General features: G+C 36.9%; 7 protein-coding genes and 1 long non-coding RNA gene across 12 annotated transcripts; 6 read left to right on the forward strand and 2 right to left on the reverse strand.

Annotated features, from left to right (window-relative positions):
* The first annotated feature begins 1,882 nt into the window (after positions 1-1,882).
* Positions 1,883-3,801, forward strand: LOC110805847 (BURP domain protein RD22). The gene is made up of 3 exons (XM_022011470.2): positions 1,883-2,181; positions 2,306-2,414; positions 2,745-3,801. The coding sequence occupies exons 1-3, from the start codon at positions 2,143-2,145 to the stop codon at positions 3,671-3,673; spliced, it is 1,077 nt and encodes a 358-aa protein (XP_021867162.2). The 5' UTR covers positions 1,883-2,142; the 3' UTR covers positions 3,674-3,801.
* Positions 3,802-8,609: 4,808 nt separating this feature from the next.
* LOC110805834 (BURP domain protein RD22) lies at positions 8,610-12,675 on the forward strand. 2 transcript variants are annotated; one of them, XM_022011460.2, is made up of 3 exons: positions 8,610-8,761; positions 9,497-9,617; positions 11,112-12,675. In XM_022011460.2, exons 1-3 carry the CDS (start codon positions 8,723-8,725, stop codon positions 12,326-12,328), a joined length of 1,377 nt encoding a protein of 458 aa, XP_021867152.1. In that variant the 5' UTR covers positions 8,610-8,722; the 3' UTR covers positions 12,329-12,675. The 2 variants fall into 2 exon arrangements, with proteins under 2 accessions (XP_021867152.1, XP_021867148.1); XM_022011456.2 differs by having other exon boundaries at positions 8,611-8,761; positions 11,109-12,675.
* Positions 12,676-13,449: 774 nt separating this feature from the next.
* LOC130465656 (uncharacterized) lies at positions 13,450-14,013 on the reverse strand. Its single transcript, XM_056834505.1, has one exon. It carries the CDS (start codon positions 14,011-14,013, stop codon positions 13,450-13,452), a length of 564 nt encoding a protein of 187 aa, XP_056690483.1.
* Positions 14,014-14,565: 552 nt separating this feature from the next.
* On the forward strand, positions 14,566-18,822 carry LOC110805991 (uncharacterized). The gene is made up of 3 exons (XM_022011626.2): positions 14,566-14,788; positions 15,101-15,305; positions 15,488-18,822. Exons 1-3 carry the CDS (start codon positions 14,750-14,752, stop codon positions 18,820-18,822), a joined length of 3,579 nt encoding a protein of 1,192 aa, XP_021867318.2. The 5' UTR covers positions 14,566-14,749.
* LOC110774923 (helicase and polymerase-containing protein TEBICHI) lies at positions 15,100-36,789 on the reverse strand. 4 transcript variants are annotated; one of them, XR_008932628.1, is made up of 27 exons: positions 36,508-36,789; positions 35,885-36,237; positions 35,393-35,627; positions 34,440-35,300; positions 34,048-34,112; positions 33,645-33,750; positions 33,338-33,538; positions 33,025-33,225; positions 31,601-31,762; positions 31,280-31,519; positions 30,902-31,114; positions 30,218-30,568; positions 29,538-29,690; positions 29,203-29,424; positions 28,579-28,797; positions 28,345-28,462; positions 26,479-27,605; positions 26,021-26,218; positions 25,137-25,396; positions 23,434-23,623; positions 23,219-23,329; positions 22,779-23,131; positions 22,283-22,391; positions 22,056-22,193; positions 21,214-21,310; positions 20,599-21,137; positions 15,100-15,222 (listed from the first exon to the last, which is right to left on the reverse strand). XR_008932628.1 is itself a non-coding variant. In XM_021979524.2 (26 exons), the coding sequence occupies exons 1-26, from the start codon at positions 36,541-36,543 to the stop codon at positions 21,058-21,060; spliced, it is 6,399 nt and encodes a 2,132-aa protein (XP_021835216.1). In that variant the 5' UTR covers positions 36,544-36,789; the 3' UTR covers positions 20,151-21,057. The 4 variants fall into 4 exon arrangements, 1 of the variants encoding a protein (XP_021835216.1); XR_008932629.1 differs by lacking the exon at positions 15,100-15,222 and adding an exon at positions 15,485-16,123; XR_002529620.2 differs by lacking the exon at positions 15,100-15,222 and adding an exon at positions 20,151-20,457.
* A 3,368-nt stretch (positions 36,790-40,157) lies between these two features.
* LOC110805916 (uncharacterized) lies at positions 40,158-41,223 on the forward strand. Its single transcript, XM_022011539.2, has one exon. The coding sequence runs from the start codon at positions 40,226-40,228 to the stop codon at positions 41,105-41,107; it is 882 nt and encodes a 293-aa protein (XP_021867231.2). The 5' UTR covers positions 40,158-40,225; the 3' UTR covers positions 41,108-41,223.
* Positions 41,224-43,472: 2,249 nt separating this feature from the next.
* Positions 43,473-51,106, forward strand: LOC110774913 (protein ALTERED PHOSPHATE STARVATION RESPONSE 1). Its single transcript, XM_021979516.2, has 4 exons — positions 43,473-44,813; positions 46,096-46,253; positions 46,797-47,020; positions 50,220-51,106. The coding sequence occupies exons 1-4, from the start codon at positions 43,925-43,927 to the stop codon at positions 51,019-51,021; spliced, it is 2,073 nt and encodes a 690-aa protein (XP_021835208.2). The 5' UTR covers positions 43,473-43,924; the 3' UTR covers positions 51,022-51,106.
* Positions 51,107-63,772: 12,666 nt separating this feature from the next.
* Positions 63,773-64,811, forward strand: LOC130472414 (uncharacterized). Its single transcript, XR_008932630.1, has 2 exons — positions 63,773-63,967; positions 64,661-64,811. It is a non-coding gene; the product is annotated as an uncharacterized lncRNA (long non-coding RNA).
* The last annotated feature ends 6,614 nt before the right edge of the window (positions 64,812-71,425 follow it).

Consider the following 71,425-nt stretch of genomic DNA (forward strand, 5'->3'; position numbering starts at 1 on the left):
CAATATAATTGTTGTGACATATGACATCTACGAACCATGATAAAATAGATATGTATACCACAGATTTAGGGATAAGACATAAATTTTAGTCTGTTACAATCACAACAATTATTGATTGGGATCCTAAAGCACATTTAGTACTCCACCGCTTCTACCTTGATTGCGCGCATGCAGTGATTTTTGATGTTTTAACATCTTTCCACGTAGAGTCTTCGTAATTTGCCCATGAATTATTCCGATTGATAAGTTGATGATAAACTCTAACCCTATATGAATCTAGACCACCTCCCAATTTTTGAAACCCTAAAAATAAAATTAATATCCATAGATGATCGAGAGATGATCGAGAGATTAAGAACATCACAAAATCTAGGAAAAACCCAAAATAAATTGGGAGCAACGTACCCTAAAAATTGGGAACAAACAAATGAAAAAAAAAAGACAGAATTTGAAAAGAAAGCAAAGAAAAAAAGAGAGAGAGAGAGAGCAGGAAATAGCCTAATTTTCGGCCTAATTAACGATCAAGAAAACTGAAACCCTATGCCACTTTTTACCTGAGGATAGATCATATTGTATGGGTTCCTAAGAACTAAATTGCGTGCTTGTGGTTTTATCTTAATAGTTTAATCTTAGTTGTCTTAAATTACCTCCGCTTTCTAAAGTTTTTACACTTACTGTTTGTACGTACGGTCTCCAATTTATTTTTTAACTACAAATGTATATCCAATTTTGTATGTGAAAAAAATATAAAAAGTTGATATTTTAAAAAGATATACCGAAACGAATCTAACAAGATTCCACATGATAATGTTTTGTTGTATGTAATAATGAAAATTAAGATCAAAATTTATAAACGCATATTCCAAAGCGTAAAAGGTTTCAGAAAAGGATCGAGGTAGTATATGTTACACGGTCTAGTGTTATACTCCGAAATGTACCACCTAAAATGAAACTCTTTAACTATTGTTATGAAAGATACTAGCACATAATTAATTACACGAAGCACACTACAAAATATTGTACCTTTAACGACGGGAAATCCCGTCGCTAAAGGCCAATAATCGTTGATTAATGACGGGATTTCTTGTCGCGAAACCGTCATAAAAGGGGGTCGTCATTAATGAAAAATCTCGTCGTAACCCGTCGTAAAAAGACATTTGCGACGGTTATTCCCGTCTTTGTTTGGTTGTTAGCCCCGTAAAAGGCTTTTATTACGGGATTTTTGACCCGTCGTAATTAGATTATCGTTAAAGATACAAATTCTTGTAGTGGCATATCGTTATTTTCATCTTGAAATTCTTCAAATATGGATTTAGTGATTTTTTTTTTTTGACATAGGTTGAAATTTGTATAATAAGGTTTATAAACTATCATTAGACCTTTAAAGAATATTACACACATTACAAAAGAAGCTAAAGACATATACTACGTATATCCTTACAATAAGAAAAATGTAGTTGGCTCTTCTCTTAAGTTGTTATCTAAAAAAAAAGTTAAATTAGAAAATCGCTTGCAATATTCATAGAGGGCTTTTCGTTGTATGACAAGATGACTTTTTTTTTTTTTTTTTTTGATACTGGAAAAATTGAATTAAATTACATTACTAAACATGGATCTTTCTTTGACGTGTGCCTGCTCCACTCTAATCCTGTCTGTTTTTAGGATTGTGCAAAACGTTGAAAGTCGCTGCTAGCTTCCTGAATAAATGGGTGTCTTTGAATCATTTTCTTAAAATAAATTATTACAATAAAAATACTCATGTAATATTTATTTATGGAATATACTTTCCGCAAATCCTCAACCATGCGTTCAATGAATATCTTTACTTCAAAATTTCTATAAATACTAATTCACATTATTGTGTCATTCATTCATTCTTTTACATTAGAACTTTTAGAAGTTTCAAAATAAATCTTGTTTCTCAAAAGTAATTAGTACGGAGTACGAGAAGCTGAATTATCAAACGATATCATTTATGAAAAAATATATATCTTTTCTAATATCATAAAATTAATTCCTTTTTCTCATACTATATTATTCAAATAATTACTCCGTACTACATTATTATTCATATTACAATACAAGATCTCACTTATTATTTTTCTCAATTTTAAAACCTATTAAAGGTTCAATATCATTCTAATGGATCTTCATATTCTACCATTCCTCGCCTTTTTCTCAGTAAGTTCATCACACTATTTAATTATAACCTCTTTTAATTTTAATTTTTTTTACTTACATTAATTTATTCATTACATTTTAATATTTTTATTTTTGCTAATATTTATCCCCCCATCATTTTCAGATTTTTCTTGTAGTAAGCCAAGCTATTCCATCACCTGAAATTTACTGGAAAAAAATGCTGCCGAATACTAAAATGCCAAATGCTGTCAAGCTTTCATTGCCTAAGACTGGTATTGGTTGAAATTGTTCTTAATTAGAATACCTTTCTATTACTATGAAAATAAATGTTACTCCCTCTGTATTTATTTAAGAGATACACTTGCTTTTTCCGGCCGTATTTATTTAAGAGATATACTTGCCATTTTTAGTAACTTATCAACCCCACCATCTAATTAAATAATATATCTACACCCCACCCCCACCCCCACTCCATAAAATTTAAAATATCTACTCAACCCCACTTATTTTATTACTGCCCGACCAAGTGTATCTCTTAAATAAATACGGAGGAAGTAATTTGTAATATCAATTTAAATTTTACACATTCCTTCAACATGTAGGTAATGAAGATATGGTCCACCTCCATGACAAGAGTAGGGCCTTAACCGGAGACACAAACGTGGATGTGGGCCCAGTGAAAGGAGTCGGGGTAGACGTAAAGCAGAAAGATGGTGGGCGCACAAAGGTTGGAGTAGGATGGGGAGGAGTTATCGTTAACGCAGGCCCAAAAGATAAGCCCCAATATGTAAAAGTAGCACCCAGCTTAAACCCATTTGACTACAGATACAAAAAGAGTGAACTTCAACAACAACAACCTGGACGTTCTTTGTTTTTCCTACAAAGAGACATGAAATTTGGAAACTCAATGAAAAACCTTCATTTCGGATTACGTACCAATGACGCTACCTTCTTACCTAGGGAGAAAGCAGATTCAATCCCTTTCTCTTTCAACAAGCTTCCTTCAATCCTTCGTGAGTTTGAGGTTGAGCCAGAATCCGAAGAAGCCAAGATTATCGAGGAAACAATTACAGGGTGTAAGGATAAGGGCATACAAGGTGAAGAGAAGTATTGTGCAACTTCGCTCGAGTCGTTGGTTGATTACGTGAAGAACACTCTAGGGTTAAATGTAAAAGCCATGTCTACTGAGGCTAAAATCATAGGTAGTAGTAACAATGTACAGAATTATACAATTTCTGCGATGAAGAAGGTAGCTGGTGGAGATAATAACGAGGTTGAGGCTACGGTATGTCATAAGCAAAGTTACGCTTATGCTGTGTTCTATTGTCATAAGACTAAGGGAACATCTGCATATATGGTTTCATTGATGAGCCCGAATGGGTCAAAGGCTAGGGCAATGGCTATTTGTCATAAAGATACAAGTGCTTGGAACCCTCAACATTTGGCATTTCGACTTCTTAATGTCAAACCTGGAACTGCACCTATTTGTCACTTCTTGCCCCAGGATCACATTGTATGGGTATCAAATTAAATAGATCGATACTGTTTATATTTTACTTTGTTTGATGTGTACAGTATGTACTTAATTTGGTATGATCGAGAAAAGAGATTGACCATGTAATAAGATTAATTGTGTATTACAACTTTTTCCTTTTGTTATTTTCTTCCTCAACATATATTCCTGACATGTTCTACACAAATTTCCACTTTTAAGAGATTATTATAGCGTAGTGACCAGTCAAATTGCATGCGTACGTACATGTATACGATAAATTATACGAAGTATGTACGTTATAATCTTTCTCCCCATTTATATGTTGTATTATCTTTATAGTTCATTCACGTACCAAAAGAACAACACTTGATTGTTTTAGTCTTTTTCTCCTTGTACTTTTTCAGTTTTTCGTACACCCTGCTAATTAAGTTTGTACAGTATTTCTAATACACTCCTAATTCAAGTCACATATCTACATTAGAACTATACATATTAATTAAAATAAGAAAAAGGAAAAGAGGAAGTACATCTTACCGCCCGTCAAAAAAATACATCAGTAAACTAATCAAAACGATCAAGTGGATTTATACAGTAAATAGGGTAACAAATACGATAAGTTGATAAAAACAAGTTAAAAGTTACTCTAAAATTACAATAAATGAATACTCCATAATACATAAACCAGAGTTAATCTATGCCTTTAAGATAATATTAACCCTCATTATATTGCTAATAGCATTTAAAGTTAATCTGTTTATTAAGAATACATGGCCAAAGTACAAAGGAATATTTTAGGATATTCAGCCTATCATATTTCTTCCATGTGGGGAATATTCCCACATATTTAAAATGAAGTCTATATGACTATATCTAACAGATCTAATTAGACGGATAAATGTTGGTAGTAGTTAGCTAGAAGCTTAAAGACAAGTTGCTAATGATATTATTAATCACACTACAAGAAATTGTACTATTAACGACGGGAAATCCCGTCGCGAAAGGCCAATAATCGTTGATTAACGACGGGATTTCCTGTCGCGAACCCGTCATAAAGGGGGCCGTCGTAAATAGGAATCCTGTCGTAAATCCGTCGTAAACCCGTCGTAAAAGACATTTGCGACGGTTATTCCCGTCCTTGTTTGGTTGTTATCCCCGTCGCAAAAGGCTTTTGCGACGGGATTTTTGACCCGTCGTAAATAGGTTGTCGTTAAAGATACATATTCTTGTAGTGTCAAGAGTTGATCCAGTTTAGCTTATGATGTGCATCTTGTACATTTCTTCATGACCTTTATTAATTACGTGGTATAGTTCTTAATAGGAATGATATCAAGGTGGTATGAGTTTGGAACTTGATTCTTAATACCATGTACGTGTTTGGTTCGATTTGGTGATGATTTTTTTCCTTTTGTTTGATACCTGGAGTAAGACCCTGTTCTTTTTGGCTTAATTTCAGTTTTATGACTTATTTAGCTGTTCAGTTCAATTCAGTTCAGTTCAAGAGCATTCATTTTAGTTCAGTTCAGTTCAGTTAAGTTTAACTAAATTCAATTTTAGTTCAGTTCAGTTAAGTTTAACTAAATAATAATAATAATAATAATAATAATAATAATAATAATAATAATAATGCTGATGGATGCTGTTGCTAAGCTTAATGATCCCCAGTGTGAGTTGTTGCTTCTTCGTGCATGTACTGGAGTTTCTAAACTCTACTTTGCTATGCGCACTTGTCCGCCTCATCTTTTTGAAGCGGCCCAGTTATCTTTTGATGTGGCTTTTCGGACTTCTTTAGAGCGTATCGTGACTGATTCGGAACCTGGGTTCGGTGACTGGCAATGGCGTCTTGCCACCTTACCTTATTCTTATGGAGGATTGGGTGTTTATTCAGCTGGTGATGTTCGGCATTATGCTTTTCTTGCATCCCGTTTGCAGTCTTCTGGTTTGCAGGATTCGCTTCTTCGGCTCTCAGGTGTTGATGGTCCGGGGCCGGCCTTTGATGATGCTCTTGGTCTTTTCAATAGGACCGTGGAGACCGACCTTATGCGTAGCCCTAGTGAGATCGCTGCCCCCACACTCATGAAGAAACTGGCAGACATATATTTCACGAAGGTTACTGCTGATGCGGAATCCGCCTACTCCTTATCTTCACGTCATGTTGCCCTATGGAAATCACAGCAGGGGGATCACTCCTCAGCTTGGTTGCGGGCAGTCCCCATCTCGGGTTTAGGCCAGACTATGAACGGTAAGACTTATCGTTCGGTTCTTTGCTATCGGTTGGGTATTCCGTTGTTCTCTGGTTCGATGCCGTGTTCTGCTTGCTCTCGGGTTTTCGATGGGGACATTTATGGGGATCATGCTGTGTCTTGTGCTGTGATTGTGGGTATTAAACATCGACATAATGTTGTTCGTGATACCCTTTTGGATATTTGCTATCGGTCGGGGATTTCTGCTCGCAAGGAGGTTGATGTTGGGCTGACTAGTGAGAGTGATGGAGCTCTTCGTCCTGCAGATATATTGTTGTATTCATGGGATGACGGTCTAGATGTGTGTGTTGACTTGATTGGGTCTTCCCCTATGACGCAATCTGGGTTGTCAGACTTCGTTTCGGGTCGGGTTGTGGCGGTTGCAGCGCAGCTGAAGCAGGATAAGTATGCGGCACGTTGTAGGGCTTTGGGTTACGGTTTCTTTCCTTTTTCCTTCTCTTCTTTTGGGGAATTAGAGAAAGGGGCTATTTCGTTGCTGAAGCGGGTCCAGACGTACTCCAGAGCTCAAGACATTGGGGCACGGGCAGCTGCCCACATTTTCAGCAGGATCGGGTTCGCCATAGCTAGAGGAGTGGGGGCCCAGATTGTATCTCGGCTCCCCTCCAACTTCTTGTAGTTCACTTGATCTTTGTAGCTTGTTAAGCTTGTAACGTTTTGGTGTTTACCCATAATAATAATAATAATAATAATAATAGTAATAATAATAATAATAGTAATAATATTAGTACTAACATGGGACAATTCACATAGTGGATAACATTGGATTTCAACAACACACATCTGAGTAATTTTGTACACCCCATTAATTTGTCCTAATTAATACTTAAAACAACTTTGTAACTTTGTGTTTGTTATGTTTATTTTCCGTTATGTAATTACGTGGTATCCAAAGTAATGTTAGGTTCTAAACGGTTTTGGATCCTCTAGAGTTCTAAAATAACTTTACAATATATAGTTTGAGCATATCAATCATTGAATGAAAAATCAATGGTTCGGATATTATCTTTTCAAAATTCCCCCTATTTTTTCTGTTCAATATGAGCCATTGATTTTAAAATGTATGGTTTAGATACAACTCTACCTTGTAGAGTTTTATTAAAACTCTAGAGGATCTGGACTCGTTCTAAACACAAGTTCAATTTGAAATTAATGATTTAATCCCCCTACCCACGCGTAAAAATAATTGTATGTGCTTTTGACGTCTCTTATTAATCTGTGTATACACGCAGGTCACAAACCCACCCCCCTCACATTGTTTCGATCTTAATTAATTATTTTCATTTTAATTCTATTAATAAAATAATTGTATCAAATAAGAATTTCTTTTGATCAAAATTGTTTTATTTACTAATTTTGGTTTCTATTTCAGATGTGGCATCACTATTTTGTTAATGAATTTATTTTACCCAAAAAAATAAAACATATTTCAGCTATCAAGTAGGTTTATAAAAAATTTATAATAGAATAAAGAAAGACCATAAGATCGATGTACGTACTTAAAGAAATACTGGATGACTGATAAAACAACAAGAAGCTACGTAGTATGTGTTTATTGTTGATAATACGAGTAGTTAACTATAAGCTTAAGAACAAGTTGTTAATCATATTTATTAATCAAGAACAGATCCAGTTTAGCTTATGATGTGAATCTTGCACGTTTCTCCATGATAATTGTTTCAAATAGATAACTTTTCTATAGTTTTTATTTTATTTTATTTCAATATGACTAGATTGTTGATCAAATTTCATGCCCGCGTAATTTTTCCAGATATAAATGATGTTACTTTCCCCCGACCATGTTGTTCCACATTATGATAATCTATACCAACTGTCTATTAGTTTAGTGGTGATTGAGGCTGAACTTGGTAGGGCGGATCGCGTATTCGATCGCCCGCAACAATAATTGGAAGGAGACTGAAACTTATCCACATAGAACTCACCTCGAATCCGGATTTGCCCTAAGGATGAACCGGGTGGTAACACAAAAAAAAAACATTGTGATATATTATATATAGGGTGATGATAAAGGTCACAAGTTGCGACAATATTTAGTTGTCGCAATCTTACGTGTCGGAGTTTAATTGGTGCATATAGGCGCCACGTAGGCTATGAGTCATCATAATATTTTTACTACCAATGCAAAAAATTTACTATGAAAATATGTAAATAAGGTAATCGGTATAAAGAAAGAAACAAATTAGAATATTAATATTTTCCTACCTTTATTTTAAACATGTATAATAAGATATATAAATTAAATATTTTAGATTCCAATTTAAATCATGACACATAAGCATGCCATGTCATCATTGTGACACGGCTTAAAGGTCGCATGTTGCGACCTTTATCATTTTCGTTATATATATGCTCTGTGTAATCAAGCTTTTTTAAACAAGATTATGTGCCACGTGACACTGACTTAGATCTGTAACCTCAATTTTTAATATAATTTTTTTTACCCTTTGCTAAACTATGTCATATTACCCATTATTTCCTAATAAACGAAAATGATTCGAATTGAACATGATCGATATTCATGTATAAGATTATAAATATTATCGATACAATTACTCGGGTATCTATCGATCCCAAGATGCTAATCAGTAATCACGTGTACATCTCAGTAATTTTGTCCCGTAACAATTGTATTAAAAAAATAATTAACCATCCCTTCACCATACTGAAGTAGTAATACTTGAACAGTTGATCTCAGCTCAGCTCTCTTGTAATTTTATGACCATCATGCTTATTTTCTTAGCTTATAAATACCATGTGTTAGTAGCAACTAAGTCACAACAATCTCTTATAATTATCTCCTCTCCAAATGGCGAAATTTATTCTGCTCTTATTTCCTTTAATCGCTGTAAGTCTTCTTTCAGTAAATGCATTGCTTTCTGAGTATCTTCATTGTGTTATTTTTACGGCACATATGCTCACAAGATCCAAGCATATTAGTTAAAAATATAGCCATATTTATTGGTAGTATGGAGTATAGTCTTTACGGTACAACTGGTTTAAAATTGCATTGCTTTAGACTCCGTTCGGTTTGGCGTAAAATGTTTTCATTGAAAATTGATTTGCCGTGAGTCAGGTTTCGGGCCTAGCCCACGTCAAGCACATTCTCCATAGTGTCGTGCCGGGCTGAAAAGTTCAAAGCAGGGTCAATTCACTGGCCGTCGTGCCTAAGCTTAATTTTACTAAATTTAGAGTGTTTTGTCGTGTTTTTTCCCAAAAGATACGGCCCGGTCCACAGCCCACGGCTTCGTGCTCGTGTCGGGCCGTACTTTTATCGATCCTATGCCGGGAATTTTTCTTGCCAGGTCGGGTCGGGTCTCGGGCCTGCCCACGGCCATCTTTGTTTGGTTCCTTACAAGAAACATTACAGGGGAGAAAAAAGGTTTTACTTTCTTTCAAATGGAACATATTTTTTACCCATGACTCATTGAGAGTTGAAAAGTCGTGAGAAATTGTTTTACCCCCGCTAAAACAAACAACATAAATGATTGAAAAGGAAAATATAAAAACGTTTTACACCAAACCTAACACTATTTTCGTTTCTTTTACTTTGCCTTGAAACTTAGAAATCTTTGTTCTTCAGCTGGCAATGGTGAGACTGGGAAGCACAGCTCCTGCATCAATATCTCCAGAAGCATACTGGAAGCTTAAGCTGCCTAACACTCCCATGCTTAACTCTATCAAGAACTCACTGCCCTCACCTGGTTTCTCTCTTATTCACACTGCTTAGTTTAATTTCTCTTTTTATTTTATTTTATTTAGCACGGCTGGTATTTTTATTTTTTTTGTTTTTGTTTTGGCTTGTTTTGTTTGCTTTTGGCACATTTTCAAATTTCACTACATATACGTATATTACAATAAATTTAATACGAAGTATTAGGAAACTAAAAATTTATATAAATTTAATAAGATCACATGACAATGACATTTTTTATTTAAATATCAAATGCTGCCATTTGCGTTGTAATATCTCAATATTCCAAACAAGACAGTATAAAAAGGACGGACAAAGTAGTATTTTTTCCGATAATATTTTTCTTTTTACTTGCCCCAATTTTCCTTGTATACTCATCGGTCATCACAAATTCACAACTAGTATGTTTTTAATTGATGTGATGTCGTTAGCAAAATTGTCAAACTACGTACTACATCCTTTATCTTCTACTCAGTCGACAGACTATTGAACATAGTTTGATAGTTAAGTAACCATCTGACTGTATTATAGCCTTATAGGAGATGATGTAGGGAAAATAAAGCTAGCAGTATGATAAACAGAAATATTTACGTATTCTTTAATTATTACTGCGTATTCTTTTGTTATGTATATTGATGGAATAAAATAAACAATTATTTTCAACTTTAAATTATGTTGATATGTATTGTTTGGTTGACATAAAACACGGGAAATATAACTTCCTGAAAAGTACTACATAGAAGATTATGGTATTGGTTTTATTTTTTCCATATAACAAGGCCAAACCTTTTATAATTTGGGCCCCAAAAAACGTGGGCCTTGTTCTGAGTAGACCTGGTTATTGGACAGGGTAGTCCAATGGATATAGGGTTAGGGTCAAGTTAATAGGGCTTTTATTGGGCAGAGCTCCTATTGGACATGGCCTTTATTGGACAGGGTCATTATAGGGTCAAACTTATACTACAATTATTTTGAAAATTAAAATAGTAATGATACAAAAAATTACGTGTACAGCTTCGTATTTACTTGTACTTGCACATGGCTCTTTTGTTTTTCATTTTTCATTGCTCGTTTATTGACCCGCCCACTAATGACCCGCTATTGACCCGCGACCCGTTTTGACCCGCCCATTATTGACCCGCGACCCGTTTTGACCCGCCCATTATCGACCCGCTAAAATTGACCCTTTCAATACCCGATCCTCTTTTGACCCGCACCGACCCTGACCCGCCCCGCCCGATAACCAGGTCTAGTTCTGAGTACCATACTGGCTAGTGGCTACTGCCATAATTGGCCAATTAATAGCCGGGTTTGCTCTTCATTAATGTAATGGACACTTTTTCATTCTTTAGTACAAATCTCGGGTACACCTAGCTTTAATTACCCGGATATGGAGGTGCTTCTTAGATGAGCCTAGATCTCTTTTTAAAAAACAAAAGTATATTTCTTTTCTTTTTCTTTTTTAATTAAATTAAAAATCTCCATTTCTTTGAATGTAAAGCAGGAGACCAAGCAATGGATATGCCACTTAAAGGAGTTCAACCAAGTGCTAAAGAATCATTGCCTAGCATCAAAGGCCCCTATGACGACGGGTTGTTATCTTACAGTAAAAAAGGGTTAGCATCTACCAACAGCTACGGCGGTTTGTTAGCTTATAGTAAAAAAGGATTATCATCAACCAACAGCTACGGCGGTTTGTTAGCTTATAGTAAAAAAGGGTTAGCATCTACCAACAGCTATGGCGGTTTGTTAGCTTACAGTAAAAAAGGGTTAGCATCTACCAACAGCTATGGCAGTTTGTTAGCTTATAGTAAAAAAGGGTTAGCATCTACCAACAGCTATGGCGGTTTGTTAGCTTACAGTAAAAAAGGATTATCATCTACAAGGGGCTATAATGGGTTGTTATCTTACAGTAAAAAAGGATTAGAATCTACAAAGGGCTATAATGGGTTGTTATCTTATGGTAAAAAAGGACTAGAATCTACCAGCGGCTATAATGGCTTGTTATCATACAAAAAACAACAGGCGCATGATCATGCCAAAGAGTCTGTCCGTGTTGATGATGCTACCAAAAATCGAGTTTTCTTCGTAGAGAAAAAACTTAACCTAGGGACAAAAATGACCTTACACTTCCAAAAGAGCATACAAACGGGTGTTTTCTTACCTCGTGAAGTTTCCAATAAGATACCCTTCTCATCAGACAAAATACAAGAAACCCTTAAAATTCTCTCCTTAGACCCTAAATCAGAAGAAGCAAAGGTTCTTTCGCACAGGATCGAGCTTTGCGAAGAGCCTACAATCGAAGGAGTAGAGAAGAAATGTGTGACTTCACTTGAATCGATGGTGGACTATGTAATCTCAAAGATTGGTACGAATGTGAAAGCACTCACAACACAAGTAGAGAAAGACTCAACAATGGAGTATACAATCAAAGGGGTTAAAAAGCTCGTAAAAGATGATCGTGAGACAGTAGTTTGCCACAAGATGGGGTACCCTTACGCCTTGTTTTTCTGTCACAGGACGAAGACAATAAGGTCTTACATGGTTTCCTTGATAGGGAAAGATGGTAGTATAATAGAGGCGGTTGCTGCTTGTCATAAGGAAACGAATGATTTCTTGGATAATTATGCGAAAAATGTTCTGAATGTTGTTCCTGGAAGTACTCATATTTGCCATTTCCCACCTGCTGAGGATACCATTATTTGGGTGCCTAATAAGTAATAAGGAGTAACAAACTTGATCGAACTTGTCGAAATAAGTTGATCAGATTTACAATGTTGTTGATATGATATGATATGATATGATATGATGTTGTATGTGAGCTTGTTGCTTTTTTACATTCTACCTTAATTTGTTTGAAGAAATAAGCTGTGAATTTGGAAGGGCATAATTGTGTTAAGTAGGCGTTGTGTTGGCCGGCTAACAAGGCTGCGGTAATTAAATGTTTGCAATGTATTTGTAGATCCATTGCTGCTTGTGCTACTTGCTTCATTTTGCATTCAACATATTTCGTTGTCATATATTAAGACGGTCAGATAGACCTAATAAGATATCACATGATTATTATATTATTAATGAATTGCCGATAGTCAAGATATATAGTGTATAAAATTATAAATAGTGCAACATTGTGGTATCAGAGTAGATCGGAAATACCGACAAAAGAAAGGAGGATGACCAAATCTAATAAGTTTGCCGGGCATGTAGTTTATATCTCACACAAAATAGTATCCTCTAAGTAAAAACAATATATAGATCTAAACTATTTAGTCCAATTGGAGAAATGTGTTGTTTATTAACCAAAATATTTAGAACAAAAACTTGAATAGAGTGGTTAATACATTGGCCGGGGGCCATAGCTTATGGATAGAGTGTCAAATTCATTTCGAAAAAATGTGTTAAAAGTGCCTTGAAAAGCTTACTGAAAATTGGTCTCGAGAGACAAATTAAATAACTGTCTCGAAAAACGTGTCACAAAGTCATCTAAACGCATGTAAAAAAAAAGTCCTCCAAAATAGCCCCAATTGATTATTTTTAAGGAAAAAAAAAAGAAAATCCAAAAAATTGAAAAAAATCGGTAATTATTTACCACATCATCATCTCGCCTCTTTTTTTTTATATATATATATATATAGGTAAGGGAAAAAAAATTAGGTTCCCCTTCGCACAAGGGTAAAACCTAAGTAATCACTGTTTACAATATCTAGCTTCTAATCTGGTGCTGGAACTAGGGGAAAAACACATAGGGTTAATAATTAGGTGTCCTACATTCGCTATCTAATCTGTCGCTCTGTTTGCTTCACGAAAAATATGTTTGGTGTGGACTGAATTAAAATGCTGAATTAAGTAATCACTGTTTGGAGAGTCTTGCTATCTTGAATTATGTTTTGAAGCTTCAAAGGAGGATTCCAAGTACCTTTAAGAGAGTTGATGACAAGTAAGTTATCGCCTTCGATGTGGATGTCTTTAACACCTAGACTGATTGCCTCTTGGATGCCTTTGTGCAGCGCTAGTGCTTCTGCCATGTAAACTTGCGATTTGCCAAAATTGTAAGACTTGGCTGCAATTGTTTTTCCATTACTGTCCCTGATAATGATTCCTCCTGCCGCTAAAGTGGATTTGCATGACCCGTCGAAGTGGATTTGCATGACCACTTCTAAATTGGCTGGTGAAGGAGGGGTGGTGAAAGGGGTACCTCTAAGTTGATGAGAATCGATAAGAAGCCTGAACTCCCATTCCTTGAAAGTATTGAAAGCTTTAAAATAGCAACGACAAGGAGAGACATTGGTGTTGGAAAAAATCAAAGCATTCCGTTCTTTCCAAATTGTCCAGCATAAGAAAATGAATTTCTGTAGAACTACCTGGTTGCGTCTAAGGTAATCTAAAGTTTTGAAAAAATCTGTCATAAGAAATGAAAAGTCTAGCCAGTTCTTTTTTTTAATCTATGTGACCAAACATTTCTTGAGTGCTCACAAGTGAGAAAGATGTGGTCAATAGACTCACTGGCAAGATTAAATCTTGGACAGCAACTGGACGGTATTACTTTCCTATGGAAGAGGATTTCTTTTACTGGTAGACTTTTGTGACAAATTATAACAGGTAAAAATATAAAGGGATTTGTTTAAAATTGATGGGGTACATGTAAAAGGTTGACTTACTGATATATAATCAAAAGGTTAATTTATTTTGTACGACCGACCTAAAAGTTGACTTATTTGCATCAATTTTTCCCTATAGAGAACCTCTAATAAAATTAATAGTAGTTGTTTCTACTTTCATCGTTTCATGTAATTGTTTTTTTGTTCTTTATCATTCCGCAAAGAAGTGGTTTCCTTTTAATTCCTTTCTAAATTTACGTTGTTTCCTTTTTAAGATCCCCTTAATACTTATTTATAGAGTACTTCAAATTACCAATCATGAGTTGTCCAAACTTTCCTTAAATAAACAAACGGAAGAGGTTTTATTGAATATCTCCACTTCAAAATTCTATAAATACTATGTTCCATTGTGTCCTCAAATATTAGTCACATTAATTTCTTCTCACTATCTCTCATATAAAACATAAATATAATAGAGTTCATTTGTTCATCATCTATATTTGTTCATCATCTTCATTTGTTCATCATAAATAGAAAAGTTTCGATGGAGTTGCGCATCTTACCGATTGTCACTTTTCTACATGTAAACTACTCTATCTTTGTGTCTTCAAATTACTTCATTCAGTCCCTCTATTTCCTTAGTTCAATTGGATTACTTCGTATGGAATTATTATAATGGGTAGGATCCCGTCCCAAAACACAATGAGGTTGGGAGGATCCGACCTTAAACTTAGAAACACCCTTTATATTATTATTTTATATAAATGCCATCAATATGGTAAAACTAAAAAAGTATTGAAACAATTATTCGTTAATACGCCTGATAAACGCATTGAGACAATGTCTTATTATAGTATATACATTTTACAAGCTATTGTTTGGAACTTTTGTGCAGCTAGCAATACTTACAAGCCATGTAACATTATCCCAATCAGAAGGTGAAATGTCCAATAGTAATTCAGCATATTCTTCAGAGTCTCACTCATCATCCAGCTCAAGCTCGAGTTTCTCCAGCAGCTTTCATAAGCAAGAAGAATATTGGAAGGAACATTTAGGAGAAAATACAAAAATGCCAAAGGCTATCAAAGATTCCTTGAATGGTATCGGCCCCACCAACATTTGCTTCTTTTCTAAATTATTATTATTATATGAAATTGGTTCACAAAATCTTGAGTGTGACGCATAATTGATTGCTAATAAATTAAGCGATAAAATCAACTCTTACAAGTAATTTAGTTAATAATAATATTAATGTTAATAATGTAATTATTTCTTTTTATAGAAAATAGCAATCAAGAAGGTAATGCACAATTGGACGGAAACTCAATGATTAAATTTAAAAGTTACGTTGGAGCCAGAGATTCCGGAAACTCCGATTTTAATACAAATAAAGAAGTAGGAATTGGTGATGCAAATGATGGACATTTTAGTTCTTCATCATCAAGTCAAGCGTCGAGTAAGTGGTCGGGTGAACATTCTAGCCAATTCTCAAGGTCTCATCAAGCTTATAATCAAGCATCAACTCAGGATTCTGGAAAATATTCAAGTCATGTGTCTGGCCATCACTCAAGTCAAGCATCAGAGTCATCACAATACTCAAGTAAAGGGTCTAATCATTCTTCTAATATGTCAACTCAAGAATCAAGCCCAACTACGAGTCCAACAGAAGGAACAAATCAAGTTGATGATCAATCCTCTACAACATCTTCAGGTCCAACACCAAGTATATCTCCAGAAAAAGGATCAACCAAAGCCTCAAGTCAAACATCAGAATCAAACCAATCATCTTATGAAGATTTCAATAAATCTTCTACAACACCTCCAACCCACGAATCTAATGAATCGTCGGGAACATTAGTTAATCAAGACACAAATCAAGCCTCAATGTCAAACCAAACATCAAGTTCATCTCAAGCCTCTGGTAAAGAAAAGAAGAAACCTTCAAACATATATCCGGAAAATGAATACAACAAATCCATCGAAAAAACATCCAAAGATACATCAACCGAAAACTCCACTCAAGCATCAAGTGAAGCATCAAACAAATCTTTTGAAAATGCATCTGAACAAGGGTCTAACCAAGAATTAAACATGAATTCTGATCACAAATCAGAACAATATCCCGAGTCAACTAAAGTATCAAGTAAAAATTCAAATGAAGGATCCGACCAAGAATCAAGGAAACACTCAAGTCACGGATTTGAACAAGCCTCGAGCAACAACTCTAGCCAAAACTCTGGAAAGGCCTTAGACCATGGCTTTAATGAAAGATCTAACCAAACATATGGTAGTCAATCTAGTCAAGAATCCAAAAAAGATTCAAACAAACATTCTAGCGAAGCATTCAATGAATCCTCAAACCAACACTCTAGTAAGGGACATGAGCAAGCGTCAAGCAACCAGTCTATCCATGCCTCTGGAGAAGACTCAAACCAACATTCTACTGAAGAGTCAAATAAAGTATCTAGTCAAGGATCTAAAAAAGTCTCAAGCAACCACTCTAGCCAAGCATCCGGTGAAGCTTTAAGCAAACATTCTGATCAAGGATCTGAACAAACCTCACATAATCAGTCAAGAAAACACTCTAATGAAGGAACCAATCAAACGTCTAACCAACACTCTAGTCAAATATCAGAACAAGTATCAAGACAACACTTTAATCAAGCACCAAATGAAGCATCAAGCCAACGCTCTAGTGAAGCACTTGATGAATCCTCAAAACAACACTCTACCCAAAATTCTCAACAAGTCTCAAGCCAATATACTAAAGAAGAAGCTAAGAAAACCTCAAGTCAATACAGTGGCCAAGCATCCCAACAAGGTTCAAACCAACTATCAGATGATGCACTTAATAATGTCACAAGACAAAACTCTAAGAAAAATTATGGAAATAATTCAAGCCAACTATCTAGGATAACATCCAGTCAATCAAAGCAACACTCTAACAAAGAGTTCGAGGAATCATCCAACAAAGCCTCAAGTCAACACTTAAATCAAGGATCTGAACAAGCCTTAAACCATCATTATAATCAATCATCTACTGAAGACTCAAGTCGACACTCTAGTGAAGCATTAAGTCATGATGCAACTCAAAACTCCAACCAAGCATTCGATAATGCATCAAAACGATATTCTAGCCAATATTCTGGGCAATCAACTAGCAACGCCTCAAGTCAACACTCTAAAGAAGGATTCAATCACGCTTCAATCCAACATTCTAGTCAAGCATCTGAACGATCCTCGGACCACCAGTATAGCCAAGCACCTAGTGAAACCTCCACTCAAAATTTAGGTGAATCAAATGGTGATTTCTCAAACCAAAGTTCGAGTCAAGCTTCTCAACTATCTCCAAGACAACAAGCTAGTAAAACATCTAATTTGGATTCAAGTGAAAACTCTAGAAAATCATCCCAACAAGGCTCAAGCCAAGATTTAAATCAAGTATCAAAGAAAGGCACTGGCCAAAACTCTAGACAAGAATCTAGTGCATCCGGAAGCCAACATTCAAGCCAAGCCTCGAAAAAAACATCAAAACAACACTTTAGCGAGAGTTCCGGGAAATCATCTGGTGAATTCTCAAGTCAAGGCTCTAACAAAGGATATGATCAAATATCTAGCAAACATTATGGTCACGGATCGAAACAAGACTCTTACCACCACTCTAGCCAACACTCAAGTGAAGCATCCGGTGAATACTCAAACAAACACTCTAGCCAAGTTTCCCAACAAGTCTTAAGCCAACAAGGTATTTATAATCATGCCTCAAGAAAACATTTCAACCATGACTCTAGACAATCCTCTAGTCAATCTTCAGGACAATCCTCAAGTTCTAGTAGTAAGGGCCTTTATGGTCCCCCTAGATCATCAGTCGTAGACATGACAAAAAACTATGGTGCACCTATTGGATCACCAACAAGCGTGGAAGAATCCGCCTCTGATAAAGGTACCCAATCCATGGAAGAAGACATTTCTTCCATTGAGGATTCTATTGCTTCTCTATTCTTTTTAGAGGAAGACTTAAGCCTAGGGAAGAAAATGAGCCTCCACTTCATAAAGTCAACTAATCCAACCACCTTTCTTACTCGGGATATGGTTGAGAAGTTGCACTTCTCCCTCGCCAATTTACCTGAAATTTTAAAACACTTTAACTTAAAACAAAATTCACTGGAGGCCACAATGATGGATGAAACCCTACATTATTGCGAGGACGACAAGGGTGGTGACAAGTGTTGCTACTCTTTGGAGTCAATGGTCGATTTTGCCACCTCTATTATAGGGAAACAAGTTAAGGCAATCTCGGCAAACATCGATAAAGATATCATGATGGAGTACAAAGTACAAGGAATCAAGAAGCTTCCATGTGGCGCTCAAGCAATAATTTGTCATAAGATCCCTTTCCCTTGTGCAGTGTTCTATTGCAAAAAGACGGAGAAAATGGATGTGTACATAACAACGTTGGCAGGTTCCGACGGATCCATGTTAAACGCACCCGCGGTTTGTCACAGAAAATCCAACTCAGAAGATCATACTCATTCCCTATCCCTCCAATCCGAGTCTAAGACTTGCGCTATTTGTCATTTTCTACTTGATGATGATGTATTATGGATTGCTAAGTAATTCGACATTTGAGTAGAAAAATGTATAGGATTGGCTTCTTTGATTTCCTAAGCTAAGCTTAGCAACTAGGAATGAAGTTCGCTACTTGCCAGTCTGTCGGGATGCATGTTTGTAAATCTAAGGCGTAGTGTAACTTATTAATCAAGATTCAGGATGAGTATAAAAGTACATATTTGGTCATTTTTGCCTTAAAAATGTTGATCAAGAAGTATAATTCCATTGTTTTTTAAGCACGGATGAGTGAAAATCTAAGGTGTAGTGTATCAAAATTTCTTGCCAATAATTTGTGCCAATTTAATTTTACTAGATTAACGAACTAACTAGTGTATTAGTGATTCGTACAATAAAAAAATTACTCTTGTTGCTTTTTTAATATCAACATAACTTCCACTTTGATAACTTAATTTATATACGGAGTATTTCACTAAAATATTGATCATTAGTATAAAATGGAGTGACAAATACTCCTAACTCCTTCCGTCTTTTTATATTCTTCGTTTTGGGAATGTCGTTTTATTTTTTACTTTTTGAATGTTTCATTTTAATATTCAACAAGAACTGTTCCCATTTAATAAAATACGCAGACATTGAATTCAACTCACCGCGCGTACCATTTCCTATTCCTTCTCTCCAAACACATTATCTAATTAATGAGGAAACCATAATTTGGAAAATTTGTTAAATACAACCCAATAAAGTTAACTTTGTGTCAATTGTAACCTCAAGATTCACATTTGTAAATTACCGCCTTAAACTTACATCTCCACTTTAAATTACATCCCGTGTCATTTTCCGGCGAAATCAATCGGAATATGATGTTGTTAATCTTATTAAATCAATTACTACTACATAATTTCCTAAACAAATAAAAAACAAACAATAAGAAATTAAAATAGAATAATTTGTAAATTAATATTTGTTTTAAAAAAAAATTATTTCATTTATGTTCATAGTTTTGTTGGATTCTTTTTTTTTATTAATCATTATATCAAATGACTATCATATTCTGATAGTTTTTGTCAAAAAGTGACTTAGGGTTGTAATTAGTGATGAATATAAAATTTATGGTTGTAATTTACATATCTGAAAGTTTGAGATTGTAATTAGCAAAGAGACAACTTTATGAATTGTATTTGACATATTTTCCTACTTTTATTGTTTAATTGAAAAAGTAAAGGAACAAAAGCTCTTTTTTATTATGCTTAAAATTCTTATGCATAATACTAAACTTAAATAAAAAGGGGCGGAAAGAGTATAAAATATGCTTAGTGATATGGAAAGTAGTATTTCCAAAAAAAGAAAAAATCAACAAACGTGACACGTTTGGATTGATAATAAAGTTAATAAATGCTTTAAAACATGTAGTTTTCCTCCTCTAAATTACATCTCTTTATACAAATGCTAAAAAAACAATTATTTAGAAACTGAGGGAAGAATGTATTATGCTTTTTGTATGAGAAAGTTCCCCTGTTCCTTTTATAGTTACTTCTTTCTAGGAGTAGATTAGAAGACAGTCCCTCCTTGTCGAAGAGAAATTAAGACTGTTTTATTTTCAAAGACAAAGAAATCGAGTAATTTCTTACATGATGCGAACACATTTAGTCATGTACAGAATAATTCTTCTCATTTCATTTTCTGTGGTAAAATTACAGTGAAGAGGCCATTGTTAGTTCTCCGATGCAGTAAAACAACACATCGTCAGCAATTAATCAATGATTAAAAAGGCCGATAAGGGAAGATTACCATGAACAGAAAAGAGATTAAAATTGAACGCACCAGGTAATTCCAAGAGGCATCTGATTATCAATTTATCATCAGATGAGGCAGCTTGTTTGTCATGAAGGTTTGTTGCGTGGAACATTGGTAAAGACATTCATGCACCAAAGGCTCGCAGTAAGGCCTCAGAGCTTGCCTCCATGCAAAATATCCCGCTATTGACCCGCCCATTATTAATCCGCTAAAATTGACCCTTTCATTACTCGACCCGCTTTTGACCCGCACCGACCCTGACGCTGACCCGACCAATAACCAGGCCTACACGGCCACACCCAGCCAATGGAGGGACACATGGAGGAATGTGGTGGTGTAACTTGTCTATCTCAAGTTTTCAGCGCGTTTCTCCTTCATTGCATTTCAGAGAGGTAATATCCTTTGCGATCCAACACGAAACACCGGCCAAAATTGGGCCCCACTGGGTTGCCACCGGGATGGAGAAACTTCGAATATAAAGCACTTTTATCCTCCGGCGTCATTGACAGTGAAAGGCTCCAATGAACCCCAAGTCCTGCCAACCTTCACCTTTACTTGTAGAGGGACTGAAACACCATACAACATAGAATGAGTATTCATCCTTGGATAACAATATTACTATAATGCAAATGGTCAATGTACCTAAAAGAGAAGCAGCACTCCCCATGCACATCTTCAGCAATAACCCAGCCTCCCTTAAAACTGACGGATCAACTTCCATAACCAACTCATCATGCACCTGGCATGGAAGAAAAAAGATTGCCAAAAAAATATGCACTCAGAAAATTACAAATATTGTACATAACACAGGACAAAGCATGCAAGTATTTAACAAGCTTATTTGACAGCAAGAGCGACTGTCAAGTGAGATATGTCAAGAACTCAAGATATGGCAAACAAACGTGCTCCTTTTGGGACAAGTAAAAAATTATCACTTTTCTAAGTAACAAATTTACTGAGAAACAACCCTAGCCAGCCAGCAACCTTTCCCTATTCACTCCAACCTTGCCAACTAGTGGTTGTTGCTGCTTTTCTTCCCCATACTGGTTTAAATTTCCTCTTGGTCAATATTCTTTTTCTCTCATGCTTCTCATACAATTTATATTTTCTCTAGCTCCAATAGTTTTCACCTCAACCTTGCCAACTAATGGTCACCATGATGGCTGATCTGCCTTTTGGTTTTACATTACACTGACGTATATTAGGTTTGAATTAAGCAAGCAAGTTTACATGACGGAGGCGTCTGTTTTCCCTACTTCTTAGTTCTAGATGTTTTGAGCTCAAGATATTCTCTGTTTTAATAGAAATGGTTACTAACACCCCCAACCCCTCCCCCGACCAAATTGATCCAAGCACGTGAAAGGTCTCAGTTAACCGGATTGCTAGGCCAAGGGACGGTGACCCTGACAGAATTGAATACTGCTGTAGACTCAAATTCCCAAAATTCAAAAAAATGAAATGCAGTACAAATATGTAAAGCAAACCTGCAACAGAATATGGCAGCGGCCCTTGAGCATAGAAAATTTTGTCACAAGTGCATCAGTAGAACTATGTGTCTCAGATTCAGCAATTACAGAATAGATGTTGATCATTGCTATCTTAATTATGTCAGCTGCAGAACCCTGTCAGAAGAAGATGCAAAACATAGAACATAAACTTTCCTTTCCCTAAAGCAAGGAAACAGAATTGTTCAACCAATTATAAGATCTACCTGACATATTGAATTCACAGCTTGTCTCTGAGCTTTAGCTTTCTCCTTGCCATCGCCAAATTGTATTTTTGATAAGAAGCGTTTTCTACCCTTAAGAGTCTGCACATATCTGCACCCATAAATGGACAAAGTGGTCCTTGTTAGTGTCTGGTGAAAAACTAGGGGAAATTACAAGTGAACAACATAGAATTTTGGGATTTCAGATGAATAGAATGGTTCCTATAAATGGATCAGTCATGCGACCACACAAGTTCTAAGCCACAAGAAACAACAAATAAACAGAATAGATGAAAACCCGGCTCTGTTCCCGTACAATACAATAGGTGAAAACTGAAAACATCACACTGAATCCTTTAACTCGGGTGCTGGATACACTATGAAAGCAATGTAGCATACAGGGGAAAGATGTAACGAAAAAGAACAGTAATTCGAAGGCGAGAAATAATAAAATCATTGGATACTAAATGGAGGGGCGGGGGAGGAAGTTGACCAGTACCCTCGTTGACGGCAGAATGCAACAGCCTCATGAAGCCAAGAAGCAACGCCAGGGAAAGAATTTTTGAAACTTTGGATTTTTGCTTTAGCTTCATCTGCACTGCAATGCAGCTGCTCAGCAAGAGTATTAGCACCCATGCCGTAAAGAATGCCATACACTAGTCTTTTGGTTTGGTCTCTCTCTTGAGAGCTCACATTGGATTCTAGCTTGCCCGTCCATCTAGATGCAACCATGGTAAAGGCATCACCATGCGGATCACTGAGTAGTTCAATTAGAGAAGGGTCCTTAGAGAAGTGAGCCATCAACCTCAGTTCTATCTGAGAATAATCTGCTGTTAAAAGTAGCCAGTTTTCCTGAAAGAAGGCATCAATTACTAGTTGCTAACAATGCTCACATATATGGAAATAAAAAAACAAAAAGAATAAAGGCGGCTTCCTCACCTCAGTGGGAATAAAATAATCACGTGCGTTGATTTTATAATCTGTACCATCAGAATCACATTGCACGTCACCATTTTGATGCATTCTAAATTCAACCATATGTTCAACACACTGCAATTTCCATGCACCAACAATTCAGTTCAACCTTTTGTATGCTAATGATTAAAAAAAGAGAACTAAAGACGGAAAATCAACCAGAAAGAATGATACTGAACCTGAAGATTAGGTTCCTCCATCGAAAGTCGTCCTGTTGCTGTTGATGTCTGGAGCCAACGACCATGCAGTGTATACCTCTGCGTCTTCATAGACAACTTTGCTAAAGAACATATTGATCCTAATGTACAATTAAGGAGCTTTGATAATGTTCGATGCTCCTTTATTACCGGAACAATAGGGTGCTCAAGCCTGCAAATTATAAAGTTAGCATAATACACATTGAAATAAAAACCACAAGAGAGCATCTTATCCTATTTATCAATTAGCATAATCATGTCTTCAAAAATATTGGATGACTGCATCAGCATTACATTCTTAACTAAGGGGTCGTTTGGTTCATTAAGTTGGAATGGAATGGTATGGAATCTCATACCTGGGTGGTATGGATTCTATTTCCCATACCATTCTGAAATTGTTTGGTATGATATTGGAATGGATTTTATAACCCAATCATGTTGTTTGGTTCATTTTTCAAATTGACTTTGTATCCAATTTTATTTTTATTAAATAAAAATAGAAGGGAGTAGATGTAGCAACTGTAAGTCAATCACTGAACAAAAATACGGTATACAAATATGGCGTTCTATCACAAAAATCTCATCACAATCTCATCCCCATCTTAATCCCAATTCCAAAATTAAATTTACCCATTAACAATAACTTAGCCCAAAATCAATTAACCCATAATTTTTAAAAAACCAACAAGAATCTATCAAGCCGGAGAGGAAGGTCGTCGGTGATTCGAACTCGGAGGTGGAAGCGTTTCCATTATTGTTGCTTTCACACTTACACTTGATGGAAGGTCGCCGGAGAATATGGCAGGTCATCGGATCGAAGGTTGACGTTGGTGGTCATTGGTTGGGGATGGTGGGATGGTCATTGGTCGTTGTTGAAGGCAACCTCCTCTAATCTCCTCCCTCTTTTGTGAATTAGGGTTAGTAACTTGGGTGGAATGGATTGTGAATCTTGGGGTAAGAGGTGGGTATGGGATTCCATGGGTATTTGATGGAAATAGAACCCCTCTGGTTTGAGACTCCATTCCAAAAAGGTCCAACCAAACAATAAAATGGATGGAATGGATTCTAACTCCATTCCAATCCATTCCAAAAAGCCCAACCAAACGACCCCTAAGATTGGTCTCTATAGCTATAAAACAGTTATAACATCATCCCTAAGGACATTGTTCTGCGTGCTTATGCCAAGATGAGACGCCAATACAAAGGTCTAATGGATTTTGGTGGCACCCATATTGAGATCAATATCATTTAGGTAAATGGTGCTTGAAGAGGTTAGAGTCGCACTTTTAATCATGACAACATTGTGAATGACACACAACCTTTCAAATTCAGTTCAGGAGAATCAAGTATATAAGCTTATGAGTTATGATCATCAAAAAGTGCTAGCCAACCGCAAAAGAATGTCCCATGATACAGAGTGTTGTATCAAACACATCTACCCTTTTAAGATGGTGGATCTTGAAGCAAATAGTACTCCATATGTTCCGAAGAATTTACCATAATGGACTTTTTACACACTTATAAAAAGGGCGGGAACAAGCGAGCAACAAGTTTTGCAAAATGAGACACTAGTGATGGTGGGCATTTAAAACACAGAAGTGAAAGAGCTAGCAAATTTCACTACAACCCAGAGAGATAGAACCTTGAAACTTAGCAACTGACAAGGATTAGATCCAAGAAAGTACCTTAGAGCGTCCAAACAATGTTTGTCTGTGCTCGCATGCTGTTTTCCTTTGTTGTGCCCCTCAGGTATTGGGAGCTTCAAGTGTTCATAGAGCACATTGGCAATATCTGCTGGCATATACAGAGAAAACACCTTGCCAGCATGTTTGTAAGCTTCCTTTTCAAGAATCTTGAGCTTTTTACTAAGCAAATGTCGTGCCTTGAGGCAACCTTCCATGTCAACGCCCATTCCCTGGTCCTCCATTTCTGCAAGGACATGAACCTGCGCAAGTAAAGACTCTGCTATTAAATTGAGAAAACTCCAAGTTTCAGTATGATAAATAGCAGATCAAACCAATCAACAACCATAACGACAATAATTACAACTCAATCTCGAAAATTTTCAGCATATGATAGTTAAACAAACATAGCTTCGACTAAATATGAAGTGAACAAGCAAATGTATTCAAGATCTTCATGGGGATTCAATGAAAAATAAGGAAAGATTTCAAATTTCAGCGGAACAAAGTATATTAAAGAAATCATTTACAAATCTTAATCACAAAACCAAACATCAAAAAGTTGAGATACTTTAAGATCAAAAAGTGAACAAGCAAATGTATTTAATATCTGCATTTTGACAATGTCATCCGACTGAAAGAAAACATATTCACTTTAAAGCAACCATCAGAAGTGACAGAGGAAGAATGAAAAACTCCAAGTTGACAATAATTTTGGTAAAAAGAAGAAAGCAATCCCAGGGATAACTCATAAGTGATATAGGTAACACCAACTTTGAAAATTTTATCATTGTTTGAAAGAGTTTACACACGTTTAAACCACAACTAGATCTAACCAAAGAATTATTAAGAACTTATTAGAAATTACTTGCAAATTTAACCCTTACCAAGGGAAGTTCAATGCCCAAAAGTGCATCAACAAGTTCTTCAGAAGTAAGCAATTTCCAAAGAACACACTGTAGGGCCCGTATTTGAGCAGCACGGCGACAACAACCATTATGTGCAGCTCTTCGCATCTGATTTTTCCACCTACCACTCTGATTAGCTGCTGCTGCTGCCTCACTCGTTAAACGCTTCTTAACTTCCTGTTTAACAGATGATATAGAACTATAAGCACTTGTTTGTGGATAAAGCACGCCCTGAGTAAATGTGTGGAAGTGGAGCTTCAAACTTTAAGAAAGCACATAACTGGCACATCACACGCAGAAATGGAAGACTTTTCACAAAATTAAGTAGCACTGTAATTGAGTAAAATATACAGTAATCCACTTTATCCAGTGATCTACCATGGTGGGGACTGACTGACCTAGTGACCTAATAGAGGGACATGCAACAAGAGAAATACCTTCTCAAGACTTGGATTAGAGCTTCTCTCCTCGTCAGGCCAAAGGATCCAGGCTACTATACAGATGTCAATTCCATTTTGCAGAATAACCTTGGGCAACCTAAAGAACGAACCATCAACAAGTTCAATGGCTGTACTTTTTAATGTCTGACTCAGGCTGTTTTTATTCAGTGAAAGAACAGCATTTTTCAACACCATGATTTGATGTTTTAAATTCCAAGTAAATTTTCGAACATCCATCCTCCCTAGTAACCTACCAATCCTCATCCACCGGAGATTTTCTGGAACTGACAAAATGTTTGCATCAATTGAATTTACTTGCCCGGAATTGTTGCATGAGTCAACATTGCTGTTCTGTAAAATCTTAGTAAGATTGACATAATACACAGGTGAATTTTCCCAGCAGATGGCAAGGCCAAGTACTTCATAAGCAACCATAGAGTTCACTTCAGACTTTTTGTTGAAGTGAATATCAAAATAAAAATCTCCAACAGATTCCAAGACATCCAAAAGGGCATCCAAACTGCTTGCACTAATTACATTAATGGGACCTTTGTCATTAGAACGTTGCTTATTGCTACCACTGCACACATTATTTTTCTCCCATTTCCGGTCTTCCTCATTCATAACTCCTACACATGGCATGGTTTCATTCTGACCCAAACAAGGAATCGGTGTTGTGCCCTTAACTGGAACAAAATCTTTATCTGATGTAGAAGAAGCTCGAATGGCAAGAACACCAGGAAAGGAATTAACTGCCTTTTTTTCAGCTGAAATTTCCAAGCCAGTAACTAGTTTTTTTGCCGGCCTTCCAACATCAGAATTTGGAGCACATTCATTCCCCCGTCTTTCAACTAATTCAGTTGAAATATGCTTTCTTTTATGATCAGAAGAGCTACTGGTACTATTTTCTCCAGAGGAGTGGGTCACTGCGTCAGTGTCAATAAGGTCACCAGAGGCAGGTAACAAGACAGGATGAGAAAGTTGGGGAACATTCAGTCCAAGTGATTGGAATGCTGAGAATGCAGCAGCTCTCGCCTCCTCAGCTTTATCAAGGACAATTTTTCTTGCACCATTCTTAATCTTCTTCGCTATCCCCAAATGAACACGTCGCTGTGCTAGATTTTCTGAAATATAATCGAATCCAACCATTAGAATTAGAAGACTTTGTATCCAGGTGAGGGGAAAATAATTTAGGCAATGCTCAATTGTATAATAGCAGAACCTTGAATACCAGAAAGCTTTTCCACAAATTGAACTAAAATTCAATGTTCAGTTCCTGTCAGATGGAAACCATTGCCCAAACTTCCTCCGTTTTTTTAGTAGTACCATTTTCTTTTTTTTGGAAGTTGCATATTAGTTGCACCATTTCCTTTTACTGTATGCATTCACATGCTTTCCATTCTACCCTTATTTTATATTTACTATTAATACCTAACCTTTTCTACCTAATTTGTTTGCTATCACTTATCACATGGGTATTCTTGATATTTACTTCCTTTCATAATGTTTGTGCCCAATTCAAATGGTGCAAGTGAAAAAAAAAAAATTGGAGGTAGTGCGAAGTATAAAAAAATCAAAGCACAAGCTTTTGCTTTTGTGAGGGAAAATATTGTCACTCCCATCATCTTTCTTGGGCTTAACAATGAGAGATACGAACTAAAAAGCAAATATTGCTCCACCTTAGCCTTTTTAGCTCAAGTTGTTTTCTAATGCCCGCCATAAATAAAAACATTATTGCTATGAAATTCCAGAATAGAAAATTGTATAAAATTGACTTTGAAACAAACATATATGAAGCCAAAAGGAAAATATCCAAAGGTAATGTTCTATCAAAAAAATCCGTCAGGACTAGCAGAGTGTCACCTGACGCAGCCCAAGATGACGATTCAAAGAGAGCCTTTGCTATTTCTGCAACAGATGCTTCAGCAATTGCCAAAGGAGTACGCAAGCCAGCTTTGTATAATGCTCTAGCCCGGGAGCCCTATATTCATAATTGTAAATACATATGATATAGTTAGTCCATCAAGCACATAAAAAGGATAATGTATAGGTCCACAACCCAATAGACAAGGGTAAGATCCACATCACGAGACTTACCTTTACATACGGGATAGTAGTAAGCTCTACAATCTCTGCTCTCACTCCAAATGACACACGATTTTGAAATTTAGCTACTAGGCCTTCCAGATCAAGCCAACCAAGTCTCTCACAAAATACAGAGACCATAGATGCAAATCTTCCGGCATTTTCTTGTAAAGCTTGAACCATTCCCCGTGCTACTTTGAAGGCTGCACAAACCTCACCTACAGGTAGTTCCTTAACCATATATTGGAAAACATTCAAACAATTTAGTGGATGTAACATCATAAACAAAGCAAACAAGAGAAAAAAGAAGTGTGATTTTATGAGAGAACCCAAATTAAAAGCCAATCCAAGCTTTTACTGGTTTATCACTAATATTCAATACAAAAAAAGAAAAGAGGATGTGAATCTCAATCTCCAAGCAAACAAAATCAAGGATGCTAATAAAACATGCTACATGTCATCAAGTTAAAAAAAAATCCTGCAGTAGCACCAAAGAGCAGGCAGCAGAGCGAAGAGAAGAAGGGGAAAGAGGACATATCAATACAAATCTAAACTGGAAAGGAGGTGCAGAAGGATTAAGAGGAAAAAAAGATAGCACAAGAGCACACCATAAAAGTGAGTGATAAAAGAGATTACCTGCACCAATCGTGACAAGATGAGGGCAACGTAAAATCGTCGGCACACACGAAGAGACTGCTCATTTGAGAGGGTATTACTTTTTGAGACTCCTAGTAGGGAATCTATTCGGCTATGCAATCCTTTGATATCATTTCTAGAATGATTTGCAGTACGCACAGGTGCCCCATGTGCCATTCGCATCAAAAATGGCTCTATAACTCCAACACGGTTGCCAACTGACTACATTTTAAAAAAATCAACAGAACATGTAAGTCGCTCACCAAGTAAAAGAAAGGAACCAAATTCAATCCAAGAATGGCGTCAAACCTTTATAAAAAACAAACCCAAAGTACCTGGTCTATGGAAGACAGCTCCATAAATCGTTCATAAAACAGTTCCCAGTCAGGCTCAACTTCAACATTTATTGGTGTTGCCAAATAAACCAAATGAAGATCAGATGCTAACACAAATCCTTCTCTTGCACGTGAAAGATCATCCAGAACAATCTGCAGCATAAAGATGGGACTTTTAGGAATTAGGAAAAAATAATCCCAAAAAAAGAAGGGAAACAGGTCAGCGCCGTCAGCCCGGATAAATATAAAAATAGTACTTATAAAAAACTAATAATTCCTCCGCTTCACAAAAGATGCATCGTGTTGACTTTCTAGACTATATATATATACTAACTTTGACTTTCTAGCACTCGAATGTGCTCGGGTCTGACACTAGTACATGAATCAGACTAACATTCCGCTCAACAATTCAGTTTTGACTCTTCTATGTTTGGATTCTAATCTGTTTGCATCATTGTCAGAGGTACAGATAAAAGTCAAAATTAGCTCTTGCTAACTTGCGATTAATTTCAGTTTGTCATTTTATTTTGGGTTTCAGGTCAAGACTAGCTTAGTATACTCCGGAGAAAAACAAAATCAATTTTGGATTATTCAGTAAGAGGAAGACAATCCTGGTAAGTTTTGCCCAAGTCTAACATGAAGAGGAGGTGGCTAGATGTTCAGAAATTGACAGTACTTACAAGGGATTCTTCTGGAGACAGAGAACTGCCAAAAGCTGCTCTTCCCAGAGGAGTGGTACTGTATAACTTAGTATCATTATTCCACTCAAGGAATTTTTTATGACACAACCACTTAAGAGAATCTTGTGCTGATTTGACAACATCTTCAAATGGCTTTGTAGAATTAAGGAGCGTACACCTCACGTATCGGTGAATATCATTAGCTGTTTGAACAATTCCACTGGCCACGACTTCCAGGATAGCATGAGTCATTCCATTTTTATCTTCTGAAAGACAAGATTGCAGAGGTGGACAACTGTCGTTCATAAGGGCTTTTATTCTCTTAACTTCTTCAGGTCTACAAAGAAGTACCTGCCTCGGGCAAAAAAAGTACGTCAACTACAACAGTCTAACAGGCACATTCAATTCATAACTGATACAATGTATAAGTAGGGCCTTAAAGCAAAGTAAAGTAGAATAGTAGATGTTTGCTACTTCAAGTGGAATGTTAAGTGAAATAGTCAAACACAATAATATAAAACTAGAAAATAATAGAAGAATCCCCCCCTCTCCCAAACAACCCACGAGAGGGGGGGGGGGGGGGGGAGTAAAACTACACAGCTCCTGAGTATATCCATGAGCTAATACCAATAGGCATCGACCATATTTGAGAATGCTAAGTAAGAAGAAGTTGTAAAAACATACACTTTCTCCTTTTGCATCTATACCGGTTCGACCAGCTCTACCAGCCATTTGTTTGTACCTTGTCCCATCAAGGAAATCACGACCGATTTTTGGTTGACGAAATATGACTCTCCTAGCAGGTAAATTAACACCAGCAGCTAGAGTAGATGTGGCAGTTAGGACACGTACTAATCCTTTACGATAGCAGGTTTCAACAATGTCTCTTTCCTCAACCTGTACACAGCATAATATGCAACTCTTCAGAAAGGCAACAGGTCAATTTCTCAGGCTATATATCAAGAAAGAAGCTGGTAACACACAAAAAGGAGTTAGCCATCCATAGATAAGCCATAGAAAAAAGCATACCAAAATGAGACCCATATGTACTGAAGTACTTACCGTGAGGCCAGCATGATGATAGGCAACACCAGAAGGGAGAGTTTGCTCCAACACGGGATCTAAACCCACAGGACACCTTCTCAAGGCATCAATGGCTGAAAAAACATCAATAAAGTCACTCGACCCTTCTTGGATTTTGGCAGAGAACTTCTTGAGATACAATGAGATATGCTTGGCTGTAGATTCACATCCTTTCCGACTTGAACAGAAAATGAGTACAGAATTACCATCTTGAACAACCTATGAAAATTTAAGTCCGTCATGCATAAAACAGAATGCATAAAAGATAGAGGTCTCCCTAGGCATTGAATTAGATAGTACCTCATTGCATAATTCCACAACATGATCTGGATCTTTCCCTCCAAGATCCGCTGACTTAGGAATAGTCCTAACAATTTCCATCTTTTTGTCATAGATATTGCTGCCCACTTTTATAAATTCCTCCAAAGGTACTGGACGAAACTCAGTCTGGTATAATGCCGCCTAACAAAAGCCAAGGAAAGCAGGAATCAGTGGGTAAGGGAGCTATTATTAAGTTCTTATCACTGTAACGAAACTTCACAGATACAATTCTCAGGAAAAAAAATACATATGGTGGAGAGTGACAAAGAAAAACAACACATCTTTCTAATATGAACAACTGAAAAAGCTACTTTTTTAGTTCAAGGTAGGCGTTTAGACTTCAATCCCTGTACCATGCCATCCAATTATTTGATCAATGGTGGAAGGTTGTCGTCTTCTTAATTTATTGTAATAAAATCTGTAACACATTCTCTCCCAACTGCAAATCTTCATGCATGTTAAGGCATCTATAAAAATGTAAAATAAGTTATTAACTACCCCTTTTTTTATCTTCAGTTCCCAATATAAAACAGAAAATGCCAAAGAATGTCATCAATTACAATCAGAAGGGACAAGCACGCTCAATACTATTACTAACAGATCATGCTTCATCCAATGTCCACTACAAGTACTTGGCAACAGCTATCAGCTATGCATATTGCATAACCCTCAGCAAAGTATCTACTTTCAGAAAGACATGACACTCCTTTCCCAGAAAAATGCAATATCTTCCTTTCACGTACACAAGGCCGCCAACATAGCCTGGAATAAGACGCAAACACTCCCTTTGCAACAGTGAAAATTTGAAAATACTGCTCGCAGAGACACAGAATCAATGCGTCACATATGGTCCCTTAATGATAATAAAATAGTAAGCAACTTTCACAATGTCCTTCTATTGTTATCTCCCACCCCCGCCGCCTCTTCTTCTCCAAACCTATCAAGCAACTTTTTCTCAGTAATTATATATAAACCAATACGTTGGATATCTATAGCACCATATTACTATTAACTACTACTACTGTCACCAGTACAACCTAATAAGTCTCCCACAAGCCCCACCATAATTGGAGGTCTAGAGAGACCAAGAATCAAATATGCTCAGCCTCATCACCAACTAATCTGAAGGCTAGTATGATAGGTTAATAAAGATCCAAATCTGCTACAGATTTGGTTTCTGCTTTCTGCCTCCCTTGGTGAAGAGCATAAGCAAATAAAATACACAAGTAATAATTTATAAAAATAATGTTTCACTTAAAGGATAAAAAAAGTACATGTGTTACGATTAAGTTGAGTGCATACGACTAGCTTCTACGGAGTATGACAGATTTACAGCATAATGACAAGTTATTATCATCAAAATCAATGCTAATTAGAAACACACGGTAACGTATGGTACTTACATGAAGCCATTCGGCAACTGCTGCCACGTTTGGCATTGTAGCACTCATCCCAACAATTTGCAGACCTTGAGTTATGTCACCTTTACCGCTACTTGTGCCTGAACTTTCTCCGCTGCATGATTCACTATTACCTTCACCAGATGCGTAGCGGAGCTTTGTCAATAGAAGCTCTAACAGATAACCCCTGCCAGGATCAGCAACCTAGCAGTAAAAACAAGTTCTACATAAATTAACTAGAGACCAAGTCTACAAAAAGGAGGTGAAAAGATAACATATACTGCAGACATGCAGTACAGCATGTGAAATCATCTACCATGTGCAGTTCATCAATCACGATAATTCCCACTTCTGATAATCTATCTTCTTCAAGCAATCTGTTAACTAACGAGTTGGCCTTCTCTATAGTACAGACAGCTACTGATGTATCTTTTGGAAGTGACCCACCACCTTGATTCCCGTAATAGCTGCGAACATGCTTGCCAAGGGGTTCCAACAGGACCTCAAGATGTTCTGCCTGTAAAAGGTCTCACATTCATGCTTCAAGAAAGTCATGGACAAATCATACCGTGCTGTGCAAAGAACTAACTTAGAGACCAAAGGAAAAAGAGTCCAAAAGTAACCTTTTCAACACAGATAGAAACATAAGGTAGCACAAGCAGAGCAATTTTTCCAGAGTGTATGACACGTCGCAACATCAGGATCTCAGCAACAAAACTTTTTCCGGCACTGTTGCAGGAAGAGACAGATAAATATGATGTTCTGAGATTACACGCAACACATTTAGAGCTTAAACGAAACTAAAATTTGTCGTCCTCCGTTCGATGGAATCAATACAACTCCTACGACTGGCTGTATTTTATATGGTATAGCAGTGGTTTTCTGGCTTATATTGTTTTACCAGTGGAATCTTTTAGGCCTATCAAAAAGTAATGTACAGCATGAATGGCATGCACTTTGCATCAATATTTTCTTACAAGGACTACAATCAACTAAATTCATTTTTCTCATACAACGATTACTTACCTCGTAGATGCACAATAAACAAGATTTCTCTTCTGCAAAACACCATCCATTTGAAGACAATCAACCTGAAAAGTGTAGCAGCAGCACAAGCTGAAAAAGAGTACATAGACGACTATACGGGAAAATGACCCTAGAAACATATAGACCTAGTTCACGACAATAATTTCAATATAGATAATTAAAATGCATTTGGATTGCTATTGCCCTTACTGTACGCATGATCATAATTTCAGAACCAAATAAAGCTCCTAACAATCACATGACAGTACTTTTACCAGAAAAGTCTAAAAGACCTCCTAATTGTACAGAATATCGAAATCATTTTTTCCCAACCATCTTCCTTTCAGACAATTAAGCAAAAAACTAAAGGAGGACAATGTAAAAATCCTTACCTGCCAAGGATAGAGTTTAGGTATTCCTTTGCGTCTATAAATGCGACATATCTCAGGAGGCAGCCAGTTGCTCAGGTCTAGCCGATCCTCCAAAGGCATGCAACTTGAAGGAGTACCAGATCCATCAGAGATACCGGGAGCCCCAAAGTTAGCATTTTCCCTGTTATGTAAGTCATAACTTTTTTTGTCACTCTCCGAACTAAATAAACTATGCCTCCTTTTTTCAGATACAAACACAGGAGCTACTTCCTCCAATACTTTATGTGCTAATGTATGTAACTGAACTTCACTGCCAGTTCCAGCATTTTTATCTAGTGGCCTCTCGTGATCTGCAAATTTGCATACTGCACCATCTTTATGATCTTCTTTGTTTACTGAAGAAATATGAATTGGCATACTTCTGTCCACATTTTTGTCATCACATGAGAAATCAAAATGCTTAACAGGCAATGGGGATGCTTCTATTTCCAGATTTTCCACATATTTCTCTGACAATGTAGTAGTTAACCCGGTCTGCTTAGAACTGCTAGCATCAATATCAATTGGTACATCGAATATATTTGAACTCCCTTCACCTAGTGTCTTGTTGATAGTGATACCTGCATCGTCTGCATCCTGAGAAAACCTGTTACCAGTTTGAGGAAACAAGCCATCAACAACTTGAATTGCCTCGTTCCAGAATGCTTCTCCTGGTGAAAAGATGGAGCTTCCACGAGTTGATACGGGAGTTTCACGTGCACTCGAACTTTTACAAAATGTGGCAGGTGTGGAAAACTCGTTCACCGATGAGGTTGAATTTGTAGTTTTATTGCATTTTCTTAAGCTGGCTTGTGGCTTAGACAAATCTTCATCACAGTCAACCTATCATGGAAAAGAAGGACGTAGAAACTTTAGAAAGCGTACAACAAAAGAGAGCGAGTCGTGTGACAATTGCACAACCAAATGAAGCTTACTTCTACGGCAGAGTTGGCAACTTTTTCCGCCTTTTCAAGAAAATTGCTGCACTGCACAAGACCAAGAGCTCTTTTATCGCAACTTGGTGTCTGATGATCCGGCTGTGATATTTCATTATCAGCAGCATAGTGCCTTTTCTTGGACTCTGCACCTTCTGCTATAAGCACTGACGGACTCCCCCTTCTTTTATGCTCATTTGGTTTTTGCTCAGAAAGCGAGCTTGATTGAATTCCACTGTATATGATACAACGCCACAAAAATATCAACTACATTACCCCAAACATGATTATCTCATTTCTGTAGTGAGCACAGTTCGAGGGAAGACCTCAAAACAAGCCAAGTTTCAAAAAATCAAAGAGCTTTCTTTCTAAAATCAAAGAGCTTTCTTTCTACAGCCGATCATAGATACTCAAAACAATAATTTCAAATGAAAAACACTAAAAATATCTATATTCAGTTAAACCTTTTAAGGTCCCAAACGGGATGATTACCTGCAATACAACGATAAAAAGTCCATAGCAAACTTGTTAAGCTCTGCGTTCTCAGGGCCTTGAACTTGGTCCGGAATATCCTGCCGACCTGCTCCACCACCGGCATTTCCGGCTCCGGACTCACTTCCTGGAACCGCTTCAGATGAAATTGATTCCCTAACAGTACCATCACTCGGCAAAAGGATCTCTTTAATTTCATTTTTGGCAGATAAATCAATCTCCAATGCCAAACTTCTTTTCACTGAATCATTTTGTGAAGTCACCAAATAGTTTTCCAATGTCCCTTTTGCACTAGGCGATGAATCTTTAGCAGTCTTTGGTGAAAATATTTTCTTTTTCTTTGACGCATAAAACTGTAAATTCGAACCCAAATTCTATAAGCTAGGTATTCATTGACAGCAACAACAAAACAAATTCTGGAAATAATTCAAGTCAAAAAGTTCCAATCCTCTACAATTTCAAATTTTGTTGGAGACGCTATAATTTCAAATTTCCCAATGTTGATTTATAATGTTACATTTTTCAATCACAAAGAATCAACACATCAATCAAACAATAAATTGATAACAAAATTTACGCAAAAAGCATATTAATTTACAATTGACAATAGGAGAGAGAGAAACCTGATCAATGCGGGTACGAGGTGCGTCGGAATCCATAATCGAATTGAACTGGAGGGTTCACCGGAACCCTAAATTGGAAATTTTGGGGAAGAAAGGGAAATTGGCCTAGTGAAACATTGAAAGTGAGCGTGGAGAAATGACATTCAAACTTCAAATGCTCGAAAGACCGCCATCTTCTACAGAACTAGTATAGGAGCCAAAATTTCAAGTCGGGTACTTTGTAGGGTAGGGAGGGACAAAACAAGAATTCTGTTTGAAGGAATTTGAGCTCAAGTCTTGCTTTTGACTTTAAAGAACATTAAACAAATACTCAGTAGAAGTTTATTACACATATATGTCAAGGTATTAGTTTGACTGTAATTAATTATATGTAAATTGCATATTAGTAAAAATTTAAAAGATTTGATATTTGAAAATTGTATAATAAGGCTAATCTAACAACGTGTTATTATACAATAACATTTGATTTTTATTTACTTAGTAACAAATGGTCAAAGTTGATGTATTAGTGTAAAAGTCTAATCGTTGCAAGTATTTAGGAAGGCAGGGTAGCAATTTGGCATAAAGGTTGTACACATCACTAGTAATAAATAGAGAATGAGATATGATTGTGTATAAACATATGATCCGATCCGAAATTTTGGATATCCAATCCGGTTTTAAGGTTTTGGGTATTTCAGATAGGATATTCGAAAAGAATTCGGATTTTTGTATTGGATTCCAATCATCAATTTTCCATTTCGGACAACCAAAATATTTCAAAAAAAAATTAATAAAAAAATCCGATTATCCGATCCAAAATTTCGTATATCTGATCTAATTTTTAGGTTTCAGATATCCGAAAAAAACTTAATGTAAATGTGAATAGTATTTCATCTTTTTGAAATTCGGATTCCGGTCCAAAAAAATTTGGATCGGATTAGGATCACACTTTTCGATCCGAAATCAAACACCCCTAAAATGAGAGGCATACCCTTTAGGTTATTAGGTATGGGGAAGTCTTGGATAACAACAGAGAACGTTCATATTAGACACTAACAACTTTTATTGGCTCAAATTAGTTTGCTATTGGTAGTGATGATTGATGAGTATGAATTACTCATTTATAACAATCTAATTTGTCAGGACCAATAAAGCAAATGCCTAATTAATATCTAGTATTTAAAAAGCATAACCATCACCATTTCAATAACACATAAGCAATACTATTTTGATGCCACCTGTCTCAATCTTATTAATCTTTCTATTTACTTTTTGTTGTAAAAAAAATAATGGTCATTCAATATTCTACTTTATTGTCATTAGTTATTACGTAGTATACTACTAATTTCCGTCTCTTTAATTTACTAGAATTGTACTGCATACATCCCATATTTATAGTATTATTTGACTAAAAACACGGGTTTTAAGAAAAGTGTAATATAGTACACGGAAATTTAGAATATAGTACATTGATAATTTATTTGTATGAGAAAGTGAAATATAATACATGGATAAAGGAATATAGTACATGGGGAAGTTGTGTTGGGTTTTCAGTGCATTTTTAATTAATATAGTACATGGGAAAGTGGAAAACTTAATGGCCAGAAATAGAAACATGATTATAATTTTGGGACGCTCAAAATAAAATCAGGACTGCAAAAACAGGACGGAGGGATTACCAAAAATTAGGATCGATACTCAACTTGATTATGCCTAAACTACCGTCCCCTACTTCATCTTCCTCATTCTTCACCTTCCCATTAACTCTCCAACCTTAATGATTTTCAATGTCAATTTAATTCAATCCCCAAATCTTCTCCCCTTCTCCTGTAGCATTAATTCAAAATTTAACCTCACTAATAGACTTTTTGACTAATCCGTTTTGAAACGTTAGGAGATTATAGGGTGCTTTAATTCAACATTTCTATTGTTTATTTTTCATGCATGCAATTCAAGTTGTAATACCACCTCCCCACCCCCCTTCTATCTCTCTCTAAGCACGTTGTTCTTGATTTTTCTTAAGCACATTGGAAGTATGTTGTTTATTTTTCTTGCTTAATTAGTTGCAATTCATTTTGCAGAGAAGGATAATCTTATAATGTATGGTTTCCATGCAAATGATTAAAGGTGGGTAAATCGTCATCAACATTTTGAGACTTTTAGGTGGATTTTATATGTATATTTTTGTTGTTAGGGGAACTTGCAATTAGTTTTAGTTCTCCTATAAGAAAAGTTTTGCCAGTATAGTTCAATAGTTAGACTTTGTTAAGTCTTTCCCTTAATTGGATAACATGAGTATAGTCGTAAACAGTAACAATTGCAAATTTGTTTGGTCTTTGTACAAATGGTATGTTATTGGTGGTAATAAGTGATTTAAAGTGGATCTATTTTTTCAGGGAAGATGAACATAGGCAGAAAAATGTAATGATTAAAAAGACAAGACTTCATATGCTAAAGTTTAAATTAATGTCATTTGGTTTAAACACCTTCTAACACCTACTTAAGAACAACATAACTTCTAAATTTCATTACCCGACCAACATGTAACCAGTCCGTTCGTCGAACGGGCCCAAAAACTAGTTGGTATTGATTAGTAGTGTATTTGGTAGTACCAATTACTTACACATTTATAACAATCTTATTACACTAAAACCGATATCATGAATGACACGTGTCACTTACTAGTGCAAAAAATTCCCGCCAAAAATATTTTACCTTAAATCTCTATTTTTTTTAAAAAAAAAATTTGTCTTTTTTTGTTAACGGTTTATGGATGAAAAAGAAATTACATGTTATGGATATAATACATGCCATATAATAATTTGCAAAAATTGATTTTTGTTATTATTTTAATTAAATCGTTATATTAATAATGAAAATATTTATTTAATATTTTAATATATCGAATATTTTGGTCAACTTAGCATAAAATATTAGTACGTAGGACGCAAATTGCATACTTTGTGTGACGATTGAATGAGTATGTTCAAGATCTATTTAATATGTAGTAACTTTGGAGAGAAATATTTCAATAAATATATTACATACTACGTAGTGTTAAATAATAGGTCAAATAATTTTAGAATATCCGTGCATACACGGGACCTCATCAAGTAACATAATAGATTTGTATCAATAAACGTTGTTGGCGCCCAAAATGGACGCTAGCTCTCTATTCTTGATTTCGCCAAACTCGGTACGTGGAACTTTTCGTCTCTTATCGGCTCATACGAAAAGTTTTATGCAAGATCAGAAAATGAAGATGTTGTTCCATCGATTACATTCGATCATACCAAAATAATTTCATCACAACTACATTGATTCAAAGATCCCCTTGCTGAACATAGTATAAATCACACCGACATGAAATAAGGTACGTATAAAGAATGTTCGATATGCAACGATCATATAGTTTTGCTGAATAAAGTTTTTATTTGATTCAATTTTAGTGTGTTTGTCGTATTCAAATCTCAAGGTAAGATGTTTATTTTCATTATCGGATTGTACCCAGATAATTCTCATTTATGTTATTTACTTCATTAGACAAGTATGAAGTAAGCTACTGGCCATGCATGTAGACCTTGTTTTAGTTACCATGAGAATTGAAATTTCGTGTAGAATAGATGAGTTACGCATGCTAACTGACACAGACCAACAATTTTCCATTCAAAACAACCATATTTACATGAAACAGAACATGTTCTAAGACATGAATACATGAATACATGAAATCAGAATGAAAGAACAGACACCATTACTCCAAAAACAAACTGCCTTTAAAACCCCATTTCAACACATATTCTTCTACCAACATTCATTGAACCCTAATAATCACTCAAAACAATCAAACATAAAAATGCAGATTATCATAGTCACAAACTCCAACCATTTCCCCCTTGAAATAACCCAGCAAGAACCCGTCCTAGAAATCAAACAAAAAATCGCGGTAAACCTAGGCATCCCTACACCCTTACAAACACTTTCCATCTTAGGATTTGAACTCATCGATGGCCTCGACATGGATGACTACCCCATCATCCATGACGGTACTAACATTGATCTCACTCTCAACAACAACTTCAACCCAGAACACGACTTATTATTACCTTGTAGGATCCCTATCACAATAAAATTCTCTTCTAAACAGATCAACATAGAAGTAGACAACATATCAGAAACAGTCAGAAGTTTAAAGGAGAAAATCCACATAATTGATGCTACTCCTATAAAAAGGATGTTACTCTACACTTCAGGTGTTGAAATGGAGGAAGAATATCGATATCTGAGTGAGTATGGGGTCACTGAATACTCTGAGATTACTGTTTTTCTCAAGAGTATGAACCGGATTAAGGCTGAACCTCCCTGTAGGAAGGTTAGTATGGTGGTTCAGACATCGAAAACTTTGCTTAATGCGGCGACTATACCCTTGGAGATGAAGGATACAAGTACTGTTAATGAGGTCAGACAATTGCTGTTAAGTAGGAAGATTCTGCCTATGGATGATTATATTTTTATCCATAAACAGAGGATTATGCGCGATAATTGTACTCTTCGTTGGCATGGGGTTGACAATGGGGATTATCTCTATGTTTTTAAGGGTACAATTAGTAAAGAATAAACATGGATATTAACTGCATTACCAGTATTATGCTACTGATATGTAAGGATAAGAAAATCTTCTATTAATTGATTCATAATAATACTTATGAAACAAATATTGTTTAAGCATTATAATAGTGATGTTCAATTTAAGTAAATAAATGTGACAGATGTCTATGATCATATTTTTCATTGTGATAATGATGTTCAATTTAAGTATATATGTAGTACTCAGTATAGGTAAGTTAATTCAAATAAGACATAATCAAGTTATATAACTTTTTTTTTTATTTAACATCGGATAAATGTACATTAATTTAGAAAGGTTTACAAAGTGATCATCAACAACAAACTTAAAAAACACAAACCACTAGGGTATTTATAATCCTTACAAACCAACTAATACAACGATACTGCAAACTTAGAAGGCCGGCCTTGGTTGTTAAAACTCCTTTCCGAGCGAATGTGACACTCCTTACCTGTACGCCATAAAAGATTTCTTGGGAAATTAGTTTTTTTTTGTGCGTATGAGCCATAAGGGCAATATAAATTACAAATGGGGGTGGGGGATTTGAACCTGAGACCTATTGTACACAGGCCCTCAATCTTAACCACTAAGGCAAGACATCATTGATTTCTTGGGAAATTAGTGATAGGACTAAAGTAGTCATTAATTCATTATGGTCCATCAAGGTTAAAAAAGGCTAATAAAGTTCAATTATCCTACTAACAAAACAAGTATTTCTACATCCTTTTAATTTATTTTGTATTTTGATACCTTCGTTATATTTATATTTGACCGATTTGTTTAATAAGTACTCCGTACAAATTAACAAAATAAATGTTAACTCTGATTAGAATCTCCTCTAGTGTTGCTCATTTTCACTTAATGATAAGTTGTAAGCTACATTTTTTTTTTTCAGGACACACGTGTCTCTTTACAAGTACACAAATATTTAGGTCACACGCGTCTCTCTTTACAAGTACACAAATATTTAGGTCAATACATCTATTAAAATTGTTTAACATTCACAAGAAAAATAATTTATCGGAAAGTTTTTCTTTTTATGATGGCATTATAAGAAAATATATAAATTAAAAGCAAATGGTAAGATGATTGAAAAATAAGCTCATCACACTTTTTTTCCACCACTTTTAATGGAGTACTACTTTGATTTGATCAAGTTTTCAAAAAAGTGCATTATTTTTCTTTAAAGTTTTTTTTTATTAATCCTTCATGTTTCACATCAATTTCAAAACTATTTTTCATAAAGCTAAATATTATGAGCTTCTACAGTTTCCTTTCACCTTTTTTTGGGTCATAATAAGTTAATAACTCATAAGTACTGCCAATATACCTTTGTTATATATGGTGACAATGGTGTCTGTCTAGTGTGAGTAGTGTCTACCACATCATTCATTGCACAACCCATTTCGTTGAAAACTTGAAATTAAGCACCCCCACTTCCTTTATTTCTCCTAGTACAATTTTGTTTTTAGTCAAAAGCGAAAATGAAAAAGTTACAGTTTTTTTTTGTACTCACCAATTTTCTTTGCCTAATTTGAGTGATTAGGCACTAACACACCAATTACGTGACATAATTTTCTGGTCCTCATTAAATAAGGTCTTGGCATAATGACTCTAATGGCAAGCAAAAAAAAAAAGGTTTGTGTATATGGTAGATAGGTCATCAAGTTTGGATTCTCATTTTTAATTTGTACTTTGTACAATACTACGTACTTCGTAGTATCTTTATAGATTTGTGGCTAGAGATGAACACGTGTCTATTAGCGTAACTGTGTCTAGAACGGGTCAAATTCTTTGTGTTGTGCCAAACTCATGTTTTTGTTCTATAAATGAGGTTTATGCATGACCTATTCCACGTGTTGTGCATAGGGACTCACTCATTAATTTTAAGACTTTTGGTTAATTGGTTGAAATAAGTGCACCGACGTGCGAGCCACCCCATTATACTAATGTCGTGCTCATGCCAAATTTTCTAAAATACTTTGTAATGTTCATGGACAAACTATGACTTGACGTACATTTCGTATAGTGTCGGGTTTACTACAGACCCAAACAATTCACATACCAGACAGACCTATGACCAACTCTAGTTGTGGTTCATTCTTTTTTGAACATATAGCACACCTAGTTCACCAGAGTTTAGCTCTTACTATATCCGAATCCGATCTGTATCGACACCTTACTAACTTATCGTGGATGAATCTCCCAACAAAATTTTTTGTATACGGACTAATACTTGAACTAGACACGTCTTTTAAGAGTGTAGTTGTGGTTCATTCGGACAAACAAAGACATGATAAAATTGGTTCAATCGGACAAACAAAGACATGATAAAATTTCCCCAAATCAACAAATTCTCTTATTAATAGCGTAATACGACGTCGGTTCTTGCATCAAAAAATGTGTACGTTACCCCGTTTTTAAACTAAGAACACAAGAATTAAGATTTGCTTTTCCATAACCTTCTGCACCGCTTTCTCCTTCCCATCACCACCATTTTCACTGTTTTGTCAGTCTCACTCTCTTTCTCTCTCCTCCATTTTTCTCTCTCCTCTAAACCAGAAACCTCCATTTTTACTCCAATCTCAAGCTCTCTCTCTACATTTTCTCACCAACTTGCACTTTCTCTCTAATAATACTCTATTTTTTCCCACCCATAAACCTGTAAATTAAATTTTCTCACTTGGGTTTTAACTGAAGGAGTTAAAGTTCTCAACTTTTTTGCTTAAATCGTCAAATTCCTCATCTGGGTATACTCAATAACCCTGATTTTTACTTAAAGTTGCCTAATTACTCTGTAATTAAGAAATGGGGTGTGCTCAATCAAGAATAGACAATGAAGAAGCAGTATCCCGTTGCAAAGAGCGCAAAATCTTGATGAAAGAAGCAGTTTTAGCCCGAAGCGCCTTCGTTGTAGGACACTCTGCCTACGCAATCGCCCTTCGAAACGCCGGGTCGGCGCTGAGTGACTACGGCCACGGCGAGACCTCAGCTGACACGGCGCCCCCGCCGCCACCCGTGTCAGCTGCTGAACCCCCACCACCCCCACCTCCACCGCCACAAGAGCCACTCCCTCCTCCTCCCCCTCCATTGCCTGTCTTTACCCCTTCTCCCCTTCAGCGGTCCGTTACAATGCCGGAGTTTTCGGCTTCAAAACTGGGGGTTTCAAGAATGGGATCGCTAGAGGAGGAGGAGGAAAGTGGTGGTGGTGATGATGAGAAAGTTGGGAGAAGGGAAGAGGAGAGTGGTGTGAAAGGGATGGCTTGGGATTATTTCTTTATGTCAGATGATAATAATATGATGGGTGGTGGTGGGTTGGATGAAATTGATGAGGGTGAGGAAGAGGAAGAAGAAGAGGAGGATCACAGAGAAAATTTGGGAACTCCGTTTAAAACCCCCGTGAAGACGCCCGGTGAGGTGGTTGGGATGGGGATTGAGACGCCACCCCCACCGCCTCCCGAGGCGGCAGTGAGGCATTTTCTGCATTCTAACTCCGCACCATCCGAGGTTTTGATGGGAAGTAGTAAGGTGGTGGAGAATCCTGATGGTATTGTTAATAGTAATAAAGTTAATTTGATGAAAGTTTTAGGGGAGATTGATGATTATTTTCTCAAGGCTTCAGAATGTGCTCAAAATGTTACTAAGTTGTTGGAAGCTCATAAGTTCCAATATCAATCTAGTTTTGCTGATAATAAAGGTTTAATCTTTGTTCTCTCTTTTTGTTTTTGTTGGTTTAGTTCTTTTGTTTTTGTGGTTTGTTGAGAAGATTATATATGGTGGTTTGATTGTGGTCCCATTTTAAGGAATTTAATTAGTTAGTTAATTACTTAAGCATTTTGTATGTCAAGGTCAAATAATATTACTTGAAAATGTTAGAATTGTTTGATTATGGTTTCGCGGCTTCTTGTGATCAATTAAGGTTGCTTGTTCTGATTAATGTTTGATGATTCTATGGAAGATTGAAGTATCTAGTGGCAATATATCTTCAGGTTTTCTCCCTTGTGTGATTGCTTTTATTGTGCCCTTTGTTTTATATTTGGATTTGTGCTGTTTGTATTCTTGTTTCTAGCAGTTTAATAGATGTAAATTTGACCTGCTCCATTAAGTTTCAATTGAAGATAGCTTCTTTCAGGTTATTATACTTGTGGTTTGAGTCTGTTAGGTACTACTAATGGTCATATTTAACGAGTTAAAGGTAATCATGAAAGATCGATCTGTGGATGAGCATCATGAATTCGTGAACTTGACATGTTGATAAGTGTTTACATATTAGAATGTGGACTTAAGATTTTGGAGAATCGGTGCATAGATTCAGGAAAGTCTATGATTGTTGATGACTCGAGGGTGTGTTGTTATTCTGCTGGGAAATATCCAGGTTCAAGGTTTAAGATTTTATGAGTTTGAATCATAAAATTCATGTTTAAGGTTTTCCTACACATGCTCAGAAGATTCTTGCTGACACCTCATCTTCTTCCTGATGCATTTCCTGGATCTTTTCTAGTAAATATGAACTACATTTAAATGGTAATTGAGGATGTGGTGTTGGCTGTTGAGGATTTACATCATTGTAAAGTTTTAATCTTTCACTTTTTTTGTTTCCAAATGTTGTTGCACGGCTTGTGCCTTTGGAGACTCCTTTTTTTAGGTCATTGTTCGGTGCCACACTTAGATTGCTTCTATGATTGGTCCTTTTGTTTTCTCTCTTCTGCTTATCTGTGATTACTGGTAATGCTAGTAGGAAGTGGAACACTATCGACTTCATTTATTAGTGCGTCATTGTTATGTTGATGCACTCTGTTAGATCCCTGGATTCAACAATATTTGAGTTTGCTTGCATGTCAAAATATACTTTGGATATGCTCCAGTTCAGTTGCTACAAAGAAATTAAGAAATAAACACAAATTATCCTGGAAGCTGAAAGCTAACTGCATTCCGATGAATATATATATGTTAATATATACATTTTCATTTATTTTCAGTGCCCGTTGATCATGCTGCTAGAGTTATGCGTGTCATTACATGGTCATCAAAGGGAGTTCTTGATGGTGAAAAAACTGACCTTGAAGACAGTGAGTCACTTGCAACTGTCTTGGATAAACTGATGGCTTGGGAAAAAAAGCTGTATGAAGAAGTTAAGGTACACTTCTATGACAAAATAACTGATATCTACATGTGTGGTGGTGAGGTAATTATTACAGAAAAGTGAACCCAACCAACCCTATTCTAAGTGGGGTCTACATGGAATCCTGGCATAAAAGCCAGTTGCTTAAATAGTTAAATCCATGTGAGAAACTCTGATAAAATCTTATGCTGCATATGGTATTTTGGAATAATGTGAGAAATAAAGTACAAGTTTAATTTAATTAGTTACCAGAATAATGATTTTAAATTTTAAGTCTAATTCAACTGATTTTTTTTGTACCTTTCAAACTTTTGAAGTTGGAACTTGTTCCAATCCGGTACTTGCCACTATATATTAAGTATGAATTCCCCACTGATACGAAAGAAAATTGTGGTTGGAGAATGGATAATAATTTGACAAAGAAGGACAGGGCTTATTTTGACACTCCTATTTTTTGGTGTAACCTTATTGTGTATCGCTTGTCCAAAAGAAATATATTGCATGATCTTGTCACACTTCAAAAATTATGATATATTTTGCTTGCTTTTTCCTTGTTAGGCTGGTGAGCTAATGAAGCTGGAGTATCAGAGGAAGGTTTCAGTTCTTAATAGACAGAAGAAACGTGGTGCTACTGCTGAGTCGCTAGAGAAAACAAAAGCAGCCGTTAGTCATTTGCACACTCGATATATTGTTGACATGCAGTCCATGGATTCAACTGTATCAGAAGTGAATGATTTGCGAGATCAGCAGTTGTACCCTAAACTTGTTGAACTAATTGACAGGTAATTTTTTTCTCCAGGAGACCTGGTGTCTTTCTGTCATACACTTTTATGCCGTGCCTATGTTGAGTGGTCTATGGATTTGCTTCACTCTAGTGTTTTTTTTTTTTGAGGGAAGCAAAAAGCTGCTTATATTACTAAATCAGAACTTAAAACATCAATAATGGTAGCAGGAAAGTCATCCTCCCATAACCGTAACCGAATCTCCCAAGGTTGAAGATGAGCAAATGTATGAGCAACTTTATACCCACTACGTTTAACAAAAACCCAACTAACATCAATAAAACTAGCAGCTAAGGAAACAATGTCATCAAAGATTAAATCTAAACTACTCGATCCTGCTTGTCTTCGCTTCAGCCCTTGAATTACTGTCGAACAATCAGTCTCAACCACCACCCTTGTCAAGCCCACTTCCAATGCCACTCGCAGACCCCAGTAGACAGCCACGGCTTCCGCGTTCGACGTCTCCCATACATGCTTAACCTGCACTGCTGCACACGCTAGGACACCCCCTTGCGTATCCCTACATACTATTCCCAGCCCCGTACCGACCTCCCCAAGCATTCTGGCGTCTACATTCACTTTGTCCCATCCCTTCGCACGGCCTCGCCCACACCAGTGGGTGTTCCACCCTTCCCTGCCCACTTGCCTCCTTACTAAACATACCTCCTCTTGCCTTGGAGCATTGTTAATGGTGGGGGAAAATGAATAAGGGGGAAAATGAAATTTAGGGGCTTAATGGTTGGGGAAAATTTGCACTTGGGGAGTGGAAAACCAAAAACCCCCTTGGCATGGGGATTTTTTTGATTTGGAGTGGGGAAATTCACCCAATCTAAATCCGCCATGTTGCATGACATAAAAATCATGTAACGGTTATTTTTCAACGGTAATTTGTTTATATTTCTGATTCATAAAAAAGTAAAATAAAATTACCATCATTCATAAAATTCAAGATCTATAAATAGACATCCATTTTGATATAATTTAACATTTTTTTTTTTTTCATTTCTCTCTCTAATTTGCTTATTTACAACTAGTACCAAAAACTTAATTATTCATTTTCTAATTTTTTGTTGTTATTATTATTATTATTATTGTTGTTGGAGAGAGAAGTATGGGTAGAGAAAGAAGGGTGAGGAGTTTTTTTTTTTTGCTCATGGATAAGAGAGGGGTGGGGACTTTTTTCCCCCATGATTAACAATGGTCTTAACTCCCCAAACGTCTTAATGGCATAGCTTAAGGTCCTCTCTGGCTCGGTGACTTGCTGCTCAATAGCGTATTTGTTTCTCGCTCCCCAAATCGCCAAACAGATGGTCACCAACTCCTCCATCTCCTAGCTTCTCAAAAGTCAAAACATAAATCCCACCAGTCAACAAGAGTACGACACTTTAACGTAGCCAAAGCTTCAAACTTACTTACCTTCCACACATCCTGCACGAGTGAGCAGTCCTTTATGGCATGTAACACAGGCTCTTCTTCCCTTGAGCTACAAACCCCACAGTCAGCAACATAGGAGAGGTAAGGCCCATCGTAGTAGGGAGCACCTCCAAGCAAGCCCTCCACGCAAAAATTTTAACTCGCGGTAACACCTCAAGGCGCCATACTTTGGACCAGAGAGCTGTATTAGTCGAAGGAGCTCCTACATTCTCCGCACTCGAATCACCAAACAGCCCTATACGCGAACGGAGTACCTGCCGTCTTTCTGAAGGTCCAAGCAGACAATGTCATCCGGCATACGGGGGCTAAGAGGTATGTTCATAACCCTCTCCTGTTCGAATGGAAGGAATAGTTGCATCACAAGCTCTGGATTCCAGCTTCTTGTAATTGGATTAATCAAGGCACCAACCTCCAGCTCACTATTCGAGTCCCCCTTTGGAGAGAGAATCTTTCTACTTTGCGTACCTGGGATCCATGGGTTAGACCATACCTTGATGTTCTCACCGTTTCCAACCCTCCACCTCATGCCCCGTCGTACAACCCACCTTGCTTCCCAAATTCCCCACCATGTATAGCTAGGCGCGCTGCCCAACTCTGCCTCCATAAAACAACCACTAGGATAGTACCGAGCACGATAAACCTGCTCCACAAGACTTCCTTGGTGCACAAGTAAGCGCCACGCTTGCTACCAAGAAGAGCCCATTTAAACAGTTTAATGTCACGGAACCCCAACCCACCCTCCTCCTTTGGTCGACAGTCACAGATAGCCTTCCAAGCCTTCTTTATTTTATTTTTATTTTTTATTTGTTGATTAGGAAAGAAAACTCAAACTAGGCTACACTCTTAGAAAGAATCCAACCTTTCATCTCTATGGATGAGAAGAGAGAACACATTGTTAGAAGAAGAGAATCAGTACAACATAGAAAGCTTGGAATGACCGCGATTTCCATGTGGTGTTCGAATTTCTAGATATTGTTAGGTTATCAAATGCTAATTGATACGTTAAACATTTGAGTCTTGCGTTCCTAGAGAGGCATGAAGTATAAGGTATGAGTTTAGAATGACTAACTTGTGTTTGTTTTAGGAAATTGAAAATTTTAAACTTGTACATCAAACCCCCAAAATACGTGGTTTAGAAACCGAATGGGGGAGGTGAAATCGGCTCATACGAACTCTCCAGCTTCCATGTATCAAATAAAACAAACAAGTACAATACCGTATAAAAAACACATAAGAATCAAGTTCTAACCTTACTAGTTACCACCTTGGTTTTATTCTAGATTCCAAACCCATACCAGCTTGTGAGCCAAACATCTCCCTTAAGGGATTGAATGAGACTTCATAGGACCCTTTAAATTTGCCTTCTACTTTTTTTAGTTAGAAGTGGAAACACCATCATTCTCTTTGTTCAACCTCGTCACATTTTGACTATTTTAGGAGTTACCTTAAGTCTAGGTCTTAGATATCATGCACTTCAAACATCAAAGTATCCGCAGAAAATCTTTATCTCTATTGACTTGAAATTTGGATTATATTCCAGAATGTTAATTCTGAGATCACTCTTTTTTTTCCTCATTCTCTTGGAAATTGTGTTCTTAGTACATCTTTTGATACTTTACCTTCAGTCCAGTATTTCCCATTACCTCGCAACTATCATCTTCTTTCTTCAAAATGGGGTATGATCAATTTCTGGAATCTGTTTTTCAAATGACAGGATTAATTATCTTTCGCTAATGTGTTGGACTTGTGGTGATGAATAATGCAGAATGGCTCAGATGTGGGAGGATATCAGCATACACCATGATAACCAGCTGCAGGTTGCTACCGAACTCAAATCCCTCGATGTGATACTTGCTCCCCGGGAAACTAGCAAGCCCCACTATCAGTGCACAATCCAACTCTCCAATGTCATTCAACAATGGCAAGAGCACTTTGAGAGACTAGTAGACCATCAGAAACACTATATCCGGTCTCTAAACACCTGGTTGAAGCTAAACCTCATCCCAATTGAAAGCAGTCTAAAGGATAAAGTTTCTTCCCCACCCCGAGTCCACCACCCCCCAATTCAATCCCTCCTCCATGCATGGCATGATTCTCTAGAGAAACTCCCTGATGAGGTCACAAGAACAGCAATTTCCTCCTTTGGTGCTGTGATCAAGACCATCATATTGCACCAAGAGGAAGAGATGAGGTTGAAGGAAAAATGTGAGGAGACAAGGAAAGAGTTTTTAAGGAAGAATCAGGCATTTGAGGATTGGTATCACAAGTACATGCAACGGAAGGGTCCGGAAGCAATGGACCCCGAGAGAGGTGAAGACGGGCCTGGAAAGGATCCGGTAACGGACAGACAGGTTGTGGTGGAGACCTTAAGGAAAAGGTTGGAGGAAGAGGTGGAGAAACACCAGAGGCATTGTGTTCAAGTTAGAGAGAAGTCACTTGGAACCCTTAAAACACGGTTGCCCGAGCTGTTTAGGGCTTTGTCAGAATATGCTCATGCCTGTTATGATGCTTATAATAAACTGAGGGCTATTGTACTTTCCCATAATTCCAATGGTGTTCCTTCTTGACACTGTAAAAACTGTTTTAACTGTTGTATTATCTATGCTTTTGTACAAGCAGTAGTATTTAAAATGGGTTAATATGAGTTTCTTACTTGCCTGTGTTTTGTTACTTTTGTCCAAGGTTTGCATCTTTTGGTCTACCAGCAGCCCTGCAACTTCTTATGATATTGAAAATATGTAACTTATAGAGGTGATTTTTTGAGATTCATATCCTTAAAGCATTTATAAATGGATCCTGTTTGATCCATTTCAGCTTTTGGATGATTCTGAACATGTGGCACCCATATACATACTTCTTCCAGTGTTGATCAACCATAAGAAGGAAGTCACTAGAAGAGGTCCACATATTGTAAAACCTGAAAGGCTTTTTATGTTGTCTAGAGGAGTAAGTGCTTAGGATCATTGGACAATGATCATAATCATCTTCAGATACAAAACTTCCTACAGAGCATTTGAGAGGACCCTGTCGATTCTAGTAAAGACCTTATCAGTACCTTCCTGTTTACTATTCCAGGTCTAATGTCTACCCATGGTCTTTACTTCAATGAGTTTACACACAGGCCACAGCCATGCAGTTTCTCAATGGCTGGATCTTTGAATGTCTAAGTGGAGAACCAATTCTGCCTTCAATTTTCATCATGGCATTAAAATCTCCCATTATCAACCAGGCAGATTGAACCAGACCTGCACAAGTGCTCAAAGTTGACCATAAGGTCTCCCTTTCTGCAACAGTGTTGAAGACATAGATGAATGAACAAAAAAAAAACACTCATCAGAACTTCTACGGGTAACAAAACCATAGATGATCTGGCTATCCATGTGAATGATGTCCATATTGAACACATCAGGATCCCAGGCAAGAACAATTCTGCTATTCTTATGACAATTCAAATTAGTTGTAAAACACCAATTTGGGCAAACAGTGAGATACAATTCCCCCATTTCGGATGACTTTACTTTTATTTCAAGAAGGCTAAACAATATAATGTTTTGAGATTGAATCATCTGTCTCACATTAACTATTTTTGAGAGATCGAATAGGAGCTAGTTCATTTCCAATATTTTTAAGAGGTGACTCTTATTTAGAATTGATGCTTAAATAGCATAGAAGATACATTAAAAACATCTTAATAAGAATTTCCCTTTATTCATGCTCTTAACTTCCCATAAACATGCGTGTAATTTTTCCAATAGAAAATGGTGACATTTTAATTATGTTTGTAATAGTTTCTAGTACATATAAGGAAAAGAACTTCAAAGGGGAATGTTGATAAAAATGGACAATAAAAGAGGTGGAATGATATGGGCCCCCAGTGACCCAGTCCATAGGTCTTAAATACAATTATTATGTTTGGTATGTAGACTGTGTACTGTGTACATGAACTTAATATATTTATGTCATTGTTTAATACAGTAGGTAAATTAATTGCATATAAATATATAATACCAAGTACCAAGTTCCATGGCAAATGTCTGAAGAAGATATCACAACAAGGAATTATGGGAACTACTATAGTTTACTACTATTATAGAAGAGACTTTTATAAGACTGAAGCATGACTGGCGTAACCCATTTCCTTGCTTTGATCCTAAGTACTCCTTCTGTTTTTCCTATGTTCCTATTTACGATAAACTCTATTTTTTTTTTTGGAGTTGTTAATTCCGTTCGGCAGAGTGTAAAACGTTTTTATGGAAAATGATTTTCTATTTTTCAATTACTTTACGTTGTTTGGTTTGGCAAGGGAAGAAAATTAATTTTCCGTGATTCCCTCAAAAATAGAAAAAAAAAATCTATTTGAAATTGAGGGGGAATCAATTTTCCCCTTACCTCCTCTCACTTCTTTCCTTTAGAGCATGAATATTGAATAATCATGAGGATTCACCCTCCTCTTAGCATTCTTTCTCCTCAAAGAAATGAGTCCTCATTGTTGTGAAAATGGAAAAGAGGATTCATTTTTGGATGAGGAATGGGCTTCATCCTCTATGGGAAGAGGAAAGAGCACATCGGTTCTTGTGCCGAAGAGGAAGCTCGGAAGCTCCAAAGTGATGTGTTTTAATAAACATGGAAGATGCAAATTATACAAAACGATGTGCATTGGGATCATCAAGGAGAATCTGCCAGGATCATCAAGGAGAAGATCAACGACTTTCACTGTTACTCCTGGACGACATCTAGATCACAATTTAGCTCCGTTGATGGCTACACGAGTAGATCTTCATGATAGAGAAATCAATATGTCTTTGAAGAATGATTTGGTCGAACATATATGGGCCAAGTTCGGGAGCACTTCTGTGAACTATTCAACTTAAGATAAAATCTTAATAGAAATAATGGTGTTCGTATTTGCGCTTTAGTTTCTCGTCTTTCAATTATTAGGTCTTGATGTATTTTAATATTTCTAAATTCCATTTATTTTCGTCTTTACATAGTGCATCTCAATTCTCGTATTTAATTATTTTATTCATTATATATGTGTGATGACCGTTTTATTTACTAATTAATAAATTAAAATTATCATTAATATTTACATTTTTGTATAAATATTGTATTATATCATAATTTGATTTATGAAAAAAAACTAGTTGTGCGGCAAAGCAATATATAAGAAGTAAAATGTGCAAAATGATTATAAGATGAGACACTAATAAGAAACTTGTCTCTAGTCATTCTTGACGTCACTTAAGAACAATGATAAAATATAAATGATTTAAATTACATGTTGCTAATTTTAATAAGTTGTCATATTGAAAAATAAATTATTTAATGTAATAGAATATATGGTGTGATATATGTTTGAAGAGATACAGGGAGTAAAAGATGATACTCTTGATTGCGGGACAAATTGAAGAAAGAGAAAGAGGAAGGAGATAGTGGGAAATGATGTGGAGTAAAGAGATTCACAAAATCTTATTTACATGGGGTGTATGATAAATATTGTACACCAAAGTTAAAGTTAACGTAAAATGATTAAAAGTTACCCTTATATAGGTATAAGTTTTCTATTTTGTAGTGATAAATTTTTTCATTTTAATAAAAAATAATTCTTCAAAATCACTAATAATATATAAAATTAATCATTTAACCTTTTAAAATGTTTATCTATTAATTCTTTTTTTAATAATATAAAAGTTTGAGAAAATCGGGTAAAAGTTAAAGAAAACTAGGTAAAAGTTATGTTGGTGTACAATAAATTTATTGTACACCTAGTGCATGCAAGACCTTTTGAAAGAGATTATGATGTGTCAAAAGGAGAAGAAGAGAGATAAGAAATAAGAGGAAGGTAACCTCCTCATTGTTAAACATGCTTAATCTTCATCCTCTTCTCCCATTTTCTTTTAAGGAACCAAATAAAGGAAAACTAATTTGATATTGTGTTTTCCCTTGAAAATATTTTTCATGAAATTTCATTTTGCACTGATAATGTTTTACACCACACTAAAAGGAAACTAAATGTAAGAAAAATGGGAAAAAAGTAACAAATACGTAAGGTATGGTACGTGGGTAAGTTAAAGGGTTCAAGATCCGCCACTAAGAATCAGGGTCGGCCCTGGGGCAGGGCATAAGGGGCCGCCGCCCAGGGCCCCAGGGGAAAAGGCCCAACATATATTAAACCAGTTAATACCAAAATATGTAATATTTAATGAAAACTTACATAAGTATGCATTGCAGAGCAGTGGTTGTTTGTGTGATATGTCAAGGTGTCCACCCAGGTTCGCCTCCTACCGAGGTGGTATTTTTTTTTTTGTTTTTTTCCTTTGTTGTTATTTCTCATTTGCTAACTATGCAATTATAATCTATTACCTAATTTTAATCCAAATGAACACCAAAAATAGAGCCGTGTACAATCCTTATAATCATATATTTTCTTCTTCTTTTGTTAATATAATGTAATACCCCGAAATTTTAAATTCGATTTATTAAAATTGAAAATATTTATTAACTTAATTTCGTTTTAATTAAATTACGAATAATCGAATTTCGTTATTTTAATCATTTTTACGAATTATTTTAAACGATAAATTTATAAACCGAAATTATTTAATTTCGTTAACGATAATTTATTTATTTTTAAGGGATTATTTTAATTAAACATTTTATTACAAATTCTGGATTTTTGCCAAATATTGTGAATTTACTATAAAAAAAAAAAAAAAAAAAAAAAAAAAAAAAAAAAAAAATGAAAATGTCAGCTTTATTTTCTTGCTCCCCACGCTCAAACCAGGAAGTCAATACTTCCTTCCTTCCCTCAAAATTCAGTCCAAATTCAATCCTTGGACCCCAAGTATACCTACTTACAAATTCAGAAATTTAAAGTGAAATTTCAATAACAAAAACAAAACACAATTTCAGTTTCAATCTCAAAAACCAAATTCAATTTCAATTTTTTTTCTCCTCTTTTGTTCCCTGATTCGGACCAACCACCACCACCACCTCCGGCAGCCACCGCGCACCACCATCCTCACCACCACTCCACCACCCAGCATCTCCCGAGCACCCAGAACCACCGAACACCACCACGCCACCACCACAACTCCCTCCCCTTCTCTCCCCTGCTCTCGCGTCCCCTGTCTCCTTCTTCTTCCTCCTCTTTCGCCCCACGCAACCACCGCACCACCATCACCACCTTATCCCTCCGATAACCACTAGCAACCGCGCCAAACCACCGAGCCACCCAGCCACCTCCCTCCTCTTTCTCCTCCTCCCCGTTCGCTCCCTTCCCCCTCCCCTGTTTCGCAAATCACCACCCCCATCCCCTTAACTACTCCGCCGCGAACCACCGCCCACCATCACCGTCGCGTCAGACCGCGTCGCCCAGCCGCCCCCTTTCCTCCTTCCTCCTCGTGCCCTCCTTGCTCCGCCTCCCCTGTTTCATCCCCTCCCCTTGCCCTGTTCGTGCGCTATTCAAAAAAAAAAGGGGAATCAGTTTCTTTGTGAAACCTGACTCTTATCCTCCCTCAAACCCACAAAATCAATTGGGCCAAATTAATTTGGGCCTTGGGTAAGAAACCAACTCATGATTTCAGATTTTCCTAATTTATTAGTTTCATGTTTTAATTTATTTCTATGATATAAATATTTACTAATAAAATTATTTATTATTTTTCAGGTTTAATTATCAATTTTAATAAAGGAAATTACTAGTTTTATTTAACAAAAATGGAATTTAAATAATATTCATGACAAACAATTTATAAAATAAATATATATACATATATATATATATATATATATATATATATATATATATTGATTGAAAATTAGATTAATAATATTTTCATCAAATTTCGAAATTATATTAAAATTCGTTATTTATAAATTCGCTACTTATAAAATTTATAATTTTATAAAATATTGATTTTAAATTAATTATCGATCTAGTACTAATTCAATGATTTATTATTTTGAAAGAAATTGGACTCGGAGCTCAGGACGAACGAACCAACGAAAACCCTTAGCAAATCGCGGAAGTGAGGTAACGGCTATTGCTAGTACCCGCAATTCCCTTATAAATGTGATTATGAAATTACAACATATGATTGATTTATCAAATGAATGTTTTGACATGTTTTATGAATTGCGGGAAATGAAATATGATTTTATTGAATAATTTATTATAATCTGATTTGATGGAATTATTCCTTATTTTATGATTGATTATAAAATGCTATGATGATTGATTGAATTTCTTATAAAATGCTGGTTATAAGAAACCAGGAAAGAAAGGATGTTTGATCTTATGATCCAAAGGAATTATGTTACTTCAACTGAAGTAAAAAGACTAAAATGTAAAATTAAACGAAACATGATAAATGAAAGTGAAATTCCTAGTCCGTTTGGCAGTATATGTTCACAGGTTACGATTCTCGGTCATGCATGTACCCATGGGGCATTCGCCCATTGAGCCAAGGCTCTCATGTTTTCGGGCCAAGGCCCCATGTTTATGGACAGCGGTCCATCGTGGAAGACGTTCCACCATGTCATACTTGCCACGACTAGCATGTGCACCCTAAAGTTGAAAATGAATTAAATAAAGGACTTTATAAAATGTTTTACATTATTCTATTCTCCCTGTGTTATTAAATAAAACGAATTGAAATGAATTTACGTTGCTAGAATAGTTCGTTACTGAGTCTTCGGCTCACCGTTATTTTGTTTTCTGTTTTAGGTACCGCTGGGATCGATGGGAACGAGTAGTGGCGAGGATTTCACTTTAATAATTCCCACCTAGTTTATGCCTTAAGTTTTAATAGTTTAATTACAGACTTTTAGTAATTTATGTACCTTTATTTTGGTAATATAAAAGATTATTATATTGATTTTTGGGATTTAATATCTTATGATTGAAGGTTGCCTTGTAATTCCCAAGAGGGAGTTACGGCAGGTAATGCCCCGACCAATTAGGTTAATTCCGCTGCTAATTATGCTTTAATAATGTAATTAGAGGTCGGGGTGTTACAGTTTGGTATCAAGAGCAAAGGTTCTGGACCATAAGTGCTAAACCTTACGGGTTTTCGCACGAATAGAATTCATTAGGCTTTAAGTAAAGAATTTTAAGGAATGAGTTAAAAAGAATGTTCTAAAATCTTGCTGAGTTAAAATGAATATGAGTGTGAGTGTAGGAACGGGATCAAAGGGTTTATTTTATATTATTATTTCGCTTCAACCTGATAAGATATGTTATGCAGAATGTCGACCATCGATGCTATCAACGATGTTACCAACGGAGCTCGCAACGAGCATCATGTTCACGATGATAACGACATCACTCATGAAGAGTATGTCCATGTTAATGGCCACGAGGAAAGGATGGAACGATTGGAAAATGTGAGTTCAATGTTGGCCGAATTAGTCCATGATTCTCGGAAAAAGAAAGATGTTAGTGGAAACGGGAGCGCAACGATGTTCAAGAACTTTTCGTCACTCAACCCACCATCCTATGATGGCAAGCCTGATCCAGTTGAGTTCGAGGATTGGATAAATCGCATTGATCAGTTGTTTGAAACCCTGCAGTGCCCTGAGAAATGGAGAGTTGATTTCGCAGTGTTCTACTTGTCAGGCCAAGCAGGATTATGGTGGAAAGTTATCAAGGAACGAAAGAATGGGCCTGGATTTGGTTGGAACGAACTACAGAAGTTAATGAGAGACAAGTTTTATCCACCATCCTTGAGGAAACAAAAAGAAGATGAATTTCTACACTTGCAACAAGGAACGATGAGCGTGTTGGAATACGCAAATAAGTTTATGGAGTTGTCAAGGTTTGCACCAGACTTGGTGTCGACAGAGCAGTCCAGGATGAACCGTTTTGAACGAGGTCTGCACCTTAAGTACCAGGATAGGTTGTCCACTCAGAGGTTTACTTCATACCAGGATATGGTTGATATTGCGGCTAATGTGGAGCGAGTGGTACTACTTCGAGAAGCGAAGAATGTTGGGTATAAAAGGAGAAATGATAACCAAAGTCAAGGAGGAGCAAAGAAGCCCAACCAAAGTTACCAGGGAAATCAAAGGAGGAATGATGGTAATCAAGGAAATAATAGGGGACAAGGATTTCAAGGAAGGAACAATCGGTCGCAAGGATGTGCCAAATGTGGAAAAAGGAGTCATGTGGAGAGTGAATGTCGTGTTGGCACGAATGCTTGCTATCGATGTGGAAGCCATGATCATTACGTCAGAGATTGCCCAAATCAAGTGACGCCAACCATGAGAGGACCAGTTTCAACTAACAACGATCGTGGTCGGAACAACAATGTAGGAGGTCCAAACCGCAACCCACCTCGACCACCGCCAACTGGAAGAGTTTTTGTGATGAGACAAGATGAAGCAGATGAGGATGATAATGTTATCACCGGTACCTTTTCTATCCATTCGTTACCTGCCCATGTTCTTTTTGATTCTGGAGCTTCACATTCCTTTATTTCACCATTGTTTGCTAAATGTTTAAGTTTGAAACCATGTTGTGACTTTCATGCTATGAGTGTTTCCCTTCCTAGTGGAGAAATAGTGAAATGTAGAACCATGTATAGAGATTGTCCCATTGTAATAGAAAAAGTAGAGTTTCTAGCAGACTTAGTAGCCTTTGACCTATCTGAATTTGATGTAATCTTGGGAATGAATTGGTTGACTAAGTATGAAGCTAACCTTAATTGTTCGAGGCAGAGTGTGACCCTTAGAACACCAAGTGGAGATAGAGTTTCATTCCATAAGTTAGTAAGAAAACCAACGATTCAAATTGTCCATGCTTTGAGAGCACGTAAAATGATTGAGAGTGGGTTATCTGGTTACCTATGTAGTGTTGTTGACCTAAATACCCCTGTACCTTCCATTACTGACATACCTGTTGTTTGTGAATACCCACATGTTTTTCCAGAAGAAATACCTAGTATGCCCCCACCAAGAGAGTTAGATTTCAGCATTGAATTAATTCCCGGATCCACCCCTATTTCTAAGGCACCATATAGAATGGCACCAGCTGAGTTACAAGAATTAAAGAAACAATTAGATGAGTTACTTGAAAAAGGATATGTTCGACCTAGTGTTTCACCTTGGGGAGCCCCTGTCTTATTTGTGAAGAAAAAGGACGGAACTATGAGGTTATGCATAGATTATCGAGAGTTAAACAAGATTACCATTAAGAATAAGTATCCTTTACCCCGTATTGATGATTTGTTTGACCAACTTCGAGGTGCAAAGGTGTTTTCTAAGATTGATTTGAGGTCAGGTTACCATCAACTTCGAATTAAACCTGAGGATATTCCAAAGACAGCCTTTAGAACTAGATATGGTCACTATGAGTTTGTTGTGATGCCTTTTGGGTTAACCAATGCGCCCGCTGTATTTATGGATTTGATGAACCGTATTTTTAAACCATACCTTGATAAGTTTGTAGTCGTTTTCATTGATGATATTTTGGTATATTCTAAGAGTAATGAGGAACACGAGGAGCACCTGAGAAAAGTGTTAGATATGTTGATTGAAAACCAGTTATATGCTAAGTTGTCGAAATGTGAATTCTGGCTTAAGGAAATATCATTTTTAGGACATATTATCTCTGAGAAAGGTGTATCTGTTGATCCTGAGAAAATAAAAGCAATTGTGGAATGGTCTAGACCAACTAATGTACCAGAAGTACGGAGTTTTATGGGTTTAGCTGGATACTATCGAAGATTTGTTCAAGATTTCTCTAAGGTTGCGTTACCCATAACCCGATTAGTTAGAAAGAATACTAAATTTGTGTGGAATAATGATTGTGAATGTGCATTTCAAGAACTTAAGAAACGTCTTACCACTGCCCCTATTCTTACCCTTCCATCTGGAACTGACGGATTTGTAATCTATAGTGATGCTTCCAAGAATGGGTTAGGATGTGTCTTGATGCAAAACGGAAAAGTTATAGCTTATGCTTCACGCCAACTCAAAGTTCATGAACAAAACTACCCTACCCATGACCTCGAACTTGCAGCTGTTGTTTTCGCCCTTAAGATTTGGAGACATTATTTGTATGGAGTTTCGTGTCAAATTTTCACCGACCATAAGAGTCTTAAGTACATTTTCACCCAAAAAGAACTCAACATGAGACAACGTAGGTGGTTAGAACTTCTTAAAGATTATGACCTTGATATTCAATACCATCCCGGAAAGGCTAACGTTGTTGCGGATGCATTAAGTCGAAAGTCTCACTTAAATTCTATCCTAACTTTCTCCCGAGTCAACCAAGATGATCTACAAAAGATGGAAATTGAGTTTATCAAAGGAGATGCTTGCTTGAATGTGTTGGTAATGAAACCAACTTTGATTGATGAGATTAAGGAAGCGCAATGTAAGGACTTGCAATTGGAAAGAATAAGGAGTGAAGTGGAAAACGGGAAGTCACCTGGTTTTGTCATTCAAGAAGATGGCACGTTAAGGTTTCAGGGAAGATTATGTGTGCCTAATGATGAGAAGTTGAAAAAGAGAATTTTAGAAGAAGCTCATAGTTCACCATACTCGATTCACCCTGGAGGAAATAAGATGTATAAGGATTTAAGGCAAGTGTATTGGTGGAGCAACATGAAGCAAGAAGTGGCAGAGTATGTGGCTAAATGTTTGACGTGTCAGAGAATCAAGATCGAGCATCAAAGACCAGCAGGTTTGTTGCAACCTCTGGATGTGCCAGAATGGAAATGGGATTCAGTTTCAATGGATTTTATCATAGGTTTACCAAGATCAACCAAGGGAATGAATGCTATTTGGGTTATTGTTGATCGATTAACGAAGTCAGCACATTTCTTAGCAATGAAGAGTAATTCGAGTTTAGATCAACTGGCCGAGCTATATGTGAACACTATTGTGCGATTGCATGGAGTGCCTAGTTCGATTGTTTCTGATCGTGACACGAGGTATCAATCAACCTACTGGAAAGAATTGCAGAAAGCCCTTGGGACGAAACTTAACTTCAGTACCGCATTTCACCCAACGACTGATGGACAAACAGAACGCACCAATCAAATTGTCGAGGATATGTTGAGAGCATGTATTTTGGATTTTCAAGGAACCTGGGAGAAGTTTTTACCTATGGTTGAATTTTCGTACAACAACAGTTATCAGGCCACCATTGGTATGGCACCTTATGAAGCACTTTATGGAAGGAAATGTCGAACACCATTATGTTGGAGTGATATCGATGAGGCGCGTGTTATAGGACCAGAATTGATTCAAGAAACTACTGACAAGATTCGTTTAATCCAATCAAGAATGATGGCAGCGCAAAGTAGGCAAAAGAGTTATGCAGACCAACGAAGAAGACCACTAGAGTTTGAGGTCGGAGATCACGTGTTCTTGAAAATTTCGCCAACGAAAGGAATAATGAGATTTGGTCAAACGGGAAAGTTGAGCCCAAGATACATCGGGCCATATGAGATACTAGAAAGAGTAGGTGCAGTAGCATATCGACTAGCTTTACCAACCGACTTGGAAAAGGTGCATAATGTATTCCACGTGTCGATGTTAAGAAAATATGTTCCTGATCCTAGCCATGTGATTACGCACGAACCCTTGCTATTGCGAAACGATTTAACTTACGAGGAGAAGCCAATTGAAATTCTAGAACAAAGAGAGAAACGACTTAGAAGCAAAGTAATTCCAATGGTTAAAGTCTTGTGGGCCAATCACTTGACATCTGAAGCCACATGGGAAGTCGAAGCGCAAATGAGAGCGAAATATCCCCAGTTATTCGTTTAGAAACGATAAGATGTATGCATGTTAATATATTATTTGAATGATTATGTTATAATGTTATTCCGCCATGTTTGTATAGCAAATAGAACGATTAAGTATGAATGGCTAGTTCGACTGAGCTCCAGTTTCGAGGACGAAACTTTTTCTAAGGGGGTAAGAATGTAATACCCCGAAATTTTAAATTCGATTTATTAAAATTGAAAATATTTATTAACTTAATTTCGTTTTAATTAAATTACGAATAATCGAATTTCGTTATTTTAATCATTTTTACGAATTATTTTAAACGATAAATTTATAAACCGAAATTATTTAATTTCGTTAACGATAATTTATTTATTTTTAAGGGATTATTTTAATTAAACATTTTATTACAAATTCTGGATTTTTGCCAAATATTGTGAATTTACTATAAAAAAAAAAAAAAAAAAAAAAAAAAAAAAAAAAATGAAAATGTCAGCTTTATTTTCTTGCTCCCCACGCTCAAACCAGGAAGTCAATACTTCCTTCCTTCCCTCAAAATTCAGTCCAAATTCAATCCTTGGACCCCAAGTATACCTACTTACAAATTCAGAAATTTAAAGTGAAATTTCAATAACAAAAACAAAACACAATTTCAGTTTCAATCTCAAAAACCAAATTCAATTTCAATTTTTTTTCTCCTCTTTTGTTCCCTGATTCGGACCAACCACCACCACCACCTCCGGCAGCCACCGCGCACCACCATCCTCACCACCACTCCACCACCCAGCATCTCCCGAGCACCCAGAACCACCGAACACCACCACGCCACCACCACAACTCCCTCCCCTTCTCTCCCCTGCTCTCGCGTCCCCTGTCTCCTTCTTCTTCCTCCTCTTTCGCCCCACGCAACCACCGCACCACCATCACCACCTTATCCCTCCGATAACCACTAGCAACCGCGCCAAACCACCGAGCCACCCAGCCACCTCCCTCCTCTTTCTCCTCCTCCCCGTTCGCTCCCTTCCCCCTCCCCTGTTTCGCAAATCACCACCCCCATCCCCTTAACTACTCCGCCGCGAACCACCGCCCACCATCACCGTCGCGTCAGACCGCGTCGCCCAGCCGCCCCCTTTCCTCCTTCCTCCTCGTGCCCTCCTTGCTCCGCCTCCCCTGTTTCATCCCCTCCCCTTGCCCTGTTCGTGCGCTATTCAAAAAAAAAAGGGGAATCAGTTTCTTTGTGAAACCTGACTCTTATCCTCCCTCAAACCCACAAAATCAATTGGGCCAAATTAATTTGGGCCTTGGGTAAGAAACCAACTCATGATTTCAGATTTTCCTAATTTATTAGTTTCATGTTTTAATTTATTTCTATGATATAAATATTTACTAATAAAATTATTTATTATTTTTCAGGTTTAATTATCAATTTTAATAAAGGAAATTACTAGTTTTATTTAACAAAAATGGAATTTAAATAATATTCATGACAAACAATTTATAAAATAAATATATATACATATATATATATATATATATATATATATATATTGATTGAAAATTAGATTAATAATATTTTCATCAAATTTCGAAATTATATTAAAATTCGTTATTTATAAATTCGCTACTTATAAAATTTATAATTTTATAAAATATTGATTTTAAATTAATTATCGATCTAGTACTAATTCAATGATTTATTATTTTGAAAGAAATTGGACTCGGAGCTCAGGACGAACGAACCAACGAAAACCCTTAGCAAATCGCGGAAGTGAGGTAACGGCTATTGCTAGTACCCGCAATTCCCTTATAAATGTGATTATGAAATTACAACATATGATTGATTTATCAAATGAATGTTTTGACATGTTTTATGAATTGCGGGAAATGAAATATGATTTTATTGAATAATTTATTATAATATGATTTGATGGAATTATTCCTTATTTTATGATTGATTATAAAATGCTATGATGATTGATTGAATTTCTTATAAAATGCTGGTTATAAGAAACCAGGAAAGAAAGGATGTTTGATCTTATGATCCAAAGGAATTATGTTACTTCAACTGAAGTAAAAAGACTAAAATGTAAAATTAAACGAAACATGATAAATGAAAGTGAAATTCCTAGTCCGTTTGGCAGTATATGTTCACAGGTTACGATTCTCGGTCATGCATGTACCCATGGGGCATTCGCCCATTGAGCCAAGGCTCTCATGTTTTCGGGCCAAGGCCCCATGTTTATGGACAGCGGTCCATCGTGGAAGACGTTCCACCATGTCATACTTGCCACGACTAGCATGTGCACCCTAAAGTTGAAAATGAATTAAATAAAGGACTTTATAAAATGTTTTACATTATTCTATTCTCCCTGTGTTATTAAATAAAACGAATTGAAATGAATTTACGTTGCTAGAATAGTTCGTTACTGAGTCTTCGGCTCACCGTTATTTTGTTTTCTGTTTTAGGTACCGCTGGGATCGATGGGAACGAGTAGTGGCGAGGATTTCACTTTAATAATTCCCACCTAGTTTATGCCTTAAGTTTTAATAGTTTAATTACAGACTTTTAGTAATTTATGTACCTTTATTTTGGTAATATAAAAGATTATTATATTGATTTTTGGGATTTAATATCTTATGATTGAAGGTTGCCTTGTAATTCCCAAGAGGGAGTTACGGCAGGTAATGCCCCGACCAATTAGGTTAATTCCGCTACTAATTATGCTTTAATAATGTAATTAGAGGTCGGGGTGTTACATATAATCACACACCTTGTTTTAATTTGGAGTTTAGCAAAAATAGTAATTTATTGTACTTAAAAAATTATTACTCACTTGCTAAAATTTCAAGTGACATTTCCCTTCAGTAATTCATCATTGTTTTATGCTTGATGATTAATGTTTAAAATAGTAGAATATATATAATAATGGCACAAGGTTGAAAGTATTCAAGCCTTCATATTTTGTAATAGAGTTAATTTCTCATGGCTAATTGAATTAGATATAGAGTAGTATTGAGTCTTAAGAAGTGAAACGCCAATTATTTACATACATTTTTCAATAAAAAAGTACATTACATCGATTCACAATTTTTTTGTCTATGTGCCTTTTAAAGTAAGGGCCTCAAGTTTTTATTTCGCCCATAGGCCACCAAAAAGTCAGGACCGCCCCTGCTAAGAATCACTAATCCAAACCAAAAACAAAACTTTTTATCCCTACTAATAATTTACTCCTATATTCTTTTTAATTACTCCGTCACTTGCAAACTGTTACGGGTCGTTTTGTATCACGCGTGTTGAAGTCGATTCCTACATTCAAGGAGTCGTTATCTCCACTTCTTGCTTGTTGGACAAGGTCAAGGAAGCTAGCAGGGGTCAAACAAACAGTTAGAGGAAATCAAGGGATCGGTTGAGAGTTTCAAGGGACAACTAACAGCATTATTCTGTCTTCTATGCTTGACCTAGCACTATAAAAACACCACCAATCTACAGTGAAGGGACACGGCAAAACCCTTACAATCATCTATCTACTTCCTCTGCCAAACTATCTCCTAAAAGCTAAACTAGCTACTGCATTACCTTGTAATGCCCGTAGCCCATCCCTACAACAACAAGAGAATAACAAATCTACTTCCCTTAAGCTCCACCTAGACTTTCCACTACTTATTCCTAATGATATTCACCTGATCTATCTCTCAAATAATACACTTTCCCATTATACATTTTCCTCCACGAAGTACCATCCGCCACGAAGCAAACCTTGGAAACATCAGTCGTCCATTACCAATAACCTTCTCCGATAATCCTCATCCACTTATGATCTTGTATTACATTCTACTTAAGCATTGCCATTAGTTATATTTACGTATACGCATATATACTTTGTATTTATACTCAACAAGGCTTTTCACGCCAACAACATAGTGGATTGGTGGACTCATTGCCACCCGCGGTTTTTATCCCTTTCGGGTTTTCCGCGTCACCATCTCTTGTCTCGTCTCTCTTTATTTTCTGCCCTTTATTTCTTGTCATTTACTTACTTTATTTAATCTAGTCGTCTATGTCCCAACCAAAGGTCGTCCATACGAAATTTGGCATAAACAGTTTGGCACCGTCTGTGGGGAGATGGCTAGATTTATCTTCAAACACATATCCACAAATATCCTCCCAAACACAATATCCGACCCACTTGGGCTCACCAATAAAGTTACCGCCAGGCGAGGGATTGTTGTCATACTATGTCGCCACCATGAGATGGAGCAGCGTCAGGGCACATGTCGTCGACATGACAGGTGTCGTCACGGGTCAGGTGTCGTCGGCGGGTCAGGTGTCGGCGACAGGTTAGGTGTCGTCGACGGGTCAGGCGTCGTCGACGGGTCAGGTTTCGTCGACGGTCAGGTGTCGTCGACGGTCAGGTGTCGCCGACGGGAGGTCAGGTGTCGTCGACGGGTCAGGTGTCGTCGACGGTCAGGTGTCGTCGACGGGTCAGGTGTCGTCGACGGGTCAGGTGTCGTCGACGGGTCAGGTGTCGTCGACGGTCAGGCGTCGTCGACGGGTCAAGTGTCGTCAGCAGGTCAGGTTTCGTCGCCAGGCTCGTTGGTCGATGGAATATAGTATGACGTCAGGGTACATGTCGTCGCCAGATCAGGTGTCGACATCAGCAGGTGTCATCGCTAGAAGTGACGCGTCGCAGTGGTCGAATTCAACCTAGATGATGCATATCGTGACAACAACGACACCAACGCTTGATGACATTGAAAATAGACGTCACGGACGGTCATGCAGATGTCACCACAAACAAGATACAATATGAGTTGTCTCGTACCTTGACAAGATCTCGAGACGATTTGATCACTTGATGTCGCGAAAAGTATGGTATAAAACTCAACCCCAGTGATTTTAATTTAAACTAATATTGTTTCTAGTCTTTGTTGTCACTAAAACAGATACGAACACGTGACGTCATCCACCAATGACATGACGCCAACGTAGTTTCATCCGACGTCACCTCCACATCAGTCGACGACGTCTCCACAAACGAAGACGACAAATGGAGATTCAACAACAAAATGTCGGCAATACTAGATTTTGTGGCTAACTGCAGTACAAATATCAAATAGGAGAATTTGTAGTCGTCCTGAAGTCGCCACAGGGGAGCAGGGGAGCATATAGTATACTCTATCTCATTTAATTTTCACATAGTATACTTTACTTGATTTGCTTTTTATATAGTATGCTTTGCTTGTTTTAATTTACAAAAGCACTTTGAAATATATGCTATACGTTGTTATCTCACTTTTTGTACTAACGTCGTCACCACTTGTCGTTTGATCATGTCGTGTCGCCAAGTATTGTCTTGTCTAAGGGTATTGACGTGTCGCTTGGCTAGGTCATAAGTACATCAGACGACCGACGTTAGAAGGCAGGTGACAAGGTATTGTCTTGTCTACCGGTACTGACGTGTCGCTTGGCAAGGTCGTGAGTAAAGCAGGCGACCAACGTTAGAAGGCCGTGAGCATATAGTATACTTTATTTGATTTAAATTTCATACGATATTTTTGATGCGATTTAATTTTCAAAAGTATCTGAATTATTATTACCATGTTGATGCATGTCGATTGTTATAATTTCAAGTTTAGTTAAGAATAAACTTCTCATATGACAATGTGGTTGTGAACAAGATGTTAGCCAGGTACGTGACATCGGGGGCTCGGCATCAAATAACTACTCACACAACCGGACCCAAAAAACGTAACACCTCGAAGTGACTTCCCACATCAACATTGCCAAGCCTACAACACAACCACCTCTCAAAAAATTAACCCTTCGCCATAACACTTTCCATGTCATCATATTTTCACCCCCCACCAACATCAAACCACTTGACATCATAAACCCAACGTTGTGTCCTTTCCACATGTCCTCATCACCAAGTTCTTCATCAGCGCATCATAACGCGTTGTCACGACAACATGTCACGACAGCAGGACGTGATCAGCCACACAAGAAGATAAGACATCATTTGGCGTAAAGTATGACACATAGAAATAAATATCTAACATTCTTTAATTTCTTTGGTGATAGTGTTACACGAGGTCACGACATGACATGAGGTCACGACGGCACAACATGACGCCACGACAGCAAGTCACGACAGCAGGACGCGACCATTACGGTTACCCCCATGACGACAAGAAGTTTCTTGGAGTTAAACATGGTACGTAGAAGTAATTATCTAATATCTTTATTTTAACAATATATTTCTTCGTAAGTTCGCCAACAGATCGTTGATACATGGATTTCAATGGGAGCTAAAGGTACGAACATACTTTCGAAGTAAGTTGTCTTTTATTTATAATAGATACGTATTGTCGCTGCCACGTACATCGCAGATCGTGAGGGTCATCAACACAATCGAATGGTATGAGTGACTCAATTCATTTATGTTAATTAGTGACGTCAAAATTTTACAAACTAACACCTCATGCATGTTGAAATTTTCTCACATATCTTCCGTGATAACTATTTTTCATTCACTAACGACATGCCGCGACTATACACGTTAGTATGTATATTAATGACAACAGATTACCTTGATCATGACGGTATGCCCCAACGCCACGAGATGACAATGACCGATGACACGACGCCACCAGACTACCGAGAAAGCTAAGGAAATCGGAATGTCGAATAATCATCATCAATGACCATGATGACACATGAGTAACTTCTAAACTATTTTTCACACACTTCTCATTTCAATTCATTCGTTGTTTTTCTCTTGTATTAATATGCCTCGTATTCAACTTTCATCAAGTTAACTAATAAATTATTGCATCGCACCATGAATATCTCGATTTCTGTAATGACTAAACCATTTTATCAAATCGTTTTGAGGTAATTTGACTTGACAGAACGTTTGGAGGTTGCATCATGCTGGCACGCATGTACGACGTCAAATATAAACGAACGTCATCATATATGTGGCCGAATTCAGTCATAATATCTTCCTAAAGTTGCCACAGGGGGGCAAGATAGTACATACTCCTGTTCAGTTTAATATACTTGTTACAACTTTGAAATTTAACTAATGATGTGATACAATTTATTTTCATGGTGATCTTGTCATGAGATTTTGGTAACAGGTACGACGCTAAGACAAATGTACAAACATTGGGGGCTCAACTACTATCACATGTCGAAATAGGCGGACAAAGAAAAGTCATTGGGTTTCCCAAAGACGACAAGTGATAGGACGTCAATCGATTAACAAGAAAGTTGACCAACGTTGGAATGGACAGTGTCAAGACCAGCGATGCGTCATCATTCAACATGACGGTACGACGCCAGATGTGACGACGATGGTACAAGCGATGACAATGATCTCAGGAACGAAAACAAGATCGGCGACGAGAGGTGTCACGACATCAGGACAATGCTGTTGATTGTAGAATCGTCATCAAGGGACAGTCAACGACACGACGTAATTTCGTAACATAAGCCCATATTAAGTAATATCTAACACTTACTTCGTGCGTTAATTAATTTATTACATTTTTTTACTACATTGCGATTAAAGTTCAATTTCAGTTTTCGTTATTTGTCGCATTGAATATATCTTTCCAAACGCAATTATATTATATTTATGTTTCATCTTATTCATTTGAAAATCAACGCTAACATCGCATCAAGCGAACGTCCACCTCTACCTTTTCTATTCTCTATAGATCACTTGGTGACGATATCACCAACGGCAACAGCAACGAACGACATCATCAGAAGACGACATCAACGAACGACGCTATCGACTACAAGCGACAACGTCTCCATGGTCATGACCCTTGAACTTATTGGATCCCAACGACGACATGTCGCTTCTAAGCGCGACCACTACAGACGACGCATGTACTATTTATGTGCACATAACTTAGTTTTTCGAGTACCTCATAGGTGACATCTATTCCACAGCGAACAACAGAGGCATCGTAAACAACATTTTAAGCTAACTACATGTATGCACCCCGACACTTATCCAAATGCCTAACCAATCGCCAAATACAAAATAGAAAAACACGCGTCTTTCCCCCTCAACACTTACGACAAACGAAGCCAACCCGGAATGCTTCAAACCATCCACTTCATTCATCTGTAACTTCAACTTAGTCGCCTGCTACCTACCCTCACACGACATTACTTCCGACTAAAATAATTCTACCTTGTGCCCACTCGACGCAACTTCCTTCTCCAAATTCTTCGCATGACTACGAACAAACGAAGAGGCTTATATCGCCTGCATACGATGGATGTCACACAACAGTGACAATAGAGGCACGTTTGTAAACATCAGACGACCGACTAAGATACAACAGTTGGCCATGACGCCTGTAAACATCAAACGACCGACTAAGATACAACAGTTGGCCATGACGCCTGTAAACATCAAACGACTGACTAAGATACAACAGTTGGGCATGACGCCTGTAAACATCAATCGACCGACTAAGATACAACAGTCGGCCATGACGCTCGTAAATATCAGACGACAGACTAAGATACAACAGTTGGCCATGACGCATGTAAACATCAGACGACAGACTAAGACACGACAATTGGCCATGGCGCCTGTAAACATCAGACGACAAACTAAGATACAAAAGTTGGCCATGACGCCAGATACCTAACTAACGTTGTGTCTCAACATATTTTCGCGCAAGTTTCTTAAGAAATACATTATGTTCTCTTATGTTCGTTAAGAAAGACGATTCTTTCATAAGATGCCAAGTTTACATCAAAGTTGGTGACGTCGACGTCGACATGAAAACATCAATGTTTGTACGACGATCAAGTGTTGTTGGAGATCATGGGTGACACCGGGTGGCGACGTCATTGATCAAGATTAAGTACGGAAGACGACGGACAGACCGAAGACAGTGACAGATTAGCGTCGACAGCAAATGAACGTGGTGACAGACTTTGAAGATTATTTTCCTAACTTCCAGCTCGCTGCAATTAGAAAAATGGGGGCTACTGTTACGGGTCGTTTTGTATCACGCGTGTTGCAGTCGGTTCCTACATTCAAGGAGTCGTTATCTCCACTTCTTGCTTGTTGGACAAGGTCAAGGAAGCTAGCAGGGGTCAAACAAACAGTTAGAGGAAATCAAGGGATCGATTGAGAGTTTCAAGGGACAACTAACAGCATTATTCTGTCTTCTATGCTTGACCTAGCACTATAA

The sequence above is a fragment of the Spinacia oleracea genome, chromosome 1 (genome assembly GCF_020520425.1).
Source record: "Spinacia oleracea cultivar Varoflay chromosome 1, BTI_SOV_V1, whole genome shotgun sequence".
In the NCBI taxonomy this organism is placed as follows: Eukaryota; Viridiplantae; Streptophyta; class Magnoliopsida; order Caryophyllales; family Amaranthaceae; genus Spinacia; species Spinacia oleracea.

Bases quoted from the DNA above. Each gene is read 5' to 3' on its own strand.
- LOC110805847 (XM_022011470.2), top strand. From the start codon at position 2,143: ATGGATCTTCATATTCTACCATTCCTCGCCTTTTTCTCA. The intron at 2,182-2,305 runs GTAAGTTCATCA...CATCATTTTCAG, and splicing joins CATTCCTCGCCTTTTTCTCA to ATTTTTCTTGTAGTAAGCCA. The intron at 2,415-2,744 runs GTATTGGTTGAA...TTCAACATGTAG, and splicing joins GCTTTCATTGCCTAAGACTG to GTAATGAAGATATGGTCCAC.
- LOC110805834 (XM_022011456.2), top strand. From the start codon at position 8,723: ATGGCGAAATTTATTCTGCTCTTATTTCCTTTAATCGCT. The intron at 8,762-9,496 runs GTAAGTCTTCTT...TTTGTTCTTCAG, and splicing joins TCTTATTTCCTTTAATCGCT to CTGGCAATGGTGAGACTGGG. The intron at 9,618-11,108 runs GTTTCTCTCTTA...TTGAATGTAAAG, and splicing joins GAACTCACTGCCCTCACCTG to CAGGAGACCAAGCAATGGAT.
- LOC130465656 (XM_056834505.1), bottom strand. From the start codon at position 14,013: ATGACAGATTTTTTCAAAACTTTAGATTACCTTAGACGCAACCAGGTA.
- LOC110805991 (XM_022011626.2), top strand. From the start codon at position 14,750: ATGGAGTTGCGCATCTTACCGATTGTCACTTTTCTACAT. The intron at 14,789-15,100 runs GTAAACTACTCT...ACTTTTGTGCAG, and splicing joins CGATTGTCACTTTTCTACAT to CTAGCAATACTTACAAGCCA. The intron at 15,306-15,487 runs GTATCGGCCCCA...TTCTTTTTATAG, and splicing joins TATCAAAGATTCCTTGAATG to AAAATAGCAATCAAGAAGGT.
- LOC110774923 (XM_021979524.2), bottom strand. From the start codon at position 36,543: ATGGATTCCGACGCACCTCGTACCCGCATTGATCAG. The intron at 22,392-22,778 runs GTACTGGTCAAC...TTATGGGTGCAG, and splicing joins GCATTCTGCCGTCAACGAGG to ATATGTGCAGACTCTTAAGG. The intron at 21,138-21,213 runs GTACATTGACCA...ATGGTGTTTCAG, and splicing joins GAGTGCTGCTTCTCTTTTAG to TCCCTCTACAAGTAAAGGTG.
- LOC110805916 (XM_022011539.2), top strand. From the start codon at position 40,226: ATGAAAGAACAGACACCATTACTCCAAAAACAAACTGCCTTTAAAACC.
- LOC110774913 (XM_021979516.2), top strand. From the start codon at position 43,925: ATGGGGTGTGCTCAATCAAGAATAGACAATGAAGAAGCAGTATCCCGT. The intron at 44,814-46,095 runs GTTTAATCTTTG...ATTTATTTTCAG, and splicing joins TAGTTTTGCTGATAATAAAG to TGCCCGTTGATCATGCTGCT. The intron at 46,254-46,796 runs GTACACTTCTAT...TTTCCTTGTTAG, and splicing joins AGCTGTATGAAGAAGTTAAG to GCTGGTGAGCTAATGAAGCT.